The sequence below is a fragment of the Schistocerca americana genome, chromosome 4 (genome assembly GCF_021461395.2).
Source record: "Schistocerca americana isolate TAMUIC-IGC-003095 chromosome 4, iqSchAmer2.1, whole genome shotgun sequence".
NCBI lineage: Eukaryota > Metazoa > Arthropoda > Insecta > Orthoptera > Acrididae > Schistocerca > Schistocerca americana.
In genome coordinates, this window is record NC_060122.1 from 101,746,736 (window position 1) to 101,818,824 (window position 72,089).

At 42.0% G+C, this 72,089-nt stretch overlaps 1 long non-coding RNA gene across 1 annotated transcript; it reads right to left on the bottom strand.

Annotated features, from left to right (window-relative positions):
• Positions 1–4,469: 4,469 nt before the first annotated feature.
• LOC124612242 lies at positions 4,470–28,258 on the bottom strand. Its single transcript, XR_006979513.1, has 3 exons — positions 28,233–28,258; positions 16,668–16,738; positions 4,470–4,778 (listed from the first exon to the last, which is right to left on the bottom strand). It is a non-coding gene; the product is annotated as an uncharacterized LOC124612242 (long non-coding RNA).
• Positions 28,259–72,089: the final 43,831 nt, after the last annotated feature.

The following is a 72,089-nucleotide window of genomic DNA, read 5'->3' on the forward strand; positions in this document are numbered from 1 at the left end:
AAAGTTGTGGGGAAGGCTAACCAAAGATTGCGTTTTATTGGCAGGACACTTAGAAAATGTAACAGATCTACTAAAGAGACTGCCTACATTACGCTTGTCTGTCCTCTTTTAGAATACTGCTGCGCGGTGTGGGATCCTTACCAGACACGACTAACGGAATACATCGAAAATGCTCAAAGAAGGGCAGCACGTTTTGTATTATCGCGATATGATACAGGATTTGGGCTGGACATCATTAAAACAGAGGCCTTTTTCGTTGCGACGGAATCGTCTCACGAAATTCCAATCTCCAACTTTCTCCTCCAAATGCGAAAATATTTTGCTGACACCGACCTACATAGAGAGAGACGATCACCACGATAAAATAAGAGAAGTCAGAGCTTGTACGGAAAAATATAGGTGTTCGTTCTTACCGCGCGCTATACGAGATTGGAATAACAGAGAATTGTGAAGATGGTTCGATGAACCCTCTGCCAGGCACTTAAATGTGATTTGCAGAGTACCCCTGTAGATGCAGATGTAGATGTAAATGTAAAGGTAGCGTCCCTGACGTCTACCCATCTGCCCTCCCTCTCCAGTCGCCTATTTATAAGGGGGGTTGCATTCGACACCACCCTTCTGGAACGTTCCATGAAGGCTGTTTCTTTCGTGACCGTCATGAGGCTAAAACGTCACTTCTCGCTGCTAGCACGTGATTTTGCTCGACGTCTTCTGCAAATGTCCCCCTTCTGCTGGTGCTTATGCCGTCCAAGGGTCAGGCGAATGTGCTTGCTACTAACCTAGCGATGCTCCAGGGTTCGCTCCTTGTTAGCAGAACAAGGTTCGCATAGTGGCTTCCGGCGTGTCAGAGAGATATTTCACAAGCCTCTCGCTCAGCAGCGGTTTCCAAACTTTCTGACAAAATCTGAATACTTCCCACTTATCCATTTTACCATTCTTAGAACTGAATATTTTACTATATACGACAAACAGCTCGAAATTGCCCCCTCCACATTAACTTTTTGAAAATTTGGAAGCTGGGCAGGAGAAAGGAACATTTACTGATGTATTCAGAGAAGAACGACCAAGGAGTCAGAAGGGAGTTGAGGGCGGAGCGTCAGACGGATGGGAGTTGCCAGACGTCTGGGGCTGTTTGGCACACTTTGTTGATCTCGAGGAGATGTGTTTGATGTCCGTTGTAGCACGATCCACAATCCGAGCAGCTCACTTCTCTTATGTTTCTGATGCACATATTATGTTGCTGATTTAATTCGAATCTGTATTTTGTTTCGATTATCTAATCTGTGACCTACACAGGTAAGGATACATTGGTGCTTCGTATTTCATACTGATAACACCAAATGGGCGTCTTTATGTTGGTGACGCAATGGCAATTAAGAGACCACCGAAACGCCAATGAAGGTATTAAATCGTCATATAGAGTACATTTGCGTAATAGTGAGTATATCTCCAATAATAATGGCACACTGGAGGTTCTCTGTAGACTTAATAATGGCCAATTAATCACTAGTTTTGAGGAAATTGAAATGTATACAGCCTTAAATAAACACCCTGAAAGTGTTGCAAATGAAGAAAGCGACTTAAAAAGTATAGGATTCCTGGGGAACTTCAGGCTTCTGTTGGATTGATGGTGGATGCCACATTGGCAGCACCGCTTAATTCTGTTTTACTGTAACGAACATTTACCTCAGTAGGTCCGTCTACGTCCTGTCTAAATATATTACTGTGTCCCTTCCCCCCACCTCTCCCCTACATCACCCTGATGACTTTAAGCAATACTTACGATATGAATGTGAATGACGTTCATAATAATTTATGTAAATACTTTATGGGCATGGCCTAGATATATGCTCTCTCTATGTGTTTGGTGATTTTATACCCTATCTTAAACTACGAATTTGAATGGTTTTCTTGATATTTTATGTAAGGAATTTAGGTCCATGGCCTTCTTCTTATTATATTACAGCTGTGACTAAGTATCATACAGGGTGTATCGGGTTTAAGTAAAGATATTTTTGTGTGTATTACCTTAGTAGGTACACACGTCAGTGTGTTGGTTGTTTTTTGTCTACATTGAACAGTATTCCCTCAAACACATCATATAATTTACTATCCGATTTTTCTGCGTGATCTTAATTGCACCACTAAGTGGACCATGCCTGTCAATACACATTAACCATTAGCGTCCATGTGTCCGCACTCCAGCACCTTATCTGCCCTCCAGAGGAAAGTCGGCATTAATGGCTTGCTTTTGACACGTTCTTGGAGGTATTACCCAGCCTAAAAACTCATGACTTGTAATAGCTATAATTATTACTCTGCATATGACGTAAATACTGATGTAATGTTGTTCAGTACACCGTCCTCGGCCACCAATAGAAAGATCTGCACTTACACCTGTTACATCCTGTATATGTTTCCATTCCCCTCCCCATGTTTCTCCTACCATTCCCTATAACTTCCCAGTTTTTTTTTTTTGTTTTTTTTTTTTTTTTTTACAACGAAGACGCGGTTAGTGGTTATAATTTTATATTTCAGCCAAATTGCTTCTAGGGACTGGGGCAAAGCCACAGAAGTCTTCAATTTTAACTGTGACAGAGATCACTCCTTTCTTATTTCTTTACTTTCCCCTCCTTAACCGGATTTGGTGCACTTTCATATTTTGTAACATGGATGTGCGTTTAGTGTTTTTTTAGATGCATGCAATTTCTGTAAGTGCACAGGACAGACGATACAAATGACGTTTTATATATCACATGTCTTTATTGTACTTAATACAAAGTACTAAACATCTCTGTTATTAGGTTGAGGAGTTTTACCTTGTTTTGCAAAGGGAGCAAGTCGTTGTCGCTGTCCTTACCTACGTTTGATGCGTGCCACCGATGAGACATCCTTTGTCCATACAGACCTGTAGCTTAATAAAACATTTGGGTATGCTTTAGGTCAGCTGTTTTATGTCTGTCTGCAAATGGACATACAACAAGAATAAGATTGACACTGGTGCATGAAACGATGGGGTGCATAGTGAATTGTTCTTCAATATGTACTTAAGTTATCTTGTGCATGGTTCTGTCACTTGCATTATAAACAATCTGTCCTTATGTAATAAATATCGTGTAAGTGTTTCCTAGTAACATCTTGCACTTCCCACCCTGATTCATTAAGGAATCGAACCCTGGCTAGTTTTACAAGCATCTCAATATTTATGACGGCTTATCTCCTGAACTATGAGTAGTACAATGACACAATTTTGCACATACATTTAATGGTATATGCGGATACTGTCTGCAAAAAGTGTTGCAGATAGAAGTAGTAGTAACGAAGTGATAAATTATATCATCATGCCTGATACTGAAGTTTTAATGCACGAATAGCGAAAATATAGTAAGGGATAAAGCGTTTTCCTTTCCTTATTTTGTGAGAGGTATCACTGAAAAATGTTTCGAAAAAGTTTGCAATTGTATGTGAAGCTTGGTGGAAGTCGTTAGTCGTTAAGTGGTATCATTCTCCAATACTGGATGAATATAGTCTCAACAATTTGCACACTGTTAGTTACATTGCATCGAGTCATATACACAGATGGTAACTTTAATAGACTGATTATGTTAGATCTTTAACATAGAATTATATCTCTTTATGAGTAGATTATGACGAATTTTAAAATTTTAAATTCAGTCGATACTTAGATGTAATATTCAAAATCAAATTTTTGTTGGCCCTTTAAGCCAATAGATAAGCAATTTGCATATGGGTTTGTGCCCCACTTAGGCGTTCAGTAATATAGATTCGTAGATAAGTGGTTCCACAGGTGGGCTAGTGGACGAATTTGCGTGCTAGACACGTTGCATTCTGTCACGTACAGGTTATGTGAATGTAAGTACTAGGCTGAAAATTATGATGAGCTGACGACGCTACCATTTGGTTCTTTGTTATATGTAAGTTTAACATGCGTTACATGTTTTATTCTGTTTCTGATTTGGTATATTTAGAAGTTGTTTCATAATGTCTTGGAAGTTGAAATTGTCCAGTAGCAAATAAATTTGAAAATTTTGCAGCCCATAACGGACATTGTTTACGTTTAAAAATATATCATAGCTGTGGACCCATGTATAAACAAAATTGTAAATCACATTATCTTTCAGTGGGTACTCTTTCTTCTTCCTTTATATCGTCGCTTGACTGTCCAGGTTTCCCCCATATCTGTAAATTGCTTCCAATCGATTATCTTTTTCTGTTCAAGAACGAATAACGGGAAGTATTTATTCCCCTTTGTAGACTCCTGTTTTCGTATCAAAACTCTCAGATTATCCAATACAGAAATTTATGTGTTGAAGTGTTGTTGCGTAGTGCTCTATTTTCTTATAGTAAAATGCGTGTCTGTGTGTTGTGTATTATCAACAAATGTAGCTATAAGACTAGTGAGATTGTCTTAAAGTTTAGGATATGTTGCGCACAAGATCTGCACAGAGTCCTTGTAAACTAAAAATATTTTTTTTATTTATGGTCAACAATTTTTGATTAGGTCTTCCAACACAATGAGCACAGCCGATTGCACTCGAAGGAGGAGGCCGCCATATACTACTATTAGAAGATATTTTTACAGACAGCTACCACTATCTGGGTTCAGTAGCTGCAGCGATTATGGTGGTGGTCGCTTAAATCAGTGGAACACGTGGTGGTGGTTGCCGTGCCCTCCGTGGTCGATGATCTTGTAAATAGTGTGCGTGTGGTGGATCTTCTTCACGTGGTACGGCACTTGGATGATGATGTGGTGGTGCCTGCAACAAGAGCGCCCGTGGTGAACGGCTACTGGAGAGCAGAACGAGGTAGCGAAGCTTCCATTAAGGTTCCATGTGCAGATGTTATTTGACCATGAATGCTTCTCAGATGCTATTAAAATAAAGAAAAGCAAGATATTTGCTACAGATAACATGAACATTCTATGCGAGACGTACCATAGACGAGCTGTTTCTACCGGGCAGAATTACACTCTGGGACCCACTAAGTTAACTAACGTAGTGATTCTCAGGATATTCGGTTACTCCGTGGGATTTTGTTTCACTCGGATTGTTTCAGCACGAACAGCGCTGGAAATGTTTTTAGGGCTATTATTTCTTGCTTTTCTTTTGTGTCAGGAACCCGCAATAAAGGTTTGGTTCAAATGGCTCTGAGCACTATGGGACTCAACTGCTGAGGTCATTAGTCCCCTAGAACTTAGAACTAGTTAAACCTAACTAACCTAAGGACATCACAAACATCCTTGCCCGAGGCAGGATTCGAACCTGCGACCGTAGCGGTCTTGCGGTTCCAGATTGCAGCGCCTTTAACCGCACGGCCACTTCGGCCGGCAATAAAGGTTTACAACATGTATAATTCTTCAGGATTAGTAAGATTTTGATGGAGGTTTTCGGGTCAGTAGCCGCTTTCAGACAGGTATGAAATAACTCTTCCTGATCTAGTCAGCTCTTGACGCTTTGTTGCATCACAACAGATGGTAGTGATGAGGCTGTGAAAAACGCAACTGTATGAATTAATAAACAAAAGAAACTGCTCTTCATTTCATTGTGACATGAGCGATTTAGGGTCTTCTAGTGTATCTGATGAGGAGGCTAGAAGCCTCGAAATCGGACATGGTATAATAAAGTCAGGAGCAGTTAACTGTCATCACAGGCGATTATTTTTTTCAAATTAAGTGGAAAAGATCTTCAATCGCACACTGTGTTAATGTCTTTAACATAATGAGGATTATTTTTACTAAAAAATTGATAGCAGAAGTGATCTGAATGGCAAAGGTATTCGTTGTGTTCTGGTGCGATAGTTCGCAGTACTTACACTCTACAAGAATGTGACATTCACGAGATATACGCTACTGGCCATTAAAATTGCTACATCAAGAAGAAATGCAGCTGATAAACGGGTATTCATTGGACAAATATGTTACTAGAACTGACATGTGATTACATTTTCACGCAATTTGGGTGCATAGATCCTGAGAAATCAGTACCTAGAACAACCACCTCTGGCCGTAATAACGGCCTTGACACGCCCGGGCATTGCGTCAAACAGAGCTTGGATGGCGTGTACAGGTACAGCTGCCCATGCAGCTTCTACACGATACCACAGTGCATCAAGAGTAGTGACTGGCGTATTGTGACAAGCCAGTTCCTCGGCCACCATTGACCAGACGTTTTCAATTGGTGAGAGATCTGGAGAATGTGCTGGTCAGGGCAGCAGTCGAACATTTTCTGTATCCAGAAACGCCCGTACAGGACCTGCAACATGCGGTCGTGCATATATCCTGCTGAAATGTAGGGTTTCGCAGGGATCGAATGAAGGGTAGAGCAACGGGTCAAATGGCTCTGAGGACTATGGGACTTAACTTCTAAGGTCATCAGTCCCCTAGAACTTAAAACTACTTAAACCTAAGTAACCTAAGGACATCACACACATCCATGCCCGAGGCAGGATTCGAACCTGCGACCATAGCGGTCGCGCGGTTCCAGACTGTAGCGCCTTTAACCGCTTGGCCAACACGGCCGGCGAGCAACGGGTCGTAACACATCTGAAATGTAATGTGCACTGTTCAAAGTGCCATCACTGCGAACAAGACGTGACCGGGACGTGTAACCAATGGCACCCCATACCATCACGCCGGGTGATACGCCAGTACGGCGATGACGAATACACGCTTCCAATGTGCGTTCACCGCGATGTCGCCAACGACGGATGTGACCATCATGATGCTGTAAACAGAACCTGGATTCATCCGAAAAAATGACGTTTTGCCATTCGTGCACCCAGGTTCGTCGTTGAGTACACCATCGCAGGCGCTCCTGTCTGTGATGCAGCGTCAATGGTAACCGCAGCCATGGTCCCCGAGCTGATAGTCCATACTGCTGCAAACGTCGTCGAACTGTTCGTGCAGATGGTTGTTGTCTTGCAAACGTCCCCATCTGTTGACTCAGGGATCGAGACGTGGCTGGAGCCATGCGGATGAGATGCCTGTCGTGATACGAGGCCGTTGGTATCCAACACGGCGTTCCGTATTACCCTCCTGAACCCACCGATTCCATATTCTGCTAACAGTCATTGGATCTCGACCAACGCGAGCAGCATGTCGCGATACGATAAACCGCAATCGCGGTAGGCTACAATCGGATCTTTATCAAAGTCGGAAACGGGATGGTACGCATTTATTCTCCTTACACGAGGCATCACAACAACGTTTCACCAGGCAACGCCGGTCAACTGCTGTTTGTGTATGAGAAATCAGTTGGAAACTTTCCTCATGTCAGCACGCTGTAGGTGTCGCCACCGGCGTCAACCTTGTGTGAATGCTCTGAAAATCTAATCATTTGCATATCACAGCATCTTCTTCCTGTTGATTTAATTTCGCGTCTGTAGCACGTCATCTTCGTGGTGTAGCAATTTTAATGGCAAGTAGGGTACTAATTACACTCTGCTGGAGGAATTCTCTATTCAGTCGCAAATTTCGCTTGATAATCCATGCGATTGTTCTTTTGATAGCGAGTGTACGTGCGTTACTGATTCGAATTCTTTTCGGCAGCCAGGGAATACGCCATCTGGCTGACTGCGTTGAAGAATGGCTTTCAGAGTGTCAAGTGAGAAAAGGGCAAGTTGTGGATCACACTGTTAATGTTTCGGAATCCATGCTGGTCATTCTGTTCGAGATGTCGGTGCAAGCTGTTGTTCCATCAAGGCGAATTACATGACGTTGTGCGTGATCTTCATAGTCGTCGGGCACCCTCACGTTTACTCGAATTTACTAGAAAGGAGAGAAATACGTTAGCCCCGAGTACAGCTGTCAAGAGACAAATATGTCAAGAGAGAAGGGGCTGCTAAAATATGATATGGAAGAACAATTTGTTTACTGAATCGATCAGAATGACCGCGTTGAAACAGTAGGACGTGCAAATATCGCAGAGAATTGGAAGCTGTTCATTGACAGCTCGAAGAGAAGTGTGTCTTGTTGAGTGATGGTAACGGACTGGCATCTGATCCTGCTGGTCAAAAAAATGGTTCAAATGGCTCTGAGCACTATGGGACTTAACATCTTAGGTCATTAGTCCCCTAGAACTTAGAACTGCTTAAACCTAACTAACCTAAGGACATCACACACATCCATGCCGGAGGCAGGATTCGAACCTGCGACCGTAGCAGTCCCGCGGTTCCGGACTGCAGCGCCTAGAACCGTCCTGCTGGTCACCCAGTGAAAATGAATGAAACCGACGTAACAATGAAAAGCAACGCTGCGAATTTTTAATGTGAGAACTCTTGAAGCTTTTTAAGTAAAACAAATGTTATTAACATTCTACAACTTTATTCTTCATGTCTCCATATTTATTTCTTAATCACCCTGGAGACGAGTATATTCCTCCCAACGAGAGACCAGTTTGTTCATACCGTGACTGTAGAACGTTTGACTTTCTTGACACAGCCACAAATTCACTTCTCTTTGCACCGCTCCATCGCTATCAAAGTTAAGGCATCGAAAGCGTTCTTATGCTTTGGAAATACAATGGGGAAGACGATCGAAGTCAGGGAACCCAAGGCGTCGGATTGTTGCCGATGTCGCAACGCTTGTGTGTGGTCTGGCAGTGTCTTGCTGAAGAAAGGCCTCTTTCTGCAGTTAAAAAGTCGATTGCACCACGCTGTTTCTCTCGCACAATACGTTACTCACCGCCATGTTACAAGCTACAATTTTGTGGCCTCTACTGGTAGAGGGCTACAAGTATGCATACAGGAAGAAAAAATATGTAGGACGTTAACAACGTTTGTTTTATTTAATAAGCTTTAAGAGCTTTCACGTGAAAAATTCATAGACATTACTTTTAAGCACGTCCTAGTAATTCCGCATAACATAAAGTAATCTAGTCAGAGCCGGAATGTTCGTGGTGACGCGAAGGTAAAATGGATGCCATTGGGTAAATAGAGAGAGTACACAAAGTATTCTTGTTATACATAGCTATGGAACATCTGTGGAACGGAAGAAGACTACAGAAGAAGAAAATGGCCTGCGAGGGTCTACATGACATGTTGGCGACAAGAATATTACGGACGAGCCTCATTTTCACCGCAATAAAATACTATCCTTCCCCCTTCGTCCGGCATATCAACCATATCAAGCCAGGCCTGTGAATCAGTTCGTGTAAGCTCCGGGAAAAGATGGTGCTTGCTGCGGCCATGGCCGCTCGATATTTCCTACAGTGACGCACGAGAATTTAAAATCCGGCATTTTTCATGGCCCTCAATTAAGCCTTTGATGAAAAACAATAGTTATGGAAAACATGAATAACTTGGAAATATTTCTGAAATGACAACATTTTTCATATTTCTTTGTAATTAGTATTTTCCACACTATTCACCAGTTTCGACTATTACGCCGTATCAAGCGGTAGTTGATGTACTTGAGCACGTGCTACGAAGCTGTCCAGACATCAGCATATGGGAGACAAATATAGAACTTAGGGCAAGTAACCATATGTACAACTGTTATAAACACAATAGCTGAAACGAGAACACTACCCAGCGTCAGTCAGTTGTGATAAAGTGAACTGGCCTGCAGGGGTGGCCGAGCGGTTCTAGGCGCTACAGTCGGGAACCGCGCGACCACTACGGTCGCAAGTTCGAATCCTGCCTCGGGCATGGGTGTGTGTGATGTCCTTAGGTTAGTTAGGTTTATGTAGTTCTAAGTTCTAGGGGACTGATGACTTCAGAAGTTAAGTCCCGTAGTGCTCAGAGCCATTTGAACCATAAAATGAACTAACATAGGAATCAACTGGCGCTTGGGAGTATTTTCGTCTCAGCTATTACTTTGAAATTAATTTTGCACCAATAGTACACATGACTACTTGTAAGTATAATTGCTGTTATTTCAGCAGCTACCTGACTGGTGTGATGCCAATCCTTTCATCTTAGAGTAGCACTTCCAGCCTACGTGCTCAATTATTTGTTGGATGTATTCCAGTATTTGCCTTGCCCCACATTTTCCACACTCTACAGCTCCTTCAAGTGCCGTGGAAGTTAAATCCTTGATATCTTAACACATGTGCTACCATCCTGTCCCTTCTTCTAGTCAACATGTTTCACACGTTGCTCTCCTCGACGATTCTGCACAGAACACAACTCATTTCTTTTCTTCTCAGTCCACCTGTTTTCAACCTCCTTCTGTAGTACCAAATTTGGAACGCTTAGATTCTCTTCTTTTCCGAATTTCCCTCATTCCGCGATTCGCTTGCATACAATGCTGTGCTCCAAATGTACATTCTCAGAAATTTCTTCCTTAAATTAAAGCCGTTGTTCGATACTAGCGGACTTCTTTTGGTCGGGAATGAAGTTTTGCCTTTGTCACTCTGCTTTTTATGTATTTCTTGTTTTGTCCGTTGTGTGTGATTTACTCCAAAGGTAGTAAAAGTCCTTCACTCCGTGTAACTCGTGGTCCAAATTTTGATAGGTTGGTCGCTAATCTCATTTCTGATACTCCTTATACTTTCACCTCTTTTCGGTTTACTCTCAATCCGCAGAGTGTAGTCACTAGTTTGTTCGTTCCATGCAACAGGCCATCCAATATGCCTCAGATTCAGTATGTCATCACCGAATATTATCAATGATACCCTTTGACCCTGAAAATTAATCACATTTCTGGAACTTATTTTTTATTTCCGTCATCGCCTCTCCGACGTTCAAGTTGAACTGTAGGGCAGATAAGCTACGTCATACCTTAAAATCTTTTTAATCAGATCACTTCTATGTTAGCTGCTTTGTACGTTCAAGTACATCTGACTGTTGTTTAAAGACGTACAAATTGTTGTTCTTGTACGTACAGTGTACAATACGTCTTCCACTAGGGGTTCTACCTATTTCTACCTATTTTTGTGTCCTGAATGGGGTGATTTCAACAGAAACAAGCGTAACTTCAGGTGTGCCCCAGGGCAGCGTTATAGGTCGGCTGCTTTTTACGATTTACATAAACGATCAGGTTGATGGTATTGACAGCGGCATTAGACTGTTTGCCGATGATGCTGTAGTCTACAGGAAAGTAGTAACACACGAAAGTTGTGAACAAATCAATGAGAATTTGCAGAATACAAATGCGTGGTGTAATGACTGGCAGTTATCTCTCAATATTAGAAAGTGTAACCTACTGCGTATAACAAGGCGAAAATCCCCATTAATGTAAGAGTACAAAATAAATGCCCAGTCTTTGGAAGCGGTAACATCAGTTAAGTATCTGGGTGTGACCGTTCGAAATGGTCTCAAAAGAAATGATCACATTACACAAGTAACGGGCAGGGCAAACTCTAGCTTGCGTTTTATTGGTAGAATCCTGAAGCCATGCAGTCCTTCAACAAAGGAAATTGCTTACAATACGTTAGTTCGTCCAGTATTGTTCATCTGCATGGGACCCTTACCAGTTGGGTCTGATTCAAGAGATTGGGACCCAAAGAAGAGCGGCTAGATTCGTGACTGGTACATTTAGCCATGCGAGAGCGTTACAAATCCCATAGAAAGTCTGAAGTGGGACACACTTGCAGATATACGACTCGCTAAACGGAAGGAGCTGCTCACTAAATTCCGAAATCCAATCTTCACCGAAGAAGTAGAGCATATATTATCACCACCAACTTTCAAATCGCGCAATGATCGCCATTCAAAGGTAAGGGAAATTATAGCTCGTACTGAGGCGTTCAGTCGTTTTTCCCTCGCGCGATCCGTGAGTGGAATAGATGGGGGAAGTATGACTTTGGCGCGAATTGTGCCCTCCGCCACAAACCACTTGGTGGCTAGCGCAGTATATATGTAGATGTAGATTTTCACTTTTCATTTTTCATTGTCCAACTGTTTTTCTCCAGTTCGACAAATCCAGTTAAAGTGTCTTGGTGTTTCTTATGTCTCTCAGTGTAAGAGCTTGCTCTCTGATGTCTTTACCTTCACTACAGCAAAACTGATAGTGCTCTTACTTCTCTTATCTATTATTCTGTGTATTATTGAGTTTAGGAATAGATTTTCCTCTCACTGCGAAAATGACCTACAATATTATTATCTACAGCTTGGAAGCATAAGCTGTTAGCTGAATATACCGTAGTTCTCGCATCATGTCTGCTCATAGTAGCTGCGGGATTGTGCGCATGATATCTTACTGAAAGTCTCATGGTATGTCTCCATATTCATACATTTTGCAAGCAGAGTTGAATAGCCGTTGGCTGCCATTTTCCCGAACGATTTTAGAAGTCTCTTAAGGCATACTAGCCAAAAAAAGGCCAATAGTGTAAAATGAACACTAGTTACTGCCTATAGATTACGGGTTCCTGGGTTCGATTCCCGGCCGGGAGAGTTCCTTCGCTCTGGGACTGGGTAATTGTGTTCTCATCATCACTTCCTCTCATCTTCACCTACATGCAAGTCGACGAAGTGGTGTCAAACAGAAAGACTTGCAGCAGGCCGCCGAACGACGCCGGGCGTGTATTCCGGCCAAAAATACCACGCCATCATTTTCACAGTGGAAGGCGGAAAATATTGTCGTTTGAGAAATTTTGTGAGATTGTGGTAAGCCTACCTGCCTGAAGAAAAGTAACCTTGCAGAAAGATGCTTGGTGAACTTTTTCGTAATGTAGTGAGGAACCTACTTGGTAACATATGGGCAATCAAGTACGAAGTTTTAGATGAAGTACTGCTGATGTCAACGCAACGGCTGCGCAATATGACTGCCTCAAGCTTGGTAAAGACAGTATTTTACTGGTTCTCGCACTTTTTGTGCCCTTATAAGTGTCAAATAATGTCTTACTTTGAAATGCGAGACAATAATCACTAGTCACAATTTCTGCACTACTGATACTAGTACTGCTGCCATGTGATTGCACCTGTAACGCTCTAGACTTAACGTCTTAATAGGTTCCTTGAAAAGTCGTGACATATGGCAACTTAAAAGAGTCTGTAACATAGTAAAATACAGAGTGATTCAAAAAGAATACCACAACTTTAAAAATGTGTATTAAATGAATGAAACATAATATAACCTTCTGTTATACATAATTACAAAGAGTATTTAAAAAGGTTTTTTTTCACTCAAAAACAAGTTCAGAGATGTTCAATATGGCCCTCTCCAGACACTCGAGCAATATCAACTCGATACTCCAACTCGTTCCACACTCTCTATAGCATATCAGGCGTAACAGTTTGGATAGCTGCTGTTATTTCTCGTTTCAAATCATCAATGGTGGCTGGGAGAGGTGGCCGAAACACCATATCCTTAACATACCCTCATAAGAAAAAATCGCAGGGGGTAAGATCAGGGCTTCTTGGAGGCCAGTGATGAAGTACTCTGTCACGGGCTGCCTGGCGGCCGATCCATCGCCTCAGGTAGTTGACGTTCAGGTAGTTACGGACAGATAAGTGCCAATGTGGTGGCGCTCCATCCTGCTGAAATATGAACTGTTGTGCTTCTTGTTCGAGCTAAGGAACAGCCAATTCTCTAACATCTCCAGATACTGTAGTCCAGTTACAGTAGCACCTTCGAAGAAAAAGGGACCAAAAACTTTATTGGCTGAAATGGCACAGAAAACGTTCACCTTCGGCGAGTCACGTTCATACTGAGTTGTTTCCCGCGGATTCTCAGTGCCCCATATACAGACATTGTGACGGTTGACTTTCCCGTTAGTGTGGAAAGTTGCTTCATCACTAAACACAATCTTTGAAACGAAAGATTCATCTGTTTCCATTTGAGCAAGGATAAAATCACAGAAATCAATTCTTTTAATCTTATCAGCTGCAGACAGTGCTTGAACCAATTTCAGACGATAAGGTTTCATAACTAACCGTTTTCGTAGGACTCTCCATACAGTTGATTGTGGAATTTGCTGCTCTCTGCTAGCTCTGCGAGTCGATTTTCCTGGGCTGCAAACAAATGCTTGCTGGATGCGTGCTACATTTTCATCACTCCTTCTCGGCCGTCCAGAACTTTTCCCTTTGCACAAACACCCATTCTCTGTAAACTCTTTATACCAACGTTTAATACACCACCTATCAGGAGGTTTAACACCATACTTCGCTCGAAATGCACGCTGAACAACTGTCGTCGATTCACTTCTGCCGTACTCAATAACACAAAAAGCTTTCTGTTGAGCGGTCGCCATCTTAGCATCAACTGACGCTGACGCCTAGTCAACAGCGCCTCAAGCGAACAAATGTACAACTAAATGAAACTTTATAGCTCCCTTAATTCGCCGACAGATAGTGCTTAGCTCTGCCTTTTGTCGTTGCAGAGTTTTAAATTCCTTAAGTTGTGGTATTCTTTTTGAATCACCCTGTAGTATTTGGGTCAAACAAACATAGTTTATGGATTAACAATACAGTTTATTAACGCGATAACAAATCTAAGAAAGTCTTTTCTTTTTGACGAAAATATTCGACATCCCGCAATAGGTGCTGCAGCCCACTACAGGAGTGTCACTTCCCCGCCCTATATCACAGAATTCGTAAAGTAAGGATTGCGTGACGTTAATCATAGACTTAAAAAAGATTCGCAGTGTGGCTGATGTTAACCCGCTTTCTGAAAGGATTAGATCTGTACACTAATGCATGAACAATCGTTCAAAAAACCCATTGAAAACAACCTGTAAAATAAATTATGGGGAACAGATTGTGGATAGCTTTGAACTCAAGACAGAAGTGTTGCGAGGATGTTAACTCTCATCTTTAGTTTTGTTCTAGAGAGTGTTATTTACGAGTGTTGCAAAAGATGGAGTAGAGAATGTATTGAGTATGTGTACAGATTACATTATAATAACAGTAATCTGACAATACATTATTTACCTTGGACAAATGATGTTGTGAATTTTTCAGGTTATCTTGACACAGCTGGTAAATAGTTTACTTCAGAAAAAACTACAAGTTTAGACCCCGAATATCAGTTTAGAAAATAGTCTGGAAAGTTCAGTAAGTCAATATCCAGGGGCTAATGGTAAAGTAGTGAGTAACGGAACCGGTAGAAAAGTCTAAGTATGTAAGAAGTCAGATGGAGCCCAAAAACACTAAGAAAGAGGCTCTTAAGGCAACTGTCAACAAGATGGAAATGAAGTATGTGCTGTGTTGAGACCTTGCACCCACTCAGCGAGCAACCAACAACACAGACAGGTTATGTGAGCGTGGACTTCACAGGGGACATTTCTTAAGAGATCTGAGAAGAGATGGCTAGCCTTCCGTGCCGGCCGCTGTGGCCGAGCGGTTCTAGGCGCTTCAGTCTGGAACAGCGCTGCTGCTACGGTCGCAGGTTCGAATCCTGCCTCGAACACGGATGTTTGTGTTGTCCGTAGGTTAATTAGGTTTAAATTGTTCTAAGTCTAGGGGACTGATGACCTCAGATGGTAAGTCCCATAGCGCTTAGAGCCATTTGAACCATTTTTTGCTGGCCTTACGCGTCACCACCAGGCAGCAACCCAAGTGCCGCCCGAGGTCACTGGCCCCACAGACATTTTCTCCTCCACTGGTTATGTGATCAAAAGTAGTATCTACAGTATCTGGTGACAGGGCTACCAGTTCGCTCTGATGAGTGTTTCCTGGGACAGGCACCGATTGCAAAAGCGTTCGCACAATCAAGATCTCACTCTGGAGCCGTTGCTACGACGCCAATGCTGTCCATGTCAACCTTTGGCTCCAGGAGCTGCCAGCTATGGATCTCCACCATCTGTGGCCTCTACACTTAAGAAACGTGGCCGCCGACGCTGTGAGCAGCAATTGGACGTCATAACATTTGTCTTTGTTTTTCATCAGCAATACACCGGGTATAAAGTTTCGTGTGTCACTGTGGTGCTTTCTCGTGCATGTCCCTTCAGGACTTCAACTTCCGGACTTTGACTGTGCCCTTGCTTATTGCATGGATATTGGATTTCTGGAATTTCAATTTACTGTGACTTCTTAGGCCCTCAGCCTTCTGACATTATTATTGTTCTTTAAAATTCAAGAAGTGAATTGTCTTCAGTTTTTACGTTCCAGACTAGCTCCTATCGGAGAAGATTGTTTACGTGTGTTACCATAAATTTAATGCTCACTTTATACCTGAGTATTTTCCCGGCGCCGCCTTCGTTGGACATATCAGTACCACCACACAAAAGATGTTTATAACAAATAATCAGTGTCCATCAGCGCCAAGCTCATACTATGCAGTACAGTAATGGTGAGTCTGAGTGAGATACTGAATCTAGTCGAAAAAGAGATTCATGTGGCAGAAGATACATGTGAATAAAGTAACAAGCATAATTCGGAGGAAGAGTTTCTTCTATGGTCATAAATGAAATCGTTCCTATCGCCTCGTTGTCTAACTTTTGAATCATAAAACCGGAAAATACTCTTTCGGAGAAATAGAAGAACTAGAACATAGTATCTTGAAGCATTGCTCTCTAAAGAAAAGAATTTCCATCCAAAAGATAAGAAAAAGAGCAGTGAGACGTGAACCATGGAATACAAGGAGGCACACCGAAGGAGAAGGGGAGAATACTGGGAGAAAGAGCTGAAAGGAGAACGGAATGGGAGGTGATCGATTGATATGTTTTCCGTAACTGGCCGTAGCGTAAACATGAAAATTGTACGAATTGTGGATGAATATAAAATGTCCTTTGTGTTGTTTATGCTACATTTGTGGAGGTACTTACTTTTTGCCACCACCGTAACCGCCGCAAAGACAGACCATGGCACCAGCCAACAGCAGCGCCAACACGCGCACCTGAAGACAGAGGCAAGCATCAAGTTCGAAACGCCATCCTAATATATCTTTATTTTCCTAATTTTTACGACTTTTGGCATGGCTCAAGAATTGATAGAAACACATTAAAGATATGAGAGAGTTCTTCACTGTATGAGTCACATATTTCAGTTTCCAGGGAACGCAAATTACAGCATAAATGATGAATCGCTTTGTAATAAATAAAGCTGCATTGGAACCAAAAGGATAAGGTTAATCACGAAAAGAGGGAAACTGAGAGCGAAAACTAATCACTAATTGTAAATAATCGTAACGATTTCCTCACAAACAGAAGTGAGATTTAAGTACAGAAAAAGACTACTCGATTTCCAACAGACGTTTGCTTAAAGAGAACGAAAAGATTGCTTTAGACATACAGTGCCCTTGTAGCGTTATATTTTCGTTGGGACCAAGCGCTAAAAGTCTCATACGCAACGTAAGGGCTGTTTGCTTATATTTAATGTTAGGGGGGAGTGCTCCTATCTGAGGATAAAAAAAGACGAATAAGCATGCGAACATGCTAACGCTCATTTTAACATGCAACTCATCTCTCGCTCCCACAAGCTCCTCTGTGACTGTAATTCGCTCACACCCACTAGTTCATCGCTGTAACTCGTTCATAGCTATCCACTCCCGCTTGCCCATTCTCACTCACTCACTCAGGCCAACTCATTGTCATTATCTCTCTGTGTCTCTCTAACTGCCACTGTCTCCTGTCTCACAGCCACGTTCTCCTTCGTTCAGTCCTACTACTGTTGTCTCCTCTCGCTGTCACTGTCTCCCTCTTGCTCTCTCTTACTGCTCCTATACAATTCATTTCTTTCCACTAGTGCTGATTCTTCTCTCCGTCACCCTCTCTTGCTCCTTGTCAGTGTCAAAGACTCTGTCTCTCACTATCACTGGCTCTCACTCAGTTTCACTTTCTCCTTCTCTTTCGTTCTCTCCCACTGCCACTCACTCATTCACTCTTTTCCTAGCAATGTTTTATCACTGTCAAGTATGTTCCATTACCTACTGGTACCTACTCTGTAGGAATCAGCATAGGTTTCGAAAAAGACGATCGTGTGAAACCCAGCTCGCGCTATTCGTCCACGAGACTCAGAGGGCCATAGTCACGGGTTCCCAGGTAGATGCCGTGTTTCTTGACTTCCGCAAGGCGTTTGATACAGTTCCCCCACAGTAGTTTAATGAACAAAGCATATGGATTATCAGACCAATTTTGTGATTGGATTGAAGAGTTCCTAGATAACAGAACGCAGCATGTCATTCTCAATGGAGAGAAGTCTTCCGAAGTAAGAGTGATTTCAGGTGTGCCGCAGGGGGGCTGTCGTAGGACCGTTGCTATTCACAATGTACATAAATGACCTTGTGGATAACATCGGAAGTTCACTGAGGCTTTTTGCGGATGATGCTGTAATATACCGAGAGGTTGTAACAATGGAAAATTGTACTGAAATGCAGGAGCATCTGCAACGAATTGACGCATGGTGCAGGGAATGGCCATTGAATCTCAATTTGGGCAAGTGTAATGTGCTGCGAATACATAGAAAGAAAGATCCTTTATCATTTAGCTATAATATAGCAGGTCAGCAACTGGAAGCAGTTATTTGCATAAATTATCTGGGAGTAGGCATTAGTAGTGATTTAAAATGGCATGACCATATGAAATTAATCTTCGGTAAAGCATATGCCAGACTGATATTCATTGGAAGAATACTAAGGAAATGCTGTCCGAAAACAAATGAAGTAGGTTACAGTACGCTTGTTCGCCCACTGCTTGAATACTGCTCACTGGTGTGGGATCCGTACCAGACGGGGTTGATAGAAGAGATAGAGAAGATCCAAAGGAGAGCAGCGCGCTTCGTTATAGGATGATTTAGTAATCGCGAAAGCGTTACAGAGATGAAAGATAAACTCCAGTGGAAGACTCTGCATGAGAGTCGCTCAGTAGCTCGGTACGGGCTTTTGTTGAAGTTTCGAGAACATACCTTCACCAATGAGTCAAGCAGTATATTGCTCCATCATACGCATATCTGCGAAGAGACCATGAGGATAAAATCAGAGAGATTAGAGCCCACACATAGGCATACCGACAATCTTTGTTTCCACAAACAGTACGAGAATGCAATAGAAGGGAGAACTGATAGAGGTATTCAACGTACCCTCCGCCACACACCGTCAGGTGGCTTGCGGAGTATGGATATAGATGTAGATGTAGATGTAATTCTTTTCTCTCACACCTCACACCTCCATTGTCTTCTGCTCTCTTTCTATACCACAACCAATGGCTACTGTCTTCCAGTATTTGTTACTTTTCCTTCTGTTTCCCACTGCCACTGTGTCACAGCGTAAAAAAGTGCGAATATGTTCGCACGTCAAGACGAGAAAAATTTTAAGATTGGTGAGGAAGGCAGAATGAGGCAACTGGTACCCCACTTCTCAGTCAGAGCTATTAATCGGGAGCTTATTCATCTTTTCTATGCATTGATAGGAGCACTTTTCTCATTTTTATGCTGGTTTCTTTTTCTTCCCTGCTACAAAAGGGCATGTCACTCACACGAAAACAAATTCATGGGACAGCAAAATTGTGATAGTTTATTTAGTGGAATTTAAAAAATGCAAAACTAATTTTCACCTCAGACTGGATTTTACGCAAACAAAAATTTAGCATTATAAGGGGCTTAGTTTGTGCTGTTGCCCCGGATGATGATTACACGAATATTTTGTCAGGATTTGTAAGCGGTGGGTCCTTGAGGTACGGCACTATGCGAATACCGAGTAGTAAGTTTAAATATTTTTATTAACAAAGGAGGATTGTAAAACAGGCACGCTACGTGCGCCCATCATCACTGTGTGTGACATTCTAACAGCGACTAATTACGGTCGTGTCGAAAGGCTCCAAGGTGAGCTAAGAAAAGAGACATATTCGCGCCCGAACGTGCGGACAGCACCCAGTCGCGTACTCGCTCTGCATCGCAGTGTGGCCAGATGCGCATCTGCTCACCAAGCAAATTGTCAGCATTCCAGATAGGCCAGCTGGCGAGCGCGTGTCCGTACCGTACGGCTGCGTCCAATCCGTGGACGCTTACAGCATGTACTTTACTACTAAAGCGTGGAATTTCCAGAACCTTTCTGATGATAACGGAGACTCTTTACAGCGTATTTCTCCCTGCTACATCACTTTGTAAACTACGTTTTCGCCTCACACCGCATTTTACGCGTACAAGTAGGATAACTTTGAACCTCTCTATCTCGGAACGATTAAAGATGACAAGTTTGAAGGCTGTTCCAGATCAGAATCTTAGGAATATTTAGCAAAAATTATTGCCATTTTCTCTGCGTAGCCATCTTGGAATCGGCGGATCGGTTTTGGTATCCAAAAACCAATTTTGTTATGGTGTCTTTCGATAGTGGATAAAGATTTTTGGTAACCGGAAGATCGGAGTTCTGTTTAAACGTCTAGAGAATGTACCTTTAAAATCCGACCAATTATCTGCTGTTAGTTGTTTAGATATCCTATGCTGACACCGAAAAAAGGGGGGAAACACATTTGTCGAGTTTTCTCAGGAACCGCCCATGAACCAAAAAGTGTCTACATCAGCGCATTAAGGCGCACTGTAGGAGGCGTCTAATCCAAAAACAACTAACCGATTTGTTTCATTTGCCTAAGCTGGAGGAAGTAATATTCCAGCTTAGACTGTAAGCCTACTATAGGATAGTTACAGCAAGGCGATCCTTCTGATGACTATACAAATGGTCCCTAGCCCAAGGGTTGTCCAAAGCACTTGACCCTACCTTTCTGTCGATAACAGAAACAGAGGTACGAACCCTGCATAATTCCATTTTTACATGTGGCGTTTCGGAACACACCGATTAGCACCCAAAAACGAAATTGTACAAATGCAAGATCATCGACCAAGTTTTTATAAAGCCATAGAAATCATAGTTTTGATTGGTTAGTCACTTGACAGTGGGTGAAAAAACAATGACATCGAAAATCGTTGCTCTCGTCAGTTGCGAAGTTCACACTATTAATCGATTTCTGTGTGCATAAGAATCTACAGCTGCTGTTATTTATCTACAATTGAACGAAACCTACATGAATGAACTCAGCAGACTGAGGCGTGCCACCAAAAATCGGGAAAGTGTCGACCAAAACAGTCTCCCTCCACGACAACACGTATCGACCCTCCGCTGCGCGAACAAGCATAAGGTTCTTCTTGCAGCTGAGACAGTAGCTTGTCGGACGACACTTAGAAGAGGACGAGTAACTCAAGACCGCCTCCATCAGCTGGTTCAATTTCCAGGTGGATAACTTTCATGCAAACGGCTGAAGAAAGCAGTGCAACGCTACGGAAATGTTTACAATGAACGGCGATTATGTGCAAAAGTAAAGTAGGTTTGTAGACACTGAAATCTCCATTGAATTCTTTCCCTAAAAAACATTACTTTTATGACTCTTCGAATACGCATCGTAGTATCTCAGTGATGATTCCAATGAAATACCATTAAGATGACATTTGGACACTGTTTTGCCGGGTAGAATCGTCATTATGCGCCTTGAAATAAGTCACACACCTCACAGTATGAAAGGGAAGGTTGTGCCACAGTGTGTCATGTCATGGCTTTGGTAACAGGGGTAAAACGAATCGACACAATTTCTTTTAACAGCATGAGCTTCGGCGTCTATTTCACGTACTGTTCCGGAAAGGCACATCGAGAACAGATTGCGTCTCCACCATAACACAGTTTGATTGAAAAACATCGAGCACTGGGTATACTTACTCACTAATTACAATAAAAAATTTCAGAAGTTAAGCAGAATCAAATTATTTCAAGTCTTACTGTTCAAGTGTTTTCGTCAGCAGTAAGTAAGACGAATACAAAGTTTGTGTGACATAATATATACGACGCAACCTGAAATAGCCCAAGAACATAGATAAGGGTGTCCTCTATCATCTCCACAGTTAAATTTATATGTTGTTGATATCATAAATATATTACAATAATTATTACATTAAAAATAATAACACCACACAAGACACAATGCTCTCTGCCGGCGACCGAGTGATTTTATCTGTAACCGGAGGAGATCTGCGTGCACCTGCTCATGAAACTAGCAAATGAGCGGGGGAGAGTGTTCTCCCTTCCAGCACATTCAGACTTGTTTCCAGGCTTATGCCTCTAGCCGTGCCAGTAACAAAAATTTAAAATGTATTTTCTTATTCCACGTTTAATGATGGTATTCAATTTTTTGTGCTGCACTCTTCTTCTAAAATTATAAAATTACTCCAGGAAAGTAAGGCTTTCCCAAAAAAAAAAAAAAAGAATCCAAGGTGCAGCGTGGTCATGTACGAAGAAGCAAATATTCCATTGAAATTGAAAGATGTTGCTGTCGAGAAAACATTGTCAGTATTGTATTTAATGGACTACCTGTTACATGATTACTTTACCACAAATCAACAGTCAGTAAATGAGATCAAATCAAACAGAAGTATTATCAGAAACGAGCTACAAGTGAAATACAGACTGTAACAGAATCCATTGGAAAATAATAGAAATTCTAATTTTCAATACAGATAAAATTCTTAAGATGTTAAGGAAACTTAGTTTATTTGCAAATATCACAAGTTGCTTGATAAAGGCTTCCTTCCATCTCAAGATTCAAGATGGTACACGGCCGACGAAGTATGACTCAGCTGTCCAAACGTTATATAACTGGTAATAAAATTTGTAGAATTTTACTTGCCATAAAATTCTGTTACTTAAAAATTATCTTCTAAACAGCTTTAACGTGTTGTATTGCGCAGCACTTAAATGTGTAGAGCTCCTCGAGATGTTTACAGATGCGGCACAGACCACAATCTCATATCTCTCTCTCAAAAAAAAAAAAAAAAAAAAATAAAAAAAAAAAGAGGAGGGGGGATGAGTGTGAAATGTGGGAAACTGTTTACGGCGTTTTCCAGTGCATAGTCCTTCATGTGATTCTAAAGTCCATCATTAGCTTGAAACACTTATCAGGAAGCATCATGTATTCATAAGAACACTGTCCCCCAAGTACGACACTTCTTCCTCTACACTCTAATATATTCAGGTCAGAAACATCAGATCGTTTAGAGGTTATGAACGAGTTAGGGCCAAAATAGTCATTAAGGACAGAGTAGCAAAATACATTAGCAAGCTCCTGTACCTTGGTTGTAACAGCAGTCGTTTATCAAATGATGATGTGAGCCGAGAAGCACAGGAATATCTGTGTGACACAAACGGTGTTATCTAGATAGGAGAAAAGATACATTGCTTCAAGTTTGTAAAGCAATGGCGATAGTAACGTTCTTCTGTGGACGTTAGTGTAACACATTTACTAAATAACAAATCAAATGATACAATGTACAGTGATGAGATTTATGAGAGCAGTAGCTGACTAGACATTACTTAACAAGAAAAGAACTGAAGATATCAGAAAGAATTAAACATATTTTTCTTGAATGAAGAAATAGTGAAACTCAGGAACAACTGAAAAGAATTTGTAACAAGTCATCAACAAACAAGAAGACTGAAGCCACTGCTGAATTATAAGTCAAAACAAGGAGAAAGATCGGTTGGCTGAAGGAGGGATGGAGGAAGCAAAATGTTTGAAGGCGTTGCAAGACTGACAAGGCTGAATTCCTTGTGCTAATTGCTTGTATCTAGTGGACATGTTTCCAATATTTGTTCATTACCAAATCCGCGAGATTGAAATAAATGCGCGAATCTACCTCTGAGGCTGCTGATAATGAACTCAAAGTGTGCAGTGCTACAGCGTCGAGTGCACGCTGACAAGCGATGCGCCACGAAACGACATCAAGAAGGCGCTGACCCGCACACTGATGGAGAGAGTGTGCAGCGCTTCGACCATAAATATAACAGACTGGCCCTGACGTCATTTTCGTGGGTCCAACATCTCTGGGCTAAAGTCACGTGAATGTTAGCAAAACATGGTTGTTTGGTGTTGCGCTTATGGCTGTACTCAGCGTTTTGACGGGGGAAATGGCATTACATTTCACGTGTAAGTGTTTCTATGATAGTGCAGATGCGTTTATTGAAATCTGCTGAAGTGACTTTTATATGTTTTTACACTTGAAATAGAGTATCACGTAAATTAAAGTGTTGAAAGTGATGCCTGTAAAGTCAGACTCATATTACATTTTGGATTCGGTTACAGAAGTAAGTATAACTGTTTCTCGTTCCTACACATAGGTTCCCTAAGGCTGAAAACCGAAGGCAGCTTTGGATACAGGCCCTGAAACGGAAAAACCTTAAGCCATCTGTACATACGCGCCTTTTTGTATATACAAGTGAGATTATAATAAGGTAAGAGCACCTATAGTCGACACGTGAAGAGAATTTTTTTCTACCTTCTAATACTATTAAATAAATGTAGGCTCCAAAATTATTTTCTAAAACTTCAAAGTCTCACCTTTCACTTAAAATATCATTTTTTAAACTGATAGTTTAAACTTTTGTAAAAATAGTAGGAACTGAACCTTTGAAGTGCACCTAATATTGATTGGACCTGCTCCTAAAGTCGACAATTTTGGCAACCATAGTTGACATAATTCCTACTCCCATTTTCTTTTATAAGTGACTAGAGCTCAAAACGCGGCGAATCCAATGTTTAAATTTTTGACACGAGCCCACTCTTACTGTTTAAAAGAATTTTAACGACATTTTACTTTAATTGATAGTTTATAGTAATCTCGTCCCGCTGCCCACCAGAAGGGCGTTCGATGTATTTGTTAGACTTTATAAATGGTACTGTGAACAAATCCAGGTGAAATGTAGTTCTGACATAATTTTTCCCAAATAAAAAAGAAGTTTTGGTTGAGAGCGTTTGGCAGTATATGGGAAATGTGGGTAAAATACGATACAAACATAGGATGGCAGACCGCTGATTTGAAATCCCGCCACGTTTTGCCAACAGCCACGTGGTTTATGTTGGAGCCACACCAGCCCTATAGCTTCTGCACCCAGACTTCGAGAGCATCAGTACTGAGAAAAAGGAAGATGATACTTAGCCCGCGTTCTACAATTAGTAATACTGAATAAAGTAATTGCATTTAGCAGACACAGGAAGCTCAGGAAGCCGCTTCATAATAACAAGATTACTTTTCTTTCATTTTCAGAAATGAAGAGTTCTTATAGTTTGAAAGTGTTCTGTAGAGTTCATTTTGTATTCCTGCCACCGGCCATCGTAACTTCTTCCGTTTCTCTGTCGGTGCTGAATCCCACAGTAGCGGACACAACACCAAGATCGAAATACACCTAGTATAAGAACAAAAAGTATAAATTTCAGTTAAGAAAGTGAAGGAGATGGTATTTAATGAGTTCATGGGTGCTGTAAGATTAGGGTCATTCAAAGAATCTATAAAACGAGAGTGTCATGATGTAAATAACAAAACGCTGCAACATTTACTTTTTTCATCTATAGCACGATACATTTCTAAATACTAAACAACAATTATTTTACATTCAATGGTAACACAGATCAAAAACGAGATGGGCTAGCCGTGGCCTCATCCATATCTGGCACGATTGCAGACATTTTCATTAATCAGCTACAACAGAAAATAGTCAGCAACCAGGAACTCTAATCAAAAACTAGTGTACTACAAAAGACAGATAGACGACACGTTAATTTTAGTCGAAGGTCACAGCAATAACACCAGTAACATCATTAACTTGTTCAGTAACGTAAACAAGAAAATAAATTCCAGAGCTGCATACCAGATAATTAGTAGGTTTAATTTCCTGAATTTGTGCAAGGAAAATCACAATTGGCTCAATGTCAAGATATAAAGGAAAAAATATCTTTCAGCACCACAGTCCCTGGCATATCACGTCACGCAGATACACCCAAAAAGTTTTCAAAAGAAACGATAGCAGTCAAAACAAACAAAGTTCCCTTGAACAAAGAAAAAAAGGGATAACCAGTTGGCCACCTTTAAGCAAACTGTAATGCCCAATGATTTCCCCAGCTCAATTACTCAATGATAGACAAAATGTAGAAAGAAAATGAAATGACTGGTTCTATGGAAGAAACTACATATACAGATACAATTGAACTGGTTACCATAATACCTTTTGTAAGTAATATTTGCCCTTTCCCCACTCCCCCCAAAAAAGCAAACTTACTTAGATCACAAAAAGGGAAATTAGCTTTCTCCACAAACAACAAACTACAACAGAAATTAGTTCACATCTTAAACAATAAGACTCAGGAATACACAAAATCACATGTAAAACGTGCTAACCTGTTACATAGGGCAGTGTGGCAGGAACTTTCATACTACATACATCGAACAGATCAGCTGTTGGAAACACAACCAATTCACAAAATCAGCCATAGCAACCCAGATACGAGTAAAAAAAGCATTCGAAGAAGCTATTTTAAGATACTCCATGATTTGTTAGTACCACATACAATGGATTAATGGTGGAGCTGCGTATCTATGTACACCACAAAATGCAAGGAAAAAAAATTCTCACTCATAATTCAGATGGTGAATTAATTAATTTCTTCAAATATCTCTACTGTATGTAACAACTACAGAAAATCCAAAAATATATTCATTCCTTCCTACACTGCACTCAATATTTGCAAAAAAATATTATACACTCCTGGAAATTGAAATAAGAACACCGTGAATTCATTGTCCCAGGAAGGGGAAACTTTATTGATACATTCCTGGGGTCAGATACATCACATGATCACACTGACAGAACCACAGACACATAGACACAGGCAACAGAGCATGCACAATGTCGGCACTAGTACAGTGTATATCCACCTTTCGCAGCAATGCAGGCTGCTATTCTCCCATGGAGACGATCGTAGAGATGCTGGATGTAGTCCTGTGGAACGGCTTGCCATGCCATTTCCACCTGGCGCCTCAGCTGGACCAGCGTTCGTGCTGGACGTGCAGACCGCGTGAGACGACGCTTCATCCAGTCCCAAACATGCTCAATGGGGGACAGATCCGGAGATCTTGCTGGCCAGGGTAGTTGACTTACACCTTCTAGAGCACGTTGGGTGGCACGGGATACATGCGGACGTGCATTGTCCTGTTGGAACAGCAAGTTCCCTTGCCGGTCTAGGAATGGTAGAACGATGGGTTCGATGACAGTTTGGATGTACCGTGCACTATTCAGTGTCCCCTCGACGATCACCAGTGGTGTACGGCCAGTGTAGGAGATCGCTCCCCACACCATGATGCCGGGTGTTGGCCCTGTGTGCCTCGGTCGTATGCAGTCCTGATTGTGGCGCTCACCTGCACGGCGCCAAACACGCATACGACCATCATTGGCACCAAGGCAGAAGCGACTCTCATCGCTGAAGACGACACGTCTCCATTCGTCCCTCCATTCACGCCTGTCGCGACACCACTGGAGGCGGGCTGCACGATGTTGGGGCACTATACGCCCTCGCTCAAAGTCCGTCAACTGCACATACGGTTCACGTCCACGCTGTCGCGGCATGCTACCAGTGTTAAAGACTGCGATGGAGCTCCGTATGCCATGGCAAACTGGCTGACACTGACGGCGGCGGTGCACAAATGCTGCGCAGCTAGCGCCATTCGACGGCCAACACCGCGGTTCCTGGTGTGTCCGCTGTGCCGTGCGTGTGATCATTGCTTGTACAGCCCTCTCGCAGTGTCCGGAGCAAGTATGGTGGGTCTGACACACCGGTGTCAATGTGTTCTTTTTTCCATTTCCAGGAGTGTATAATAGAATATAAATCATAATCGATAATTTAAATAGTAGTGTTAGGACAGAAGTCATAATTGGCAAATTATTCTAAATAATGTAATTTAACAGACATGGAATAACTTTGACTGTAATTAAACTCTTTAGGGACCCAAAATGTCGTAATACATTTGTAACATAATTTGATTTCACAGAAATAAACCACGTGAGTGATGGTTTGCGTGTGTGTGGATTTATGTACAATGAAAGAGGCGCACTACTTATTGGTAGACAGACAAGAAATACTAGTTTCTAACATCAACACGTTGGAAAAACACAAAATTTATGTTTTTCCATTTTCTGATTGCTGTAGAAACACAAAAAATACAACTGCAGTACAAGAAAATCTGAACAACACACGCAAACATAATATACTAATGTAAATATTTGCACTTGTTAATGGGACTCAATTCTCGAAACGCAGCGTCCTATACATGAAAAAACTTATCTGCTGCAGTGTTTCAGCACTGACTTTCAAACAACATGAGTGTCTATCTCGTTGGTTGTACATTCAGGAATCCCGCAATGTGCTCGGCACATAGTTTGTTAAACGTATGCAAGTCTGTCTCTTGTTAGCAGCATATACGGAACACCGATGTTATGAGACACTCTTCTTCGTCTGAGACGTGTGATAGTTGGTAAACAACTGACACCTGCAGTGGCAACGGTGGAAATAGATGGTGACGTCTCTTACCAGGGCGGTGATCTGCATTGCTGGAGACGGTGCTGTTACGAAACGAAACGCCCTGAAGAACGGGCGCCGCTTTTATAGCACCTCCCGACGCGTTTCCGCCTTTCTTCCGCCATCTCTTCTCCTCTCTCTCTCTCTCTCCTAGGCTTTCTATTATAACCGTCTCGGCAGTTGGGCAGCGTGACTGATGCATTCTCCTGACTCATGGGCTGCCAGTTTCTTTATGCATATAGAGAAAGCTGTGCTAGCCACTTAGGTTTTGTATTCCACGGTCCGAGTCTCCTCGAAAGCCTAAACCCGCGGAAGATAAGGAGCGCGGATGCTGCTAATCGATTTGATGTATCAAGCACCACACACCTAGTACCTTCTGCAACGGTGATTCAAATGAAAACCTTAACAATGCCGTCAAATTGGTGAAAGTTATACCATCGATTTGGTAGTTTGCAGCACCTGCCACTATTTCGACAAATGACCAACAGTTGGCAGCCTGTTGTTGCGTCGAGGACATGGAATTTGTGTCAGTGGTAATATGGCCGCCCCACGTCGACTTGCACCCCTCTGGAGCAGCTATTTTTGAGCGTTTTCTGAATAGTTAAGACGTTAAATCTGTGGATGAAAGCATTATACGGTGCTTTGTGTGTGTTCCTTCAGCCAGTATAATGGGTGACAGTTATTGAATTATATCAAATAAAATCTTTAAAACTTCTGAACGGTTTGCGTCAGGACGTCCAAACTGCACGGTTGGCCGCGAGTCATGATGGGAATTAGTATGCGCATGCGCACGCGTACTGTTGGTGTCAGCCTTGTGCACTTGAAAATGTCACGGCACAGCGTGCCTGAGCGTATGGCGTATGTGAAGGCCTACTATGCGAGCAATAATAGCCCAACTGCGGCTCAAAGGAAGTTTGCGACCCATTTCAAGCTCAAGACCGCCGTTCAAAGTGTGCTAACAATCAAGGATTTGATTCGCAAGTTTGAGAGAACGGGTAGCATTATTTATGGCAGTGTTGCCAATGTCGGTCGTCCAAAAACGGTGAAAACGCCTGAAAACGTCGAGATGACACGCGCTGTGTTTCAAACCAGCCACAGGAAATCGATCAGACGAGCTGCACAACAGGTGGGAAATCAACCAGGAGACACTGCGACAAATTGTTCTTGAAGACCTGCATCTTTTCTCACACAAAATTCAGCCATTAAGCCCCAGTGCCTTGGAACGGCGGTTGTGTTTCGCCAACAATACTGTCCATAGAACTGACGAACAGGATTTTGATGTGAATATGGTTTGGTATAGCGATGAAGCCCATTTTCATTTGGATGGCTTCGTCAATAAGAAAAATTGGCGCTTTTGAGGGATTGAGAATCGGCATTTCGCGATCTAGAAGTCTGTTCACCCTCGACAGGTGACTGTGTGGTCCAGTCACGGAATAATGGGTGCGATATTAATTGATGGCGCGGTGACTACCGAACGGTACGTGAAGTTTCTGGAAGATGATTCCATCCCCATTGTCCAAAGTGACCCTGTTTTCGACAAGATGTGGTTCATGCAAGACTGAGCTCGACCCCATCGAAGCAGCAGAGTTTTCATGTCCTGGAGGAGTACTTTCGGGAGCGCATTCTGGCCCTGGGGTGCCAAGAGGCCACTGGTATGGGCCTCCATTCACCGGGATATTCTCCGGATCTGAACACATGCGACTCCCCTTTGTCGGACTATATATTAAAGACAATGTATACAGGGTGAGTCACCTAACATTACCGCTGTATATATTTCGTAAACCCCCATCAAATACTGACGAATCGATTCCACAGACCGAACATGAGGAGAGGGGCTAGTGTAATTGGTTAATACAAACCATAAAAAAATGCACGGAAATATGTTTTTTAACACAAACCTAAGTTTTTTTAAATGGAACCCCGTTAGTTTTGTTAGCACATCTGAACATATAAACAAATACGTAAACAGTGCCGTATGTTGCATTGTAAAATGTTAATTACATCCGGAGATATTGTAACCTAAAGTTGACGCTTGAGTACCACTCCTCTGCTGTTCGATCGTGTGTATCGGAGAGCACCGATGTGCTAACAAAACTAACGTGGTTCCATTTAAAAAAACGTAGGTTTGTGTTAAAAAACATACTTCCGTGCATTTTTGTATGGTTTGTATTAAACAATTACACTAGCCTCTCTCCTCACGTTCTGTCTGTAGAATCGGTTCGTCAGTATTTGATGTGGTTTACGAAATATATCCAGCGGTGTTTATTCTATTCTGTATAGCAATAACCTCAAAACCATTGCTGAGCTTAAAATAGCCATCCAGGTGGTCATCGACAGCATCGATGTTCCGACACTTCAGCGGGTCATGCAGAATTTCGGTATTTGTCTGCGTCACATCATCGCTAATGATGGCAGGCATATGGAACGTGTCATAACCTAAATCCGAATGTTTGTAGTGACGTTTATATGTTGAATAAAGTGTGTGCACGCCGTAGTTTGTCACTAATTCACGTTATTTTTTCTTTTTCATATAGTTCCTGGTACCCTGTACAAGTGGTGCAGTAATTTTGAAAACATCTAATAGCACCTGTGGGAGACTCTCAGCGCTCGGGCCAGACACATCGCGTCGTGACGGACGAAAACATTATCGCAGTTGAAGAACTTGTGAGGGAAAACGGGAATGTTACTGTAAACTGAATAGCCACTGTTTTAGATATTAGTGTTGGTTCAGCACTCAGTATTGTCAACGATGTGCTGCGAATTAATGAAGTGTCCGCAAGATGAGTGCCACAGCAGTTGGTGAACTGGGTGATCGTCGAACCTATATCCGTAAGGAACTTTTGTGTCGTTCCCAAGGTGAATGTAATTGATATTTGTATACGACTCTTACAGGAGATGCAAACTTGGTAAGCTGTCACGAAAGTGAAACGAAAAGATCGAGGAACAGTTCCTCACCAAAATAAAATTTCCACTCTCAGTCATCGGCAGTAAAACTCATCCTCAATCTCTCTTGAGGTGCAAAAGGACCAATTTTGGAACACTACATGGAAAGAAGATGGACATGACACGTCTCCTATGAAGTGTCCTATACCCTGCAATCAGGAGTAAATACTGAGAACTCCCGACGACAGTTTTCGACCCCAAACTCACCATTCAACAATTGTGACAATACTGCGTATGAAATTTGATTGTCTTGAACACCTCACCAGATCTTGCCCCCGGTGACTTTCATCTATTCGGACTGCTTAGAAAAGCGCTGGGAGTAAAGCGGTCATAAGTCCGGACCAGTATTTAAACTACCTCTTATTACGGCATTGATTCGACGGTTTTAAAAAAATTTAATTAGTTTGAATGTCGTTAACGTGTGCCTGTACTCACTATGGTAATCAAATCCAGTTACCTCACTTCGGTGTCTATAATGTTCTGATAGTAAGTGTTCATTCTATTACTATCGCAAACACTTTGGACAACAGTGCACAATATAGACACAACCAAACCTTCCTGTCCAACATTATTTCATAGTACTACATCCCCGTGACCCCACAACACGATTTTTCTAGTACGTTAATACTTTTCCATTAAGTGAGTGATCTTTGCAGCTCAGTAACTTCCAAAGCTAAGAACGTCACATCGTTAATTTCGTTCATCTTTTGTTAACTTCGTTATCCGAGAGAGGAGTGATCTGTATCGACTCTGCTGGAATTTTGCATTTGAAGGAGCAGGATGCGAGCGTGGTTGGTCTGAATTCATTACGAACGTTGGGTACATGTACGGCAACATCCGTATATAATGAACACGGTCGATTGGCGGTCTCTGGAGAGAAATTGCTGTACAGTAATACTATGAAACATTGTTCATTTGGAGTCAACTAATGTAAAACCTCAAGCTGCGTTGACTATGGGTAGCTCGTATCCCATGAACGTATCATTCTTTACACACGTTAAATACATCTGTACATAATGAGCTCAAGCGAACGGCGCTCTCTGGCGACAAACTGATGAATACTGTGAAACACTGTTAATTTGGAATCTACTAACGTTAAAGCTCAAGCTGCGTTCACTATCGGTAGCTTGTATCCCATGAACATATCATTGTCGATGATGAACCTGATTTCTGTGGTAAGAAATACACAGAAGCGCGAGAACAACTGGTATAGGCATGCGTATTCAAATACAGAGACATGTAAACAGGCAGAATACGGCGTTGCGGTCGCCAACGTCTATATAAGACAACAAGTGTCTGGCGCAGTTGTTAGATCGGTTACTGCTACTGCAATAGCAGGTTAAATGAGTTTAAATGTGGTGTTATAGTCGGTGCGTGAGCGATGGGACACAGCACCTCCGAGGTAGCGACGAAGATGAGATTTTCCCGTACGACCATTTCAAAAGTGTGCCGTGAATATCAGGAATTCGGTAAAACATCAAATCTCCAACGTCGCTGCGGCCGGAAAAAGATACTGCAAGAACGAGACAAACGAACACTGAAGAGAATCGTTCAAGGTGAAAGAAGTGCAATCTTTCCGCAGATTGCTGCAGATTTCGTTGCTGGGCCATCAACAAGTGTCAGCGTGCGAACCACTCAAAGAAACATCATCGATATGGGCTTTCGGAGCCGAAGGCCCACTCGTGTACCCTTGATGACTGCACGACACAAAGCTTTACTTCTCGCCTGGGCCCGTCAACAGCGACATTGGACTGTTGATGACTGGAAACATTTGCCTCGCGGACGAGTCTCGTTTCAAATTGCATCGAGCGGATGGAAGCGTACGGGTATGAAGAATCGCATAATCCATGGACCATGCGTGTCAGCAGGGGTCTGTTCAAGCTGGCGGAGGCTCTGTAATGGCGTGGGCAATGTGCAGCTGGAGTCATATGGGATCCCTGATATGTCTAGAAACGCCTCTGACAGGTGACATGTACGTAAGCATCCAATCTGATCACCTACATCTTGCATTAATTCAAGTCCATTTTGCATTCCGAGGAACTTGGACAAATGCAGCAAGACAATGTGACACCCCACACATCCGGAATTGCTACAGAGTGGCTCCAGCTTCTGAGTTTAAATACTTCCGCTGGCACCCAAAGTCCGCAGATATGAACATTAATGAGCATATTTGGGACGCCTTGCAACGTGCTGTTCAGAAGAGATCCCCACCCCTCGTACTCTTACGGATTTGTGGACAGCTCTGTAGGACTCACGGTGTCAGTTCCCTCCAACACTACTTCAGACTTTAGTCGAGTCCATGCCACGTCGTGTTGCGCCACTTTTGCGTACTCGCGGGGGTCCTACGCAATATTAGGCAGGTGTACCAGCTTCTTTGGCTCTTCAGTGTTTTATCTGTGGTGTCACCGCCAGACACCACACTTGCTAGGTGGTAGCTTTAATCGGCCGCGGTCCATTTAGTACATGTCGGACCCGCGTATCGCCACTGTGAGATCGCAGACCGAGCGCCACCACAAGGCAGGTCTCGAGATACGGACTAGCACTCGCCCCAGTTGTACGACGACTTTGCTAGCGACTACACTGACGAAGCCTTTCTCTCATTTGCCGAGAGACAGTTAGAATAGCCTTCAGCTAAGTCCATGGCTACGACCGAGCAAGGCGCCATTAGCCTTACATAGTTTGATAGTTATCGTATGAAATGTCTCATCAAGAACGTTGTAAACCAATGACGGAATAAAAGTTAAGTATTCCCAAAGCAACGTACTTTTCTTGTTACCACTTATTACGTAACCTGTTTCAGACCTCTATCTAGCCTAAGAGAGATTACGCGTGCCTTTCGGCTACTTCAGTGTGGCGTAGCTGTCTTGTTACTCCACAACATTATATATTGTGGTGAGCCGTGCTGTGTAACAGCGACAGCTCAAACCCATGAAAACATATTGAGTCGCAGGCTACAACTTTTGTTCAAGCATAAAAGAGAGACTACTCAAACACACGGTATTGTTAACTGAGATTAAAGAAGAAAAAAAACATGGATGTACATAAATGAACTGACTGAGAGACTATATATGATTAAAATTTTAATTACTATTCTGAATGAGCCTGAACCTCTTTCACTATGAAAATATAGTAATTAATAATTACAATATATTAATATGGTAGTTAACAATTGAATAAGTTTGATCAGCGGACGCCACACAGGCGTGTGAACACGTATGTCGGGACGAAATATACCAAGCAGAAAGAAAGATCGCTACATTCCGAGACTGTATAGACGACGAAGACTTCTTCCATCATTGGAGTAAAAAAAGTCAGGAGTTTTCATTTTATTAACAGCTAGATCTTTGCGCAGAGTAGCGCTTCATTTCAAAATTTACAAATTTACTAATTCTACCTCCTGTGATGAAGTCATTTCCGTTTAGAGCACAATGGCGGTAATTTGTGCACGAGGCTTTCGAACCAGAATGCTCCGAGATTGTGTTGGTGCCAGCTAGCAGCCATTATATGCCGTTGGTGCAATGGGTGCTTCAATTTTGAATTTATCGCTTTCTTAGAGATGAATATCAGTTGTTGCATAGTCATTTGTGGGTTGTGTGTTAAATTTAACATCCAGTCAAAACTGAATCATAAAGTGAGGAAACCCCAGCAGTAAACTCTGACAGGTCAATGAAATGTTACAGAAATTACAAGCCTTAACATTAGCAATGCAAACGGTGCTAACTAGACAGGAACAGACAGAAAACGAATTACTGACGAAAGTACAACAATCGTCAAAAACTGAATTATTGACGAAAGTTACCGAAATTTCTCAAGCGTAGTACGAAATTTGCAGGAAGAATCAGCCAAAGCACTAGATCAATTTTCAGTCGCGAATTCTAAAATGTAGAGCGATTTTTCAGTTGAGATAGCAAATATTTTTTGAAATAAAAGAAAGTCTTCATGAAACCTTTTGTCATGCTTCCTAGTGTTGCCTGGGCCAAGCAGCCGGCAGTCACAAAATAAATTCGACAAATGCTGGACAAGGAGTACACTGCTTCAGCTCAGAACTAGGCTAGAAAAGCTAGAGCAGAATATTCAGGGATTTTATCGTGTGAAATACCTCTCATGTATTGATCTTAGAGCGTCACGCTGACCTATTCCACAGGCCGGAGAATCACGCAACCTGTCACCACACAGTAAAGTGCTGTGAGAAATTTTTTCTTTCCTGATCTGGAAATCGAGTAATGTTGTTCCTGAGATTATTATCATTCTGTCATCGTTTCATGTGAAACGAGTTACTAAATAGAGAAGCTCTTTGACAGTTGCTAAGGAAGCATGCACAGTAGTACTGGTCAAGCAGATGTCAGCCTGACTTTGAAAAAATTAAACAAGCGCTTTCCAGAGCTACGACTGTATCATACTAACATGAGCCAGGATTTTTGCCTGTCAAATAATGAAGCGAATATTGGTCTAGGAGCCTGCCTATTTCAGATATGCTCTACCGATTGTAAGCCAACAATCTGTATCATTGGTTTTGCATGTAGGATTCTCACCTGTCGTGGGAGATCCTATTTCACTACAGTACTACAAACTCTGGCTGTAGTGCTTTTTTTGCTTTTGCTTGCGCCTTTGTCCCACAGATTTCGCAGGGTAGTCATGGTTACTATCGGATTTGGCATTGTTAATTGAAGGGGTGCCCTGATGCCGTTCCTGCCGCCACTCCGCACCCCCGAGACGGAATCAGTGTACCCCTGCTGTCTGAGTCTAGTGTAAACCATGAAATAGTGCGATCGTGTTTCAGATGTGTGCGAGTCGTGTAACTGAAGCCCGGTATTCACCTAGTGGGATGTGGAAAACCCACTAAAAACCACCTCCAGGCTGGCCAGCATACCAGTCCTTGTCGTTAATCCGCCGGACGGATTCGATCCGGGGCCAGCCGGCCTACCTGTGTCAAGCAGCGCATTAGCGCTGTCGGCTAACCTGGCTATAGTGTGGGCGCTGGAAAGATTTTATGCTAATATGTATTGTAACTACCAAGCACTCAGTTTTTTGCTGACCTTTTCTCTTTCACAGTATCGAATTCAAGAATTGCTCGTAGCTCTTAAGGTGTGCATTTCAGAGCCCATGTTTAATTGACATTTTTGATTCGTATGATCATTCTGTCGTATCCCTGAATACTGACCATATGTTCTGCAACACCCTGTATTAATTCTATTGCAAGTGTTTATTGAGCGAATGTTTGTTTTCTTTGTGGAGACCGAAGGCGACGCAATACACCGACGGCAGAATCTTCGCTGCTGCGGCCAGAGGTGCTATACTATCCGCTGCTACATTCGCCGCGAAGGCCAGTGATAGCAAGAAGATCTTACCGTTGACTGTCATGAAACTCTGGTTTTCATTGATCATCAGTTTCTCATACCGCAATTTAAAGAAAAAAAGAAAATCGAATCGTACCTGTAATGAAATCGTAATGATATACAGTCAACTGTTGTCTGCTATTCAGGATTTACATTATATATATATATATATATATATATATATATATATATATATATATACGGCCAAACTTTCAGGAAACATTCCTCACACACAAAGAAAGAAAATATGTTATGTGGACATGTGTCCGGAAAGGCTTACTTTCCATGTTAGAGCTCATTTTATTACTTCTCTTCAAATCACATTAATCATTGAATGGAAACACACAGCAACAGAACGTACCAGCGTGACTTCAAACACTTTGTTACAGGAAATGTTCAAAATGTCCTCCGTAAGCGAGGATACATGCATCCACCCTTCGTCGCATGGAATCCCTGATGCGCTGATGAAGCCCTGGAGAATGGCGTATTGTATCACAGCCGTCCACAATACGAGCACGAAGAGTCTCTACATTTGGTACCGGGGTTGCGTAGACAAGAGCTTTCAAATGGCCCCATCAATGAAAGTCGAGGGTTGAGGCGAGGAGAGCGTGGAGGCCATGGAATTGGTCCGCCTCTACCAATCCATCGGTCACCGAATCTGTTGTTGAGAAGCGTACGAACACTTCGACTGAAGTGCATGAAACACATGTTGTGTCGTACTTGTAAAGGCACATGTTCTAGCAGCACAGGTAGAGTATCCCGTATGAAATCATGATAACGTACTCCATCGAGCGTAGGTGGAAGAACATGGAGCCCAATCAAGACATCACCAACAATGCCTGCCCAAACGTTCACAGAAAATCTGTGTTGACGACGTGATTGCACAGTTGCGTGCGGATTCTCATCAGCCCACACATGTTGATTGTGAAAATTTACAGTTTGATTACGTTGGAATGAAGCCTCATCCGTAAAGAGAACATTTGCACTGAAATGAGTATTGACACATTGTTGGATGAACCATTCGCCAATCAGCTGCTGATAGTGCCTGCACACGCTGTACATGGTGCGGAAACAACTGGTTCTCCCGTAGCACTCTCCGTACAGTGTCGTGGTCAACGTTACCTTGTACAGCAGCAACTTCTCTGACGCTGACATTAGGTTTATCGTCAACTGCACGACGAATTGCCTCGTCCATTGCAGGTGTCCTCGTCGTTCTAGGTCTTACCCAGTCGCGAGTCATAGGCTGGAATGTTCCGTGCTCCCTAAGACGCCGATCAATTGCTTCGAACGTCTTCCTCTAGGGACACCTTCGATCTGGAAATCTGTCTCGATACAAACGTACCGCGCCTCGGCTATTGCCTCGTGCTAATCCATACATCAAATGGGCATCTGCCAACTCCGCATTTGTAAACATTGCACTGACTGCAAAACCACGTTCGTGATGAACACTAACCTGTTGATGCTACGTACTGATGTGCTTCATGCTAGTACTGTAGAGCAATGAGTCAACACAAGCACCGAAGTCAACATTACCATCCTTCAATTTGGCCAACTGGCGGTGAATCGAGGAAGTACAGTACGTACTGACGAAACTATAATGAGCTCTAACATGGAAGTTAAGCGTTTCCGGACACATGTCCACATAACATATTTTCTTTATTTGTGTGTGGGGAATGTTTCCTGAAAGTTTGGCCGTACCTTTTTGTAACACTCTGTGTATTATAATAAATAATATATTAAGTACAATAAGTCAATAAGAGTCTATAGTATTGAAAATTAATTTTAAGTTGTTATTACTTTTGAAATAAAGAAGCTTATTTATTTTTAGAGAAAGATTAAAGATTTTTAGAGAAAGATTAAAGGGCAGTTCATATGTTAATCGTATACAAACATGGGTTGGTGCAACTAGAAGAATAAATTTTTCAGTCATAAAAATAGCTTGAAGTTACGATCACAGTTTGTGATAATAGAATTTGGCAAGAATTTGATCAATGTACATAATTCTTGACTGGTAAGAAGTATTGGAACAGCACATTTTCAAGAGAACAAGTGAAGAATTATTTTCTGTAATCAAGTCTCTTCCTGACACAACGGATCAGCAGGTTTATTACAGAAATCTCTGTTAGACTTCACAACTTTGGTGTGGCCCACATTTTGGTTACATGAAATCTGACAAGGTAGAAGTGATTAACCTACAGTGAGCCTGTCTGAACACAGTCGTTCAGACCACAAGCAAAGCGCCACATCTTCTCCAGGAGAAATCGTCAATCTGATATCTGGTGCATGTGTACATCTGCAGAGACAAAAGATAGAATCATTCGGCGCACTAAATGGGATTATTTTGAAGTGATTAAATGTGCTAAAAAATTAGGAAATATTGCTATCTCAATAACTTGCGGAGAATGTTGCAACAACAACTGTCAGAAGGTGAAACCTTGGAACGTTAGTAGGAAGGGTGAGTCACACTTGATATATTTTCAGGTAGTGGCCCTCTACACCTGTGGACCACTGTCCAAGAGTAGGACAGGAGTGTTCCTGATGCATAATAACTTTTCGATGTATGTGCGATTATGTGTGACACTGACCATAACAAGAGAGAGAGACAGTCGTCAAGAAAATATAATATGACTACGTACCTCGATTTAGGCAGCCCGAAGCAATTTTTCGAGATGATGACAGTACCTTCAACGGCAACAGGTGGAAGGACTTAAATCGCAGAGTGGCAATAGGCTGAACCTGATCTCTGAACGCCATCCTGAAAAAAATACGAGAAAGTGTTTAGAGAATTAACCGGTTCAGTCGAACCTACTGTTACTAGTACCTAGGAAACTTTCAAGAGGTAGTAAATAATCTACACATACATCTGCATCGGTAATGTGCAATCCACCTTACGGCACTGGTACCCCCTACCGCTAATAATAGTTTCCTCTCCTGTTCCACGCACAAATAGTGCGAACGATAAACGACTGTCTACATGCCTCTGTATAAGCCTTAATTCCTCGTATCTTATCTTCGTAGTCCTTACGCGCTGTGCATGTTGGAGGAAACAGAATTGTTCTGTAAGCAGGTTCAAATACCGGTTCTCTAAATTTTCTCAACAGTGTTCCTCGAAAAGAACATCGCCTTCCCTCCAGGATTCCCATTTCAGTTCTCGTAGCATCTCCGTAACACCTGCGTGTTGTTCGAACCTACCGTTAAGTTAGTTCGACTCTGAATTGTTTCGATGTGTTCCTTCAGTCCGGCCCGCTACGAATCTCAAACACTCTAGCAGTACTCAAGAATAGGTCACAGTAGTGTCCTACATGTGGTCTCCTTCACAGATGAACCACACTTTCCTAGAATAAACCGAAGTCGACCATAATCCTTACCCGTTCGTTCCATTTCACATCGCTTTGCAACATGACGCCCAGATATTTAAACGTTGTGTCTGTGTCAAGCAGGACACTATTAATCCGAACATGATGGGTTTGTTTTTCCTACTCATCCTCATTAACTTACATTTTTCTACATTTACAGGTACCTCACTCGTCCACAAACTGCGCTCTGAGGCTATTAATGCTTGATCAGCTGATGAACAATGAGTAGAACTTACCTACTCCTAAACTACCACGTGATGAAACTATGTAAGGCGAAAAAAATTACAAATGTCATTATGTTCACTGACAATGCTGGGATGTGTATTAGCACTGATAACCTCGGTGTTGAGCGCACACGACAAAGCTGGGCTATGTAAGCAGTATTTCGACAGTGAGAGAGGATGGATGCGTACATACCAAGCAGGTGGCAAAGTTCTTAAGGTGTCATCTCAAGAAACCCTGCTGACAAAATGGAACAAAAAGTGGTAATTACTGTACTCTGGGACTCATGTGATGGCTAGAGTAACAAAACTGGGCACTTATTTGCTGGTACATCCTGAGCCATGTAGAGAGAAGGAACTATATGCCTACCATGACGTTAAGATGTTCCAGAGGAGCTGTATGTGCCATACAGCAATGTATATAGCTAACAGAACTGAATCTTGTATATAGTGTTTGGTGAGTGTATACAGGGTGGTCCATTGATCGTGACCAGGCCAAATATCTCACGAAATGAGCGTCAAACGAAAAAACTACAAAGAACGAAACATGTCTAGCTTGAAGGGGGAAACCAGATGGCGCCATGGTTGGCCCGCTAGATGGCGCTGCCATATGTCAAACGGATATCAACTGCGTTTTTTTAAAACAGGAACCCCCATTTTTATTACATATTCGTGTAGTACGTAAAGAAATATGAATGTTTTAGTTGGACCACTTTTTTCGCTTTCGCTTTGTGATAGATGGCGCTGTAATAGTCACAAACATATGGCTCACAATTTTAGACGAACAGTTGGTAACAGGTAGGTTTTTTAAATTAAAATACAGAACGTAGGTACGTTTGAACATTTTATTTCGGTTGTTTCAATGTGATTCATGTACCTTTGTGAACTTATCATTTCTGAGAACGCATGCTGTTACAATGTGATTACCTGTAAATACCACATTAATGCAATACATCCTCAAAATGATGCCTGTCAACCTTAATGCATTTGGCAATACGTGTAACGAAATTCCTCTCAACAGCGAGTAGTTCGCCTTCCGTAATGTTCGCACATGCATTGACAATACGCTGAAGCATGTTCAAAAAATGGTTCAAATGGCTCTAAGCGCTATGGGACTTAACATCTATGGTCATCGGTCCCCTAGAACTTAAAACTACTTAAACCTAACTAACCTAAGGACAGCTCACAACACCCAGTCATCACGAGGCAGAGAAAATCCCTGCCCCCACCGGGAATCGAACACGGGAACCCGGGAAGCGAGAACGCTACCGCACGACCACGAGCTGCTGACTGAAGCATGTTGTCAGGCGTTGTCGGTGATTCACGATAGCAAATATCCTTCAACTTTGCCCAAAGAAAGAAATCCGGGGACGTTAGATCCGGCGAATGTGCGGGCCATGGTATGGTGCTTCGACGACCAATCCACCTGTCATGAAATATGCTATTCAATACCGCTTCAACCCCACGTGAGCTATGTGCCGGACATCCATCATGTTGGAAGTACATCGTCATTCTGTCATGCAGTGAAATATCTTGTAGTAACATCGGTAGAACATTACGTAGGAAAACAGCATACACTGCACCAATTAGATTGCCATGGATAAAATGGGGGCCAATTATCCTTCCTCCCATAATGCCGCACCATATATTAACCCGCCAAGGTCGCTGATGTTCCACTTGTCGCAGCCATCGTGGATTTTCCGTTGCCCAATAGTGCATATTATGTGAGTTTACGTTACCGCTGTTGGTGAATGTCGCTAAATAGAACGCGTGCAAAAAATCTGTCATCGTCCCATAATTTATCTTGTGCCCAGTGTCAGAACTGTACACGGCGTTCAATGGCGTCGCCATGCATTTCCTGGTGCATAGAAATATGGTACGGGTGCAATCGATGTTGATGTAGCATTCTCAACACCGATGTTTTTGAGATTCCCGATTCTCGCGCAATTTGTTTGCTACTGATGTGTGGATTAGTCGCGACAGCAGCTAAAACACCTACTTGGGCATCATCATTTGTTGCAGGTCGTGGTTGACGTTTCACATGTGGCTGAACACTTCCTGTTTCCTTAAATAACATAACTATCCGGCGAACGGTCCGGACACTTGGATGATGTCGTTTAGGATACCGAGCAGCATACATAGCACACGCCCTTTGTCCATTTTGATCACAATAGCCATACATCAACACGATATCGTCCTTTTCAGCAATTGGTAAACGATCCATTTTAACACGGGTAAAGTATCACGAAGCAAATACCGTCCGCACTGGCGGAATGTTACGTGATACCGCGTACTTATACGTTTGTGACTATTACAGTGCCATCTGTCACAAAGCGAAAAAAGTGGTTCAACTAAAACATTCATATTTATTTATGTACTACACGAACATGTAATAAAAAGAGGGGTTCCTGTTTAAAAAAAACGCAGTTGATATCCGTTTGGCCTATAGCAACGCCATTGAAACGCGTACGTTTCATATGTATTCATTACCAGCGATGGCGAGGCATGACAGAATATCTGACCAGAGAGTTGTTTATCGTTGCTAGTCTGCGCTTGACCGCGCGAGTGTTCAGTTGCGAGTTGCACTCTGTCTGCAGTAGTTGTCGGACGGCAGTAGTTGTAATGAGTGGACGGTTGTAGTGAGCAGGCGTCGCCATGCGTCGACGGCGTGCTGTTATTCCGAATCTGGTCAGGATTGTGGTGGACGATCTGTATTATTATTGAGGGTAATGAAGCAGCATTGCGCTCAGCTAATAACGTGTGTTAATTGTAATTAATCTGTTCAAGAAATGCCCCAATAATAATTTTTTTTATAAAGTAAATCTTTTAAAGAAAAGTAATCATTTCAACTTAAAGTATTTTTCCACTTTTGAAAGAAAAAGATTCATTTCAATTTAAAGAATATTTCCTATGCATTCCCTCCAAGAATCAAAATTAAATGTAGGCCAGCATTGCACAGAGCTGTGCGGTAAAATAAGAGCAGATATAGACGCAGTTTTACTGAGGTAAGAATTTATCAGGTTTAATTATTTCACAGGGCCGAAGGTCAGCGTTGCTGCCCTTATAAGATTTATCAGGTTTAATTATTTCTGCTCAGATGTTACATTCAGTTGATGGTTCATTATTTAATTAATATTATTGTGGGTTGGTGATCAATCTTCATCCCTTAACGATATTTTGTGGGGAGTTTACATTTGGGCAATTTTTATTCTTTAATTTTGCAAGGAGGTTACGCTTGGCTCATTTTCATAATCATTGACTTTCTAATTATTTTCACGGGGAGGTTACACCATATAGCGGGCCAACCATAGCGCCATCTGGTTTCCCCCTTCAAGCTAGCCGAGTTTCGTTCTTTGTAGTTTTTTCGTTTGATGCTTATTTCGTGAGATATTTGGCGCGGTCACTATCAGTGGACCATCCTGTATATTTGATTCACTTGTGTTAGTACAAAATATTCTACACTGACTGAAAAAATCACAGCATCAAAATAATTAATGCGGAGAAATGAAATCTCGGCAATAGATTTGTCTAGGTAACATATGTAAGTGATTAACATTGCAAGATCAGCCTCCCCCTCCCGGATGATGCCCTCTCTCCCTCCATTTATCCTTCCTATCAACTCTGATCCTCAATCCCCCTCCTTTCCTCTGTCCTTTCCCTGGGCTCCCTCTTCCCCCCTCCCTTCCGTCCTGTTTTCTCCCCACTCAACCTCTCCCTACCTCCCTTCTCCCCCCCCCCCCAGTCCTTTTGTATTCCCCTCCTCTGCCTACCCCACTCCCTGTCGCGTCTGCCCCCCACCCCTCTTATGGGTCCTCATCCTCCTTCAGCTCCTTTCCCGGCTCCCCCCTTCGCTTTTCCTCTCCTTTCCCCCCTTTTTTGTTTTCCCCTCTTCTGTCCAGTTTCCCCCCACCTGCTCTCGACTGTGGTGTCACATTTGCCCACTTTTTAGTGCAATGTTCCAGTGACTATTCAGTGTTGTTTGTCTTTCTCGTGTTGCGAACAGAAACCATGCTGTCGCTAGGTGTGAATTTTATGTCCTTTGCGAACAGAATCCAGACTGTCGCCGTGTTTTTTTAATTGTCTATTGTTTTCCCTGTCTGCTTCGTATGTATTTTTCTTAGCATCATCATCCCTCTGTTGTTGTTTTAAGTTCCACGATTTCTTTTCGCCTTGTTACTCTCTAAGTCTCCGATTTTATCGCCTGTTTTTTTATTATTTGTTCTCTTGATCTTTGTCACAAAATCTGTCGGCTGAAGAGCGGCATACTAAGCTGCTGCCAGCCCGCCCCCTTCGGGGGGAGTTGAAATTCAATAAATGAAAAAAAAAAAAAAAACAAGATCAGCGGTTAATGTAAGCGAGAGATATTTCATTCTAAATTTTAAACGCTAGTATATATATATATATATATATATATATATATATATATATATATATATATATATATATATATATATTTTTTTTTATTTTTTTTGGCTGGAATTTCACGCCTGTGGCATTTGGTCAGTCAATACAGGGACTGTGAAAGGCAGCACAACAGGTCGAATGACCTGACTGACTTACGGATTTGCTATCAGGGTACGTGAGATAACCACGAAGTGCTCCTGCTGTCACACGAAATTGCACATCAGACCATAACTCCAGATGTAGGTCTATGTGTTTTGCACGCAAACAGGTTGGTTGCAGGGCCTCAACGGCCTCCTTCTAACCAACACACTGCCATCCCTGATACCGAGGCAGAAACGCCTTACAGACGTCGAGCCTGTCCTCCAGTGAGCTCTTGGTTGACTCCACTGAAGTCGCAAATAGTGGTGGTTTGGGGTCAGCACGCTACAGGGCGTCTGGCTCGGATCTCTCGTTGAAATAATAGATTCGTAACACTTCGTTGTGTCACTGTGGTGCCAACCGCTGTTCAGATTGCTGCTGTAGATGCAGTATGGTGCACCAGAGCCATGCACCGAACCCGATAATCTTCCCTCTCAAAAGTGCCAACTGGCCGTCCAGAGCCCGGTCTTCTTGCGACTGTAGATTCTCGTGACCACCGCTGCCGGGAGTCAGGTACACTGGCTACATTCCTGGCAAATCTCTCTGCAGTATCGCAGAAGGAACATCCAGTTTCTCGTAGCCCTCCAGCATGACGTATAATCTCAGTGAGGTGTTGATAATGATGTCTTGGTCGCCTTAAAGGCATTCTTGTCAAACATGAGCTTACCACGTCCAATCTCAAACGTAACTAACGCACACGACCGTTACAGCGTGTATTTAAAGCAAAGTTCATTTGGATGCTCATGTCGCACTACTAGCGCCACTCTCGTGTGACTGGCGTCAAATTTCAGTAATCATATTTCAGGTGTAGAAACACGTTTACCAACTTTCTTTTATGTCGCACAACTCCTTCTTGAAGCTGCGACTTTTTTCTGTCGGTGTATTATACGTGAGATGCTCAATAGTAGGAAAATAGCGCAGTCACAGTCAGCTGAGATTAATGTTAAGCATTCTGTATGCATTTAATATCATTGCTAACACTGTTAGTGTGAGTTGATGCACATATCTATATTTTGGAAACTCTGTTTCATGTTGATTCAAGCAGGTTAGTTAATTCTGTAAAATAAGTATACAGGATGAATCACTGAAAACTTACAGTGCAAATACAGGGTTATTACAAATGATTGAAGCGATTTCACAGCTCTACAATAACTTTATTATTTGAGATATTTTCACAATGCTTTGCACACACATACAAAAACTCAAAAAGTTTTTTTAGGCATTCACAAATGTTCGATAGGTGCCCCTTTAGTGATTCGGCAGACATCAAGCCGATAATCAAGTTCCTCCCACACTCGGCGCAGCATGTCCCCATCAATGAGTTCGAAAGCATCGTTGATGCGAGCTCGCAGTTCTGGCACGTTTCTTGGTAGAGTAGGTTTAAACACTGAATCTTTCACATAACCCCACAGAAAGAAATCGCATGGGGTTAAGTCGGGAGAGCGTGGAGGCCATGACATGAATTGCTGATCATGATCTCCACGCGCCGAAAATTCAAAGCGTTTGACTTTGTCATCGGCTGTCAGGGCTTGTAGCAATTGTAAACGGTAAGGCTTCTGCTTTAGCCTTTTCCGTAAGATTTTCCAAACCGTCGGCTGTGGTACGTTTAGCTCCCTGCTTGCTTTATTCGTCGACTTCCACGGGCTACGCGTGAAACTTGCCCGCACGCGTTCAACCGTTTCTTCGCTCACTGCAGGCCGACCCGTTGATTTCCCCTTACAGAGGCATCCAGAAGCTTTAAACTGCACATACCATCGCCGAATGGAGTTAGCAGTTGGTGAATCTTTGTTGAACTTCGTCCTGAAGTGTCGTTGCACTGTTATGACTGACTGATGTGAGTGCATTTCAAGCACGACATACGCTTTCTCGGCTCCTGTCGCCATTTTGTCTCACTGCGCTCTCGAGCGCTCTCGCGGCAGAAACCTGAAGTGCGGCCTCAGCCGAACAAAACTTTATGAGTTTTTCTACGTATCTGTAGTGTGTCGTGACCATATGTCAATGAATGGAGCTACAGTGAATTTATGAAATCGCTTCAATCATTTGTAATAGCCCTGTATTGCAGAAACGGAAAGTGCTATTGATGTGCGGTTTTCACAGAATGGATTGGCAGTCAGGGTCTCGTATTGTTAACCAATAAACAGATTATTATAATATTTGAAAAATGTATTTTCTGCACGAACATACACTTTTTTTTAAATGGAACAATGCCTATTGACAATAACAAATTAAAATTAGGGTGAAGTAGAATGTCGGTGGCGTCTGTTCTATGATTGTAGTGTCAGTCATTTACGAAATATCGTATTTTGAAAAGTCCGCACACACTAAAGAGCAACACAAGTGCGTACACTAGTTATGTGGATTCTGACCAGTAAGGAGACAATTGCCGTCACTGGTTGAGTTCAAAGTGACCACCGGCAGGGGCCATATACGCTTCCAGTCCGGTATGGAACGACTGCTACACACGTGCTGGCATTTCAGTGGAAATGTCCGAGCAGACTGCAGTAATACGTCGTTATATATCATCGGGTGTAGTTAGTATGTCCGTGCAGACAGCGTCTTTCAGATTTTCCCACAGAAAAAAGTCTACAGGCGTGAAATCCGGGGAATGGGTCGGCCAAGGTACATGTCGTCTGCGACAAGTCTAACGATCTGGAAACAATTCGTGGAGACATGCTGTAGCACTTGGTGCAGCATGGACTGGATAGCAATCATCCTCCTAGTCTGCATCCGTGGAAGATGGTCTGTTACGAGGCTGGGATATTCCGTCAATGAGAAACGGGCCCATGAGCTGATGATTCACTGTCCCACACCAAATGTTTACACTTCAACGGGGACTGTCAACAGAACAGTAGTGCATGTTTTGGCAGTTTACCTCGTCATGATTGGTAAATGTGACTTCATCATTAAACAAGATACATGATACATCTGGAGGATCTTGTCTTAATGCTCATCTACAGAAGTTAACAAGATTCTCATAATAGTTTCCATGAGGCTCCTGATGGAGAGGATGTGGTAGGGATGGAACCAGTGTCCATGCAGAATACGAGTAAATAGAATCCTTGCCTGACTCACGGCACTTCCTCGTGCGATTGCGCGGGAGCTAACGTGTGGATCAACTGCAACAGCAGCAAGAACATTAACCTCACCCTCTTCAGTCGTCACTTGTTTCCTTCTGTTACCTTGTCTAGGTGTTACGCTACCACTTATTGCCGAGATGGTTAATGTCTATTGGTATATATTGCCACATAGAATGTATAAGAACGTAATGCATTCTTTCTACACTCTCCACATACCATGAGCATGTCGGCTTTTCTGCACTGGTAAGCCCCATCGTCCATTCACGACCTACTGCTTGGACTGTCATACACTAACTGACTACCAAGCCGCATTGCACTCGATAAACACACAAGCACACTGTAAGCAAACGTAACAACATCGTACCTAGCTACTATGCGTGCTGAATGAAACAAAGAAGTGTCGGAGAGTAAACTTTTTAAAACACGCTATCTCGTAAACGACTCGCACAAGAATCCTGCAACACACTCCGCTGACATTCTAATGTACCCTACTTCTGGTTTGTCAATGTCAGTAGGCATTGTTCCACTTAAAAGGTGTATGTTTGCACAAAAATACGCTTTATAAGTATTATTACACTCTGTTTACTGGCTAACAATACGAGCCCCTGATTACTAATCCATTCTGTCAAAACCATACATCAATAGCACTTTCCATTCCGCAATATTTCAGATGCAAGTTTTACGTGATTCACCCTGCATATGAACAAGCTCCAGTTTTAAATGTCGCAGATTTTTCCTGTGGCACGATACGTTAGTTCTGTGACAGATTCCACTGACTTGTCCACAACGATTTAACTCTTATTTTGTTTCTCTGCGTCTATGTAAGTACTTTCTGATGTTGCCTCCTTGCGTTTTTATACGCTATTAGTGCACTAACGTTTGTCACTGGGCGCTAATTAAAAAAAAATCCACTCGCTCTGTGCAAGGATTTTGACACGTTGATGGTTAGGAAAATCACAGACTTACTTGTGATTCATATCATGTGCAAACTATGTGGATTAATGTCAGCGAGGCAGAAAAGCAACCAAAATGCAGTTATATTTTTTTGTAGTCAGAGGTGGATACATTTTATTATAAGTGATCTGTTATGTATTGTAGTGTTTCATATTACGTCGTATAAATTCAATGACATTGCAACAGTTAGTTGGAGTAATGACTCAACTTTTAATGTTTCATGGCAAAAAATCTGAACAGACAGTTTATGAAGTGATTCTTAAAGACATTTTTACTCAATATTCGGCACACTGCAACTACTTTTGCATAGCAGTGTTGAGCATTGAAAATCAACGCCTACACTGCTCTACAAACATACAAAGTACAAGCTCTGTGCTGCACAATGAGAAACATTTCTTAGTACTCACCCCAACGCTAACACTGCGTATTACAGGGAGAACTGTGTGTGATGTGCTGTTCAAATCTATGTGGATGGTTAAAGGTGAACACCTTTACACAATCACTTGAACGAACGTCGATTAATTCGTGCGAAGTACAGTGCACACTGAGTGACTGGAATCCATTGTCAAGTATTCAAGTTCAGAACAACAGCAACGCCAACAACATGTTGTCAAATAAGAGGTATGAAAACTACCTAGCTTGCAATATGGGAGCAACCGATCTGCAATGCAATACCAACGCCGCACCATCAAGGTAGGTGGAATGCCAAATTGTGTTGTAATCACAGCAGACAACTGACGAGCGTATGCTGCAAAATGATAAGTCCATAGGTGACACGCACAAAGAGTCACAAAGAGTTTAAACATATTGTGGCTACAGGAAGATTTATCTGTATCCTGACAGCATATAATTTAAAAACAAATACTAAATAAGAAATTCTTTAAGCAAATGCCACTTTTATTTCCAGTGAAAGTAAAAATCTTTCACTGCACCCTGTAGAACATGTATTACGAAAAGCTCAAATGTTTTGTTTATGTTCCTTTTGCACGGCTCTGAGTACTAACACTGTACATAACGAAAAATTTCTTTCTTATTGTTCTAAGCACTATTTACAATAGCCGCGCGGGGTAGCCGCACGGTGTGAGGCGATTTGCCACGGTTCACGCGGCTTCCCTCCCCCCCCCCCCCCCCTTCACGCCGGAGGGTCGAATCCTCCCTCGGGCATGGATGTGTGTGTTGTCGTCAGCGTAAGTTAGTTTAAGTTAGATTGAGTAGTGTGTAAGACTAGGGACCGATGACCCCAGCGATTTGGTCCCACAGGAACTTACCACAAATTTCCAACTGTTCACAATCTTGTTTATTTCATGTGTCACAATTGCTGTAGTGCTGTTCTTGGGTGGCCACACTCCTGCACCATCAAACTGACCGATCTGATGCTTAAACAACAGACTTGGTATAATTCCACCTCACTACCATGTTCACGACGAATAGTTATGCATTTGAGAGTTTCTAAACTAACTTAATAATTTGTTCTTATTGATAAATGTATATATAATTATTTGACTCTCGTACCATAGGTTAATTTGAAAAGTGTTTAATACTGACTGACAAAAGAAGAATTACGCTCTTCGTTTGTTACTTTTAGTAACAGTTACCTTTCGTTGTTCTTATATCCTGATGATAAGACGTATAAACGAAGTGCTCTGTAATTTCAAGTGAAATTGTGCTAAATAATTAAAGCAACTTTTGGAACAATTCATTTTTCTCGTTTACGATACCATGGATCACAGCTCCTGTAACTCTGAAAGATTATTATTATAATTTTAATTTCGTATGGAGAATTCGAATGGAGGCGACGATCTTCGCGACGGCGCTGTTCAACAATTGAGGTACGTGAATGTGTTCATCTCTTTCTCCTCATGGCCGCCAATGTCGATTTCAGTATTTAGGTCATATTTGCCGCGACATTCGGAACCTGAAATCTTTCTTTTCATTTAATTACGAAGTCCGATTATTTTCTTTCTTAGATGAATAAATGCATTTTAACCACAATTCTTTTTACCCAGGCGACGGGGAATGATAGTACTTAGAACGTACGTGCCTCTATCCCGATCGTATGTTCGCACACAACTGAGTGTGTGCCGACGTAACTATACTTACGATCCATTTCCCTTACAGTATTAATTCTTATTTTGAACCACTCACTCGCGAATGTACGTGCCCTCTAATTTTGTGTAGTCAGTCGGGTGTATTCCCTAATAACGTTACTTTTAATATTCAGTGGCTTAGTTTCTACAGTTGACCTTTTCCTCTCTCGTAACGGGGCCTCACGCGAAATATTTATAACGCAACATTCATACTAACTCTATTTCAAAATTACGACACCGGCTAAGTTTTTAACAATTTAACAGGGCGGTTACAGAGCCTTGGAATAAATCTTCCCCTGTGTGCTACACCGCATACCCCAGCTAAAGTAACACATAAGGAAAAGGGAAGGAGTGAATGGCTACATTGGACCCTACGTTTGCCTCGCTGGAAACCACCTGGGAAGAGGAACTGAATCACTTATTATCCACCATTACAAAAATTGCAAATTTAAGGAGAGCACAATGTGATAGGAAATTAAGGAGTATGCAAAACTACTGTGTTCGCGAAAAAGTATTACTCGAGACCCATTATAACGCTTTGTTGTTAAAAGGAAAAGTAAGAAATTTTTAGTTGACGTATACATGTCCCTTCCATATAGTAAGTATACCTCATGAAGGCAAATTACCTTTTAGTGTATCTATCTAGTCCTACAAGGACATTGAAAAATACTTTCGCCAGTGCCTACAAGAAATTAATGAAGATTGAAGATTCACCCAAGGCTAAGGAACCATAATTCTTAATGTCGTAATTATTACTTGTCCAGTCAGGTACCACTGGTTATTTTCAGACAATAGCTGAAGTAGAAAGAAGTACAAGCAAACAGATATTACCCTGTTTTGGCGGAATAAATAACCTCGTATTTCTATATCTGAGACGCTTCAGTTCCGTTACACTTGTAAATTGTTGCTGGCTACCAATAGCAAAAAGGAAATGAAATGAGTGTGTGGAATTGTTGGCCTGGAGGTCCCGTCCGGGGAAGTTCGGGCGCCGAAGTGGGTGTCTTATTACAGGTGACGCCACACTGAGTGACTTGCGTGTCGGTGATGAGCAATGATGATGGGAACAACACAACAGCCACTCGAAGGGCGGAGAAAATCTGAAAACCGGCAGGGAATCTAACCCGGGCCTGCTGCATGACAGGGAAGCGAGTTACCACTCAGCTAAGCAGGCTGATGCAACCAAAGGAATACGGTTGTTATGGTGAGTGAAGAAATGCGTTGTGAACACTGCAGTATTAGCTTAGGTTTATTGAAGAGAATTGGAGTAAACTGGCACAATTCTAACAGGTAATTAAATGCAATTTGGTAGGCATAATGGAATCCTAGGATAGGATGAATACCAACAGCTATAGAAGTTAAATGCTGGATAAGTAAAGAAATGTATAAGACTTATTGTGAAATATGTAAGAGACGACACAAATATTGTCTTATGTAGAAGTAGATAATTTGTTCATGTGTACTATAGATTAAATATCAGCATATTCAGAGAACTGGACAGATAAGTGACGTTGTAGCAGACACTCATGAAAGTAAAAGTTTAATTGCGCTGAATACTGAAAGAAATATATGTACTTTGGCCTGAAGCCTTGAGGGTAAAACTTCAAGTATTGCTCATTCATTGCCCTAATGTGAAAGCATTCCTGTTATATGATATAAGGGAAAGAAATCTTCTCATGCCATAATTACAACAGTAATGAAGCTTGTCAAGTGGAACTGATTTAACTGATGAACTAGCGTCTGGTAAATCATTTGGGGATTTCTTTTTAGCATGTAGGTGACCGCCTTGTGAAATGTGATGTAAGGTATGGAAATATTAATAATGTGCAACGATTAACATTATATCTTATTGTTTACCTTGAGCTACTATAAAAGATCAATATTCACAAGATAGAAATTTTGATAGAGGGAGTAATCCTATCAAAATGTGAAGAGGATCTTAATCACTGTGATCCCTGAAAGGGAGCTGTTCACCACTCAGCTGAAAGAAACTCAAAGCAAGAAGTAAGAATCTAAAATGAGAATAAGTTTATGGAAATTTGTATGTCTATAATGATCTGATAGAGCAATATTTCCAATGGCTAATTGATCCAGCAAGTAATCCGTTGTTCTAAAGACGTTGCACTAGCTGCAGTTTTTGGAACTTCTGCAATAAACTAATTCTCGATTATACAGATCTAAAAATTTGAAAAAAGTGCAAAATAAAAAAGGCACACGGTATTTAGATTTTTCTTATCTGGAAATATTTGTAGATAGTAAGTGGGTAATATCACATCCAAAGAATTACTGATTTACCATTTGCTACCGTAATGAAGAAAAGAAAAAGAGTTGTGGTTTCGAATCACCAGCAGATGACTGCAAATTAAAATATTTTAACTGATATTTTATATTTACTTTCTATGGATAAATAAAAGAGACCCAGTCAAATTTCATGCATAGGTCTCAAATAAATGGATTTGCCGCAGAAAAATTCACGGTGAGGATTTTTTCTGTCTCCTTTAGTTGGGAGTAGTAACTTTTGGTACTGGTGCTGTTAATGTGCTATTCTGCATGTTGAAAGTATGTGTTTCTTATCAGGGCTGGAATATAACAGGAATGGACAGTAACTGAAGTCATCATGAGGTCTTCATTTCTTCCTGTGGATAACACCAAATGTTAAGAAGAGCAACATGAAGTATGCACATATCGGTAGGTGTGGCAGTGTGGCGTAACCTGTAAGCCACTCCGTGCGGTTGTTTAAATTGCTGTTGGAGTTCCGGTGCAAACAACTGCATTCTTAACGTACCACGAACAAACAAAAGGGTTCTAAAATTGACAATGTGACACACATAACATTGTATGCTGTACCTGTGGCTAGTTATCTCTAGCTGCTCACTAAATAATAAAGACGATTTAAAACTGTCTGCAGGTTTTCTGTAAATAGGTGGTGCTAGAGATACGACTGTCACAGTAACGAAAGGATATTCCGGCCTCACGCTAAACTCACGAGAATTACAAATGAATTTCGATGTAAATTGATGTTGATCAGTATCAACTGGAGAAAACAAATTAACTCTGTCTTAAAGTGAACTATGCTTTCTACACACGTATGTACCTCGTGTATGTATCTGTTCTAATTTACGTCTATGTCTCTTTTCATATAATTCGTCAAACGCTGACACCATCCTAATCCTCTGGAACACTGTTCTAAACGGCCTTGAGGCATCCTGTCCACTGATTTCGACAACCTTTACTGGATGGTCTTGGCTTCCGAATATGTGTCCTGGGTCGACATACAACCATCTCTCCATTCTGCGTGACATGTCTGTCGTGTGCATCGCCTTCGTCGCCAATACATTCCAGCTGAAACTTCCATTAAAATTGACGTAAGTGAGAGAACTTATTGCTATCTAAAGCTCTGTTAAGGAAAGAAACTGCCATAAAGGTGAAGTTATTTGTAATGAGTGATCATAGCAACTGAAAGGCAAACAAAACTTTGACTGTTGTTAATTATGCGACTGAAATTAGGTTTGAAAATTGAAATTCTTTTGGTGTAAATTGGAAGCTAAATGTGGTAAAAACTTTATTTTTGTCTAAGTATATAGGTACAGCAGTCAAAGATTTTGTTTCAGGTCACAATTAAACATTTGTATGAATACCGTGAGGTAGGAAGAATACAGAGCCTGCTTGCTATATTACGTATGAGGTCCGATTCGCCTGTGCGAACAAGATCGGCGCGCTTGAGATATTTAAAACTCACGGTCGCAGATTAATTAACCAAGCCAGATGCTTCTAAATCGTAATATTTTCTGTTCCTAATATTTGGTTTTTTGACATTAACTCCATATATATTTTTTTAACAGCCACAGTTTTGATTCTCAGATTCTGCAGGCTGCGCTGTGATTTGGGAACAATTATCAGTTAAGCCGGAATGTAATATGGTTTTCCGGAACTTTACGTGTAAAAAATTAAGATTTTAATGAAGAAAGTATGTAACCATTATCGTGGCACTTTCAAGGGGGCAATAAAGAGAGACAATAATTTTATGTCCATTATTCTACATAGAAAGCTGTAATGGTTTTCTCGAGTATCACATTTTTCTTTTATGACAAGTTAGAGACTCATGTAATATATGAACATGAAATCCTAATGATTCTGCGTTGAAAACTGTGCAACATTAATGTGTCTGTCAGATGTTTTTTCTTTTGTATCTCTTTCTTCTTTTGTTACATACCTGTTCTGCTCCTAGTGTATCTCTGTAAGGACACATATTAACGTGTAAGTAAATTACCATTAAATAGACATGTTACACTGTACTTTTCGGTTCTTTTTTGACACTAATGAGATATATATATATATATAAAACAGCACATCCTCTGGAAGTGTTTTGTTTCATGATCAGAATTAGCCGGTTTGGACGTCTTCTATTTAGGTGCCTATACGGCTGAATCACTCAGATAACTACTAATTGTATTAATTACACAGAGTCTGTTTGCTATATTACGTACGAAGTCCTGTTCGCCTGTGCGAACAAGATTGGCACACTTGAGATGCTTAAAACTCACGGTCGCAGATTAATTAACCAATCCAATTGCTTCTAAATCGTAATATTTAGTTTTCACAACATTTGGTTTGTATTGTAACTCACTTTATAGAAAAACACGTTACATACTCGGGCTGAGATTTAAACTCAAAGCACTTCGTTTTAATTCTAACAGCGTATGCAAGCCAAATGCTCGGACTGGAACACTCGACACATACACCAAACAACCCATATCAGCAATCAGATGTGACAGATACCGTAATGTTGAAAACTTGAGAATAGACCCAAACTAGAAACAATTTACATCTTATCATCCGATAACTACCGTGTAATGGAAAAGTAACGGATGCGACTGAGCCCCCATTCAACCCAGTTTAATTTACCACAAACCGGGACAAGTTTTCGAGATTCCTTAATAAAAACGAGCAGCCGAAAATCCACTTATCTTCCATAGAACTAACATAAGGCGCTACAGCAACACTAGTCAGCAAAATCAAGAGAGCACTCAAACAATCTTCCGTCACTACAACATCACACAACTATATAACGATTAATTTTCTTCGTTTCTCCGGGACCTGAAAACATTAAAGAACAGAGCTGGAATAAGAAACCCGGCCGAACATCGAGAAATGAACCGGCTGCCTCGTTACCTCCATAGAAGAGCCATTGATTGGTAAAGGAAACTCTGGGAGAGAGTGGCCGAGCGGTTCAAGGCACTACAGTCTGGAACCGCTTGACCGCTTCGGCCGCAGGTTCGAATCCTGCCTCGGGCATGGATGTGTGTGACGTCCTTAGGTTAGTTTGTTTTAAGTAGTTCTAAGTTCTATGGGACTGATGACCTCAGAAGTTAAGTCCCATAGTGCTCAGAGCCATTTGAACCATTTTTGAACTTGGGAGATCCGAACCAATATCATTCAGCTACATACAAATGGTCTTATACATAATCCATTTCACAAGGCGGATATTTTCGCACCTGCGTATGAAGAACAAAATTCGACAAATTTTCACACGTTTGAACTGAGATAAGCCGATATAAATACAATTTGTCAGAAATACGACGCAACCCAAGACAAACAGAACCTCGATATCGACTCCGTCCGAAATAAGAAGAATCACCAGGAGCCTGGTACGAACACTGCCGCAGGCCCTGATGGCACCACAAATGAAAATCTTAAGCAACTACCTAGGAAGGCAATTGCACTGCTCACTTGAATTATGAACAGCTGGTTACAATCAAGCTATTTCCAAAAAGAGTAGAAATCTCGTAGAATTGTGCCGACAGGCAAACCACATAAGGGTGTCAGAGAAACTAATAACTATCGTCCAATCAGCATCATACCAACACTTTCAGAACTATTAGAAAGAGCTATACTAACGAGACTGTGGCAGTCCTTAATAGGACACGGCATGAACAGTTAGCGTCCCAAACCAAATGCTCTGCACAACTTTAGGTCCTAAGGATAATGGAGTACTTCGCTTATAACATGGTCTTCGTCGATTCAGAACAGGCTACACATCAGAGTCATTTCATATTATCTCCTAAAAGTCGTAGACAAGTTCTTACAAGAGGAAAGATTTTTGTAAATCTTGATGGTCAGTTGTCCAGTATTAAATACCTTCAGGAAGGCGTACCACAAGGTTTTGTCACCTACACTCTTCAACCAACATGTAAAGGATATTCTGGTTCTGCCAAAACTAATGCTCGCACAGTCTGCAGGTGATACAGTAACACTGACAAGTAGCAGACGTGTTAATGAAACCATAGCTAGACTGCAACGTCAGATAATAGATACAGGATGCTGGACGAGAGGAAAATATGATCACACTCAATGCAGACAAGAAAAAAACCAATAATGTATACAAGGAACCGTCCCGCATTCGGAGAAAGACTCAGATTTCACAACACTGATATCATATGAACTGAATATTGAGATACTTTGCGGTTATTTCCGATCATAAACTAATGTTCAAACATCATATACAGATGTCGGGTGATGCTGAGGGAATTAGATTAGGAAATGAGACACTTAAAGTAGTAAAGGAGTTTTGCTATTTGGGGAGCAAAAAACTGATGATGGTCGAAGTAGAGAGGATATAAAATGTAGACTGGCAAGGAAAGCGTTTCTGAAGAAGAGAAATTTGTTAACATCGAGTATAGATTTAAGTGTCAGGAAGTCGTTTCTGGAAGTATTTGTATGGAGTGTAGCCATTATGGAAGTGAAACATGGACAATAAATAGTTTGGACAAGAAGAGAATAGAAGCTTTCGAAATGTGGTGCTACAGAAGAATGCTGAAGATTAGATGGGTAGATCACATAACTAATGAGGAGGTACTGAATAGAATTAGGGAGAAGAGGAGTTTGTGGCACAGATTGACTAGAAGAAGGGATCGGTTGGTAGGACATGCTCTGAGGCATCAAGGGATCACCAATTTAGTACTTTAGGGCAGCGTGGAGGGTAAAAATCGTAGAGGGAGACCAAGAGATGAATACACTAAACAGATACAGAAGGATGTAGGTTGCAGTACGTACTGGGAGATGAAGAAGCTTGCACAGGATAGAGTAGCATGGAGAGCTGCATCAAACCAGTCTCAGGACTGAGGACAACAACAACAACAACGTACAGACTAAAAGGGAAAAATCAGTTCGATTCATGCACAATATGTGCGCCACATTAACGAGTACCCTAATGGACAACAGTATAAAACTTTGACTGTACAAAGCTACGTTTCTGTGTGCAATGGTAAACGGGTGCGTGGCATAGAGTGCAACATGTCAATCTGATGAAAAACTACTACAGGTGTTTCCCAACAGATGCCTCAAAATGATTCTCAAGCCCCCAAGGTAGGCAAGAATGCACGACTTACAGCAGGAACGTAATACTGAACCAATATCAAATTAAATAAAAATCCATACTAGGGACTTGCCGTTTAAAAGTGGGCAGCCAATGCCCGGCAACTACACTCATGAACTATACAGAAACTGTTAATTTTGAGACATGGCAATAAAATTAGTGTGCAATGTGCAATTGCAGGCAAAACACGTTAACCAAATGAATAAAGAACAACATCTCAACGGCCTCAGCGACCGAGAGCCCTAGAGGCCCGTTTAACGATGACTAAATTTTAAAGATTTGTGTAAAACACAACAAGAATAAGGCCAGTGGTGGTACTGCAGATAAAAAATTTCACGCTTATGAAACGAATCCGCTACGAAATGCACTGATCTTGGGACCTTCCATATTCCCGATGGTAGCCTTACCTGGCGAGTCTGCCATGCTACGCTGATTCTGAGCATGGCCATGAAAGCGATCCACCAACACCTCGGAAACTCCGAGGAACGTTTCACTATATTTAAACTGTTTTCAAGGATAGATAAATATGTGCGTCTTCGCCGAGGTGACAGGTGATCGTGCGACTAAGAATTGCAGTTTTTACAACTGGACGCGATAGTAACATCAATGAACGTGACTTTCAGATTGATTGATTAGTTATTTACACTTTCGCATTTTCGTTTCCTAGTCTTTTGTTTTCTTTCACATGAGATTTTCAAAAAATCGACTGACCACCTTCTAGCATTAACTGAATTTTACATCGCTGACTGGTAGGACATGATAATAACATTAAATAGGAAAACACTTCCGTATGTTCATATACACTCCTGGAAATTGAAATAAGAACACCGTGAATTCATTGTCCCAGGAAGGGGAAACTTTATTGACACATTCCTGGGGTCAGATACATCACATGATCACACTGACAGAACGACAGGCACATAGACACAGGCAACAGAGCATGCACAATGTCGGCACTAGTACAGTGTATATCCACCTTTCGCAGCAATGCAGGCTGCTATTCTCCCATGGAGACGATCGTAGAGATGCTGGATGTAGTCCTGTGGAACGGCTTGCCATGCCATTTCCACCTGGCGCCTCAGTTGGACCAGCGTTCGTGCTGGACGTGCAGACCGCGTGAGACGACGCTTCATCCAGTCCCAAACATGCTCAATGGGGGACAGATCCGGAGATCTTGCTGGCCAGGGTAGTTGACTTACACCTTCTAGAGCACGTTGGGTGGCACGGGATACATGCGGACGTGCATTGTCCTGTTGGAACAGCAAGTTCCCTTGCCGGTCTAGGAATGGTAGAACGATGGGGTCGATGACGGTTTGGATGTACCGTGCACTATTCAGTGTCCCCTCGACGATCACCAGTGGTGTACGGCCAGTGTAGGAGATCGCTCCCCACACCATGATGCCGGGTGTTGGCCCTGTGTGCCTCGGTCGTATGCAGTCCTGATTGTGGCGCTCACCTGCACGGCGCCAAACACGCATACGACCATCATTGGCACCAAGGCAGAAGCGACTCTCATCGCTGAAGACGACACGTCTCCATTCGTCCCTCCATTCACGCCTGTCGCGACACCACTGGAGGCGGGCTGCACGATGTTGGGGCGTGAGCGGAAGACGGCCTAACGGTGTGCGGGACCGTAGCCCAGCTTCATGGAGACGGTTGCGAATGGTCCTCGCCGATACCCCAGGAGCAACAGTGTCCCTAATTTGCTGGGAAGTGGCGGTGCGGTCCCCTATGGCACTGCGTAGGATCCTACGGTCTTGGCGTGCATCCGTGCGTCGCTGCGGTCCGGTCCCAGGTCGACGGGCACGTGCACCTTCCGCCGACCACTGGCGACAATATCGATGTACTGTGGAGACCTCACGCCCCACGTGTTGAGCAATTCGGCGGTACGTCCACCCGGCCTCCCGCATGCCCACTATACGCCCTCGCTCAAAGTCCGTCAACTGCACATACGGTTCACGTCCACGCTGTCGCGGCATGCTACCAGTGTTAAAGACTGCGATGGCGCTCCGTATGCCACGGCAAACTGGCTGACACTGACGGCGGCGGTGCACAAATGCTGCGCAGCTAGCGCCATTCGACGGCCAACACCGCGGTTCCTGGTGTGTCCGCTGTGCCGTGCGTGTGATCATTGCTTGTACAGCCCTCTCGCAGTGTCCGGAGCAAGTATGGTGGGTCTGACACACCGGTGTCAATGTGTTCTTTTTTCCATTTCCAGGAGTGTAATTCAGGAAGACAATGAGCAATTTTTAGATAGCCACTTCCGAGATACGAGGCGTGTTTTTTAATTAAGTACCGTTCTGAAATTAAAAAAAGTGCTAAGATATCTCAATAATTTTATTTTTGCATGAAAGCCTGTACATTAATCTACTTTTCTACATTATTTCCGTCAATATTGAGGCACTTATCATAACGTTGTAACAGTTTTTGAATATCCTCCTCATAGAAGTCTGCCGCCTGACTTGTTAACCACTGCATCACCACTGTTTTGACTTCGTCATCGTCTTGAAGACGCTGACCGCCCAGGTGTTTCTTCAAGCGCAGGCACAGATGGTAGTCACTGGGCACAAGATCGGAGCTGTAGAGTGTTTCCCATCGAAAAGATGTGATGAGATCTTTTGTCTGATTCGCCACATGCGGACGGGCATTCTCTTGCAGAAAAACGATGCCCTTGCTCAACTTCCATGGACTGTTCCTTCGAATCTGGTGTGACGTAGGCCATCCATGTTTCATCGCCCGTAACAATTTGGCTTAAGAAATCATCACCGTCGTTGTGGTACCGCTCAAGGAAAGTCAATGCACTGTCTAAACGTTTGGTTTTGTGCACATCCGTCAACATTTTCGACACCCAACGTGCGCACAATTTTCGGTAATTCAAGTGCTCGGTCACAATGCCATACAAAACACTACGAGAAACATTAGGAAAGTCATCCTGCAAGGAGGAAACCGTAAAGCGTCAGTTTTCTCTCACCTTATTGTTCACTTCCTGCACCAAACTTTCATTAACGACCGAAGGACGCCCACTCCGTTGTTCATCATGCACATTTCTGCGGCAATCTTTAAATGCTCTCACCCACTTTCTTACAATTAAAACACTCATAATGTTTTCGCCGTAAACTGCACGGATCTCACGTTGAATATCGGTCGCTTTTAGGCCTTTAGCACTAGAAATCTTATAACAGCCCGTACTTCGCAGTCGGCGGTACTCACGCTTATCGGAGGTATCTTAAACACTCAGTACACAACGTAAACAAGGAACAATCAAGACTTTAATGGCGTCAGTGCGTAGATTAAGGTACACGCTTTCATGTAAAACTAAAATTATTGAGATATCTTAGCACTTTTTTTAAAATTTCAAAGCGGTACTTACTTAAAAAAACTTGTCTCGTAGTTTAGTTATGTTAATGGTCGTAACATAAAACAAAACGAAAAAATGTGTTCAAGGAAACTGGAGGTAACGTATGAAGGGGCAACAATGAAATAGCGAGAACTGTAGATATATCTTTGAATGCTTTTGGTAGACATAGCAGAGTTTGCAGAACAAAGCTTTCGACATGTAGAGAGAGGAGAGTTTACTTTCAACGTTTGTCATTACCAGACTCGAATTATTGCAACTAGACATTGAATTACGCTACGAAAATCGTTGAAACAACTGAGTGTTTGTTAACGAAACATTGGAGACATGTATGTTCGGAATTACTAACGGAGACAGTAAAACAAATTCAGTAGGAGTGGAGGATATAATAATGACTGTGATGGAAGTGGAACGTAGCCAGATGAACTAATAGCAGATGGACCAAGACAGTACTCTGTTGAAGACTGTGGAAAATGAGTGGATGTTGTTAGTCAAAACACGGGTATAACTTAAGTCTAGAGGGGACCTTAAGGCAGCAGTGGATATCAAATGGCTGCTGGTGATTTTAAAGTTAAAACTGACTTATTTTCCTCGTATTACAATCATTCTCTCTGTCACACAGTTTTTTCTTATATGCTGTCACACAACAAAGATGGCACGTAAGATAGTCTCATAGGTATAACATAGGACATCATATTCATAACAACCCACCCTCACAGTACTACAAATGTGTCCGATTTATACTAATACATTAAAAACGTACGCTGAGCTCTTAGGAACTGTATAAAAATCTCTTATTACCGTAAATCATCTTAACTTCCCCTGCGTTATGAACAAGAGCCCATTTGTCAGGTGTCACGGTACAAGCTTTGCCAGTACAGAATAATTTTGAACTGGTTTTTATTTACATGCATTTGGTTTCTGAGTCCATTATCTTTCTGTTTCCAGATCACTGCTGGGACTATTAAGACATCTGCACAGCGAAAGATGCAGTCACCAGTAGCAAACGACATCATGAATTTGATGTTACAAATCGCAAATACACTACTGGCCTTAAAAAACACTCCTCGTAGTTTAGTTGTGTTAATGGTCGTAACATAAAACAAAACGAAAAACTGTGTTCAAGGAAATTGGAGGTAACGTCTGAAGGGGCAACAAAGAAATAGCGAGAACCGTGGATATATCTTTTAATGCTTGAATCCTTGCAGGATGACTTTCCTAATGTTTCTCGTAGTGTTTTGTATGGCATTGTGACCGAGCAATTGAATTACCGAAAATTGTGCCAACGTTGGGTACCGAAAATGTTGACGAATGTGCACAAAACCAAACGTTTGTCATTACCAGACTCGAATTATTGCAACTAGACATTGAATTAGGTTACGAAAATCGTTAAAAAAACTGAGTGTTTCTTAACGAAACATTGGAGACATGCATGCTCGGAATTACTAGCGGAGACAATAAAACAAATTCAGTAGGAGTGGAGGATATAATAATGACTGCTACACCAAGAAGAAATGCAGGTGATAAACGGGTATTCATTGGACAAATATATTATACTAGAACTGACGTGTGATTACATTTTCACGCAATTTGGGTGCATAGGTCCTGAGAAATCAGTACCCAGTACCCAGTAGCCAGTACCTCTGGCCGTAATAACGGCCTTGATACGCCTGAGCATTGAGTCAAACAGAGCTTGTATGGCGTGTACAGGTACAGCTATCCATGCAGCTTCTACATGGTACCACAGTCCATCAAGAGTCGTGACTGGCGTATTGTGACGAGCCAGTTGCTTGACCACCATTGACGAGGCGTTTTCAGTTGGTGAGAGATCTGGAGAATGTGCTAGCCAGGGCAGAAGTCGAACATTTTCTGTATCCAGAAAGACCCGTACAGGACCTGCAACATGCGGTCATGCATTATCCTGCTGAAATGTAGGGTTTCGCAGGGATCGAATGAAGGGTAGAGCCACGGGTCGTAACACATCTGAAATGTAACGTCCACTGTTCAAAGTGACGTCAATGCCAACAAGAGGTGACTGAGACGTGTAACCAATGGCACCCCACACCATCACGCCGGGTGATACGCCAGTATGGCGATGACGAATACACGCTTCCAATGTGCGTTCACCGCGATGTCGCCAAACACGGATGCGACCATCATGATGCTGTAAACAGAAACTGGATTCATCCGAAAAAATGACATTTTGCCATTCGTGCACCCAGGTTCGTCGTTGAGTACACCATCGCAGGCGCTCCTGTCTGTGATGCAGCGTCAAGGGTAACCGCAGCCACGGTCTCCGAGCTGATAGTCCACGCTGCAGTAAACGTCGTCGAACTGTTCGTGCAGATGGTTGTTGTCATGCAAACGTCCCCAACTGTTGACTCAGGGATCGAGACGTGGCTGCACGATCCGTTACAGCCATGCGGATAAGATGCCTCTCATCTCGACTGCTAGTGATACGAAGCCGTTGGGATCCAACACGGCGTTCCGTATTACCCTCCTGAACCGTCCGATTCCATATTCTGCTAACAGTCATTGGATCTCGACCAACGCAAGCAGCAATATCGCGATACGATAAACCGCAATCGCGATAGGCTACAATCCGACCTTTATCAAAGTCTGAAACGTGATGCTACGCATTTCTCCTCCTTACACGAGGCATCACAACAACGTTTCACCAGGCAACGCCGGTCAACAGCTGTTTGTGTATGAGAAATCGGTTGGAAACTTTCCTCATGTCAGCACGTTGTAGGTGTCGCCACCGGCGCCAACCTTGTGTGAATGCTCTGAAAAGCTATCATTTGCATAGCATAGCATCTTCTTCCTGTCGGTTAAATCTCGCGTCTGTAGCACGTCATCTTCGTGGTGTAGCAATTTTAATGGCCAGTAGTATAACTATCAGGAAGTTACCATGTGCTGGGTAAAAGAACACTGTGGCACATCAGGCAATGAATAGCAGACAAACTACCAAAGTAGCCGCCTTTGATAGAGACTGTTGCAGGAAGCATCTACATCTTATTGGTCTGGTCACATCCCCAGTGTGCGACTGTTGTGAATAAGAGGACGCCCGTCACAGGTTTTTTGGCTGCACAAGCAGACACATCGCTTTAATCCACCTCCTACAACGTCTGTTCGTTATCGGCTGCTATTTACCGACATGCGTCAACGTGTACTGTGTCATTGACTCTGTGTAAGTCCGCCTTTACTCTTGTTCGACGTCCGAGTGCATATGGGTCTAGAAACAAGGTTCTTCCAGAATGAGATTTTCACTCTGCAGCGGAGTGTGCGCTGATATGAAACTTCCTGGCAGATTAAAACTGTGTGCCCGACCGAGACTCGAACTCGGGACCTTTGCCTTTCGCGGGCAAATGCTCTACCATCTGAGCTACCGAAGCACGACTCACGCCCGGTCTTCACAGCTTTACTTCTGCCAGTATCTCGTCTCCTACCTTCCAAACTTTACAGAGGCTGGTAGAGCACTTGCCCACGAAAGGCAAAGGTCCCGAGTTCGAGTCTCGGTCGGGCACACAGTTTTAATATGCCAGGAAGCGTCAACAAGGTTCTTGTACGTAAAAATATGCGTATTATATACCATGAGTGCTTGTCGTAACAGTGTGCTAAATACACGGTTCGTTGGAAGCCAAAAGGAGATTAACATACGAAGTAGCAGCGAAGCAGCCACTGGTCGTTGCAGAAACCACAGATATAACGACACTGCAAAGTAGCGGCGCACCGCTAGAGCTAGCAGAAGACCGACGACAATAATGAAATCATTGTCAAAAGAAGAGGTGGCGTTACATGTTTGTTCGCATTGATGGATCCAAACGACTATCACTTGAGAAGGATAGGCAGTCCGATTATGAGCTTCCTAAAAGAGTCAGTTCATCAAAAGACGATAGGTCACAGTCCGTCTTGGTTGAGGTCTGATGGGGCTAGGCTTTCTGATAAGCAGGTATAAGGATTCGGTACGGCTAAAATTGTGAAGATACTTCCATTAACTGGTGTGGTTGCGAGATTTTTTCTCCCACGGCAGACTTACGACAGACGTTGTTCGAGTTGGTTCTGCTGGTAGTATTCGCTCCTTCGAATTGCTTTGCTAATGCCAAGGGAGATCTTTATTGACGAACAGTAATTTGTGGGAGGAAGTAATGATTAATCGTTCATGTGTAACGTGAAAGGAACTGTAGTAACCAATTCTTCGTTTAAAGTTGATCGTATCGGAATTTATCCGAACTTTGTCCGTGTCGTCCTCCTACTTGCCTGAAAGCACTTCCAGAGGTACCTGTGTTGTTTCTCTTATTTTGTGGAGAGCTGGGTGCCTTTTTCGTGTTTCGAGTGAGGTACAGACTGGAGAGCGTATTGTTGGATTTATAGGAATAGCAAACTGCTACTGTAATTACTTGGCTTGTTAATATTGACTTACGCTCACAATAATTGGAATTGATCCTGCGCTTGACCATTGGTTAAAGTAAAACACAGTAAAGATAAATCAACGAACGAACGGCACGTAGCAAAGCTGAGACTTGACTGACTATTATAGACGAGTGGCCAAATTCCATTTAAGGAACTGTAGTGGGCTGCGAATCGTCAGTGCTTGAAGAGGCAGAGCTTTGTTCAGTTGTATAATTTTTGGGGACCAAAGATACGATGGCAAGTAGGATTTTTGTTTCTCTTTTTGTGTGTTTCTTTAACGTTCGTGGGCGGGTAAGGCGGGGGGGGGGGGGGGGGGGAGGAGATTTTGTTTCTGGCACTCGCACACAAAGGTTCGTTTTACTGTATTGAAATATGTCAGTTCAAATATAGGAAGCTACGGTACTTGTGTTGTAGAAGAATAAACTAAAATAATTTGTGTTAATTGTTCATTTCCGTAGATAGTAACATTTTTGTTCTCTGCTAGAAATATTTTGCTACTATCTGCCAGGTAACTTAATTTTACTAAGAGAAAAAAATTTACAAATTTCACTTTTGCCTAGGGAAGCTAAAGCCATTGTTATTGTTGAATTAATTTCGTTGACGGTGGAGAAAATCTAGAAGAAACGAAATTGACAAGAACTGGTTAATGTCGAGTAAAGAGTCTTCGCATCTTTGGTCGGTGGAAAGTCGTTTGTCCGCACATTTGCTATTATCGTAATTAAAGCGGAGAATGAGAGATTATTACCTAATTAACGACTGAATAAAAAGAAAAATCGTTAAAGGAAATGAATTAAAATCACTTTTAACTGGAAATGAGTTTTGTTCAGAAAGCCAATATTTATTTATGTTATTCGTTGCCGAAGTTACTGAAACCGATCACAGATAATCGGAGGCTGCATTACCGCTGCGATACATTATATCCAACTAAGAAACAGATATTCCGAATTAAGGAGAGAGAACATTTTTACAATAAAAAAAATTCACTACGATTTCGACTATAGTATTACAAAGAGAGATCAGGTTTTCTTATACCAATATTAAGAGAAAAACAATCCACGTCAAATTAAATCGCCAATTCTCTGTACCAGCTCAAAGATACGACTTATTTGCCACGACCGTATTGATCACTATCAACAAAGAAGAACAATTTTTACAAATCTGATAGCCTTGATCGCAATAAAATAAAATTACAATTCGATGGGTACGTTTTTCGGTTCACTTAAAACGACCTTTAGATTACGCTTATTAAAACATCAGTACCTATGTGTACTAGTGGCCAGAACAAGATCACTAAGTGTAGCTCAGCTTGCAAAGGAATCGGTGCTTAAGTAAAATGTTGTCGCATTATCATTATCAAATTTAATTCATCAATAGTAAAAAGTTGGTAAAAGTCTGGCTGTTAACATCTAAAACCATCAGAGCTCAGGCGAGATACTTTTGGTCAATATACTTAGGTACCAGGAAATAAGCAAGATATGAGTTACACCTAGTAACGACGATGTTGTGGCCAACTGTGTAAATAGCTGCTAATTCTTTAGTAAGCGTGACCTAAGGATGGTTGTTAGTAAAAAAATACTGGTAATCAGTAGACTAAAATTTTATTTTATTGTGACCAAGACTGATAGGTTTTCTAACTTCCAACTGAATCGTAAATCTGAATGTGTAATCTTATAAGTATGCATCTGCCAATACTCTGAAATTTGGGAGCTTTGAATATGACCGTAAAATTTCCGTGTCCAAGCAGCACAGTTACATGATACATCTGCAGACATTAGCGCCCTCCCATAGTCATGCAACGAACCGGTAAAGATTCTCCCTTCACAAGTGGATGTGGCAGTGGTGAGGTCTGGGGCGGATGGTCCGAAAAAAGTGTGGCGGTCTTAGCATACCAGGATCATGTGGCGTGTCCGCACCAGTTGCCAGCAACTCCAAATCAGAAAATTTGTTGCAAATCCTATCAATTTTTGTGAAAGGTACTTTAAAACTATGGTTTCCTCATAGATCATAGTAATAAGGCGGTAGTGCAATAAACGCAGAATGCAAATCTATCATGAAAATTCAGTGTCTATCTCAGGAACTAGATTTTCGACTTAGCGACTGTAATGCCTTGCAGAGCGCCAATACAAGACAGTTATCTGCAAGAAGGCTGCAAAAACAGCCATGTTTCCGAGCGATGTTCAAACAAGTTCCGTATGACAATTGACTTAGCAACAGAAAAAAAGTATGGTACGAGGAGGTCGTATTTTGAAGTATCACTTCAAAAACGCATTACACTTTTATGTTAGCTTGACAGTCATTTCCTGTCTTAGTAATGATGAGACCGTCGAACTCATTCTGACAACATAATTACGACTCTCATAATGCATATGTTATGCTGTGTTGGCAGAAGAACCAACACCGTGTTGCTAGAGGAGGCCGAAATGCACGCGTTTAATTACACGCAGACTGGCGTGAGGTCTGGAACAAGGTAAAGTAATTATCCTATAAAGAAAAGAACGTAGTTCTTGGAATACTTAACTTTAATCCACAATTGGAGAACATCGCTCTTGTTTAGACATTATTACAATCTGAATATAAACTTGTAATGGCGCCTTGCTAGGTCGTAGCAATTGACGTAGCTGAAGACTATGCTAACTATCGTCTCGGCAAATGAGAGCGTATTTGTCAGTGTAGCTTCGCTAGCAAAGTCGGCTGTACAACTGGGGCGAGTGCTAGGACGTCTCTCTAGACCTGCCGTGTGGCGGCGCTCGGTCTGCAATCACTGACAGTGGCGACACGCGGGTCCGACGTATACTAACGGACCGCGGCCGATTTAAAGGCTACCACCTAGCAAGTGTGGTGTCTGGCGGTGACACCACATGTTACCTTATTGCAGGCTCTTTGTAGATAAGTAGTTGCATTTGCTGCGTGTGAGCAAAAGTAATTAAATGGAAACGCTGATACCTCGTATGATTATGCCAGTTAATTTTCATATCATTTTAAAGAATTGAATTATTTTATCAGATGTTTCAACTTATAGGTGTCCTCTATTACCGATATTTTCCCACGGTTGTGAATGACTTCATTAAGAGCAGAGAACTGTCTGTTTGCTACAATATTTTCAGTCAGTGCCATTAAATAAACTGATGAAACTTATGGAAAATATTAGTCGGCGCGTTTCCACAAAGATAAGAAAAGCCCGGCGAACTGAAGGAGGCGTGTGTCGTCTGTCGAAAAAAATTGTCGCTTCTTCAGTTTCCTGCACGAGTTGACTTTGCTCCCACATCTTGCGATGTTACCTTCACAGTGATATTGTGGATAATATCACATGTATTGAGTCAAAATTCCAGTGTCTGGCGTAGGAGTGGAATCATTTCTCATGCATTTTCGACACACCGTCGTACAGTGTTTGGTGGAAGGAAGAAAGGAAGGGTGATTGCAGTTTATCGTCTCATTGACATCGAATTCATTAGAGGCGGAACACAAACTCGGATTGGTTCAAGGATTGGGAAGGAACACCGGCTGCGCCCTTTCGAAGGAACCATCCCGACGTTTGCCTAGAGCGATATAGGAAAATCAATATTTACTGAGGTATTGTCACAAGCTCATAGCTTCCGTCATTTTCGTACCTTCGGAAATAAAACGGAAATTCGGTCCTGAAAGGATCTGAATTATCTTGGTCTCTGGCTTAACGCTTATGATATTTTTTTGTTATCATGAAGATAAATATCTGAGGAAATTTTATAAAATTTAATACATTACTGGGCATGTAAGCGAAGAAAACATAACATTGCTATAGATGAAGGTATTCCAGCACTGCCCTATGGGGCACAGACACTGGCGAGCGAGGTCGGCTCACCAACTGGCATGCGGAGCATAGAGTAAATATCTCTGGAGTGAGCATTCACATGTGCAGAACAGATTTTGTGTTGTCAACATACATTGCCGGCCTGGTCACGTGTTCTCGGGACGTCGTGTGTCTATCCGTATAGCGCCCTGTATATTTAGAATGTCACTACATCCCTAATACAGACGGATTCTTTTCGTACGTGTCATGGATTATTTATATATTTTGCGCAGACATTTTAACAGTATCCATTTGATACAGGGAATAGACCAGCTACGTAACTTTTAAGGGCAAGTGGTATTACATCCTGCTTCTTTGCGATAGGTGTCACAGTTAAGATACACTCGATGTTTGGTAGTTTTCGGTATGATATGGCACTTTATAGTGTTACAGAGCCTGACGTATATTTTTGCAGTGATAGTCTTGCAAAACGACTTGACAGTACGCTAGTACTTTTGCAAGTGTCCGAAAAACACCGAATTTGCCACAAATTAGCGATTATATCCGCGCTAATTCGTCCTTTTTTTCCTGCTGTTTCTGCGTATTTGTTTTCTCGTTTTTGCGACCTAAAGCACAATTTTTCTTACTGGTGACACTTTCAAATATTTATTTAACGCATTTTACGTACTTGCTCCCAGTTTATTCAATAAATAGTAGACTGAGTAATCTATATACATAAGCGACAAGTCACTGATAAATGCATGGAGGATAGTATTTGCGGAATCAACTAACCATTTCCTTTCCTATTCCACTAGCAAATTTACGAGAGGAAGCGATTGTTTGTAAGCTTTTGTACGAGCCGTAGTATCTATTATATAGTCATAAAATCGTAGAAAAATAGGTCTACAGAATCAAGCGTTAATTATAATGCGTCTCGAAATTTTTAAACATATACAGTGTCTCTTACTAATATGATAACTATAATTAGAGCTACATGGTATGTACCCATGAAAAGTAACTATCCCTCCTTTCACATATCTTTTTTTGCATTCGTAGCAACAACAGTAATTCACCATCGCTATTACACTATCAACAAACGGTGAAATACAACAAAAACTCTTGATATTATAAACTTCAAACGCTGCAGAAAGCACACACGCACAGCGAAGTCCCAAAAACACGTCAGAATCCTGGTTCAATGTTGACAATACGCGCAGAACGCAATGCTCACTCCAGAGATATTTACTCTATGAAGCGGAGACAGTATAGCAGACGATCCAAGTGTCCCCACGGCACAAGTTCTGTGCGTGCGCGAACCACGTGACCTCCCCTGGCAGTGGTCGCAAGGCCACGGCTGTGCGGTCGCGCTTCTGCAGCCAGCGGTGAGCCGACCATGGTCGATGCCTGTGTGCGAAACCAAGGTAGCGCCTGTTTTGTAGATGAGTGGTCCACTTCACTATCATTTCGAAACAGATGCCTAAAAGAAAGCCTATGTTATGCAACAATTGTTTATGAGTGAACCACTTTGCTACCATTAGGAAAAAAATGGCTAATAGAAAGTATATGTTACACAACAATTATTTATTATGCGTCTACTAATATATCTTGAATACAAAGAAGATACAAATTAGAGAGAGTAAGGATTTTATTTTTGCATATTTATTGGACTTCTTTAGCCATAATGTTTCAGGACGTTTCATGTTTATAGAATCATGACAAATATTACATCTATAAAGTGCTTTTTAAAGGAAAATAATAAAAGTAAAATTATGTGTGTACAGCAAAATGTTTCTTGCTCTTTTTCTCCCGGTTATACTCTTGTGGTTTATCGTCACGTATCTAGATTTTAACATAAGCAAAAAATGGGGTTGGAAAATCTCATTCTGTTAGAAAATCTGAACACGGTTGTGTAAATCCTTAAGAAGGGAGTGATGTGACCTAATTTCTTAGCACAAAACTTCAACATCCACGTCTGACAAACTACTGTTCACAGGAAATCTTTCCTTTAAATGACTCTGAGCACTATGGGACTTAACATCTGAGGTCATCAGTCCCCTAGAACTTAGAACTACTTAAACCTAACTAACCTGAGGACATCACGCACATCCATGCCCGAGGCAGGATTCGAACCTGCGGCCGTAGCAGTCGCGCGGCTCCGGACTGTATCGCCTAGAACCGCTCGGCCACTGCGTCCGGCTTTCCTTTAATAATTACAGTTAATTATATGGTGGTTTTATCATGAACATTGCTTAGATTTACCGGAAACTAAATACGTTGTTCTGACTACTTAAAGAAATGAAAACTTTCTTTTATTGGCATTAGCGCCTGGTCTAAAATCTACAAGTAGACATTAGCCTTAAAAGAGGTTCCGAGTCCATTTTCATAATCAAAGGTTTTCGGGGTTTTTCGACGCTTTAATGGTGTGTAAGTTCCAAACTCACTTTTTA